This window comes from Ascaphus truei, chromosome 2 (genome assembly GCF_040206685.1).
Source record: "Ascaphus truei isolate aAscTru1 chromosome 2, aAscTru1.hap1, whole genome shotgun sequence".
NCBI lineage: Eukaryota > Metazoa > Chordata > Amphibia > Anura > Ascaphidae > Ascaphus > Ascaphus truei.
The window spans coordinates 490,651,691-490,723,779 of record NC_134484.1 but is presented as its reverse complement, the minus strand read 5'-3'; the positions used below and the strand labels follow the sequence as shown (position 1 = coordinate 490,723,779).

Below are 72,089 nucleotides of genomic sequence, written 5' to 3'. Positions count from 1 at the left end.
ATAATAACATAAATAAAGTTCTACTGACCTCATCAATAAGAAGCCCCCATCGCCAGCAAAATTCTTGTCCTCCGTTGCCAACAATCAGAATGGCTGTGCTTCAATTGCCTTTAAGATGATGTCATGAAAAGAAAGATGGCCGGCCTCACATGGCACGGTAGCCAATCAGAGCGTGGGAAATACATCCCAACTCTGATTGACTCTAGTACCATGTGACAGGCTTTCAATGATATCACATCCGTTCTTCCCCAAGCCTCTGTCACATGGTCTACTAGAGCCAATCACATCTTCTTGGCACTCTTTCTCCAACTACCATTGGGAGCATTTTGAGGATTCTACTCCGAGCACTCTACACCACTGCATCATCAGAGAGACGAGGCACCAGTTTACCAGTGCTAAAGATACCTTGTGTGGCATGGATTCACACACGCCCGTGTGAGTCTCTATTATTATTTTTATACGTTTCACTCCCCCACCACTCCTGGCTATTCCCCTCACAATAGGGTGGATAGTCTCTTGTGCTACCCAGCCTATTGGTTTGTGTACCAATCCCCTACACAGCCCCCCACTTGTCTGCACGTTGATATCAATACAAGAGTTTTGTTATCATTGATTATTTATTATTTTTTTATTTTATATTCATTTTCATTTTCTTTCCTGGTTTGCGCTCCCCTATTCTTCTTTCCATTGTCCACTGACGATCAGACATATTATATTTCTGAGTGAGCTTTTTGGAGCACTCTCTCCTGCGAATCTAGAATGGAAAAATGATGGTAATGCTCTTTTTAGCCATTAAGAAAGAAGTTTCTATGAATTCTTTAAAAGTCTATGTAAAGATGCATGCGCGAAGTTGAAGTGGATGGCAGCTTAAGCCGAGAGCTCCGTCCCCCACTGAGCAGTGTTCAATAAAATCCCCACGACTTAGCACTTATTTGCACCTGAAAATAACCCCCTCCAAGCGAGGAATACCTGGTGATGGCCCCACAAAACAATCGGAAGAAAAATACTGGTGACCTTCGGAAATATCTTAACAGGTCAAATTAGCGAGCGGCAGAGTCAGAAATAGCGGCGAATTCAAATGGCGGATCAGATTCGGAGCGGGAGGAAGATATAGCGGAGGGGCCGGAGCAGTTACCCCTCTGCCTCTGCGACTTTGATCGCATGTATCGAGACCTAAAGACTCTCCTACATTCAGAGATCCAGGAGCTCCGCAAAGAGGTTCAACATGTAGGAGAACATACCGGGGCCCTGGAGGACAACATGGCGACCGTCTCCAAATCGCTGAAGAAAACAGACAAGAAAGCCTCTCTCATGCAGGCACAAGTGGCTGAGATAGCGGACCAACAGGAGGACGCAGAGAACCGGGAGCGCCAGAATAACATCCGGATCCGCGAGGTCCCCGAATCGGTCACGGATGTGGAAGGCTTTTTCTCCAGGTGGATGGAAGCGCTGTTGCCTGACCAGCCCGCAAACACCCTAATGATGGACCAGGGCCACCGCGCTTTAAGAAGTAAACCGCTAGCCATGGAGCAGTCCAGGGATGTCATCGCTAGGCTCCATTACTATCGCACCTGTGAGGCGGTGATCCAGAGATCAAAAGCGGATGGAGCCTGTCAATTTGAAGAGTCCTCTTTACAAATTTTCCAGGATCTATCCCCAATAACCTTGGCTAGAAGGAGGAAGCTTCAGCCAGGGACAAGGGTCCTGCGTGAGAGGGCCATACGCTACAGGTGGACCTTCCCTTTTGGCCTCCTCATCATCAAAAACGGTCAAGCCATTTCCATGAAAGAACTGGAGGAGGGAGATGAATTCCTGCGCAAAATTGGGCTAATGGAGGAATCGAGAGTGAGCCCCGCCAGAGTTCAGCCTGCAAAACAGGAGTGGCAGAAAGCTGGGAAGGCTAAACCAAACCGGGGGTCCGTCGCCCCTGAAGATGAGTGAGGGCCTCAAAATCCAACAAAAACCCAAGCAAGTTCTCGGTTTCTTACGGTTGATTGATTGTTACCCAAAATACCTGCTGTTCCTGTATATTAAAGTTCTTCGCAAACCAAGTGACTTGTAGACTTTCTATTCCTTTCACTATTACCCCAAAACGCAACAAATAACATTCAAGAGGGCAGGTCCCGAGATAGCCAGTATTACAAAGCGGTGACGGGGGTAAAAAGCTAACTTCGGGAATAAAAAACCTATTTGCAGGACTTGCCTTACCTCGAGGCCCGGTGCATAATCCAGGCAGTAATGGCGGCTTCCCACGGTGACACGCATCCCTCTAAGATGGCATTGGTGAGGATCATGGATGCCATTGGGTGAGCTGCACATCTGCAGAGGTCCAGTGGCGCGATTAAGATGTGGGAATCCAACCGTCTTCTGGCGCGGGCGGGGGAGAAATGGCGCTCACCGGAACTACGTCAGAGGATATAGCCCAGCGCCCATCTTGGTTGGGGCTGGCACGCACCGCCAGCTGAGAACATCATCCTGAGGCGCCGGAACTGCTGCTATCTCGCGAGAGCGAGGGAGGCCGGCATTATGGAGAATAGGGGAAAGGGCTCAGGGGGGGAGCGGCATACCAGGGAACAATGTCAGAGGGTAGCGGTTGCCAGCAGAGTGTTCAAGGAGAGCGGCCCGTCAATTAATAGGGGAATAGAGATAGAGAGAGGCAGGAGGGGGGGCCCTATGATGCAAAATAACATTTTAGAATCCTCACGAGGGGGTCAGTGGAAAGAAAGGAGGGGAGGGAGGGTAGGGGAGGAAAATAAAAATCGCAATAACCCCTAACACCCGTAAAAGTGTTAATAATAATAATAAAAAAAAATAGGTGAATTATATAGTCCCAAGATACAAGAGGAAAGGGATAGGTGAACACTTGGCAAGAACACTCATAGGGTTACGGAAATTACAGGGTTAAAGTTGTTAGTTCTAGTTTACAGGTTTTCAGGTTGCAGATTGAATGATTCTTCCTCCGAAAAGGGAGGGGAATCGAAAAGTATTGCACCATAAGAGTGGATATTCAGTGCATGCTCATGTAAGGGGGGGAGGGGTGGGTGGCTGACTCCATTCCCACTAACGCTATGGGTCTCCATATGAGCACCAGCTGGGCTAAGCCAGGGTGGCTCATAAAAGTCCTGCCTGGACCAGCGGATGAGAGGGCCAACGCGGGACAGAAGAACTCCCGGGGAGGTGGCCATGCTGGACATCCAGGAGAGGCAGTTACTGTGGCAGCTGAGGCTCGTCCCAAAGCTGCCACAGGTTGTTGTGTATTTCGTGTGTTGAACTGTTGTCTTGTGACTTCCTCTATGTTTTCCTCGTGTCTTTCACATTGGTTTTTTTTTCTTCCCGGCAGCCTGAGTATTCGATCCGGAAAGGGTTCATCTCAAAGCAGAGTTCCTGGAACACGTACACAACACAAGAGCAGGTAGCCCTCGTCACACCACACCCTATAAACTATCCCAATGGGTAAAGACTTTGTAATTATTTCCCACAATGTTAAAGGTTTTAATAGTCCCCAGAAAAGGCGGATGGCGATGTCGGATTACAAAAGATACGACCCTGACATCATTATGTTACAAGAAACCCACATCTCCGACAAGAGCTCCCCAAAGTACATTGACGGCAGATTTAGGAATTGGTTTTCAGCCTCAGAGGCAAGTTTGCCCAAGCTCAGCAGAGAGGATAGGGAGGCGCTGCAGGGGGACTTCACATTAGAGGAGCTAATGGAGGTAAATGAAGGCACTAAAACCATCTAAGGCCCCGGGCCCAGATGGCTTCTCAAATTTATACTACAAAAATACAGAATTTTTTTAGCTCCTCATTTACTAAAACTATTCAATTATTTTCTGGTGGGTGCCCCCATTCCAGGCCCAATGCTTCAGGTGTCCATCTCAGTGATCCATAAACAGGGGAAGGACCCAGTGGATTGCAAAAGCTATAGACCGATTTCCTTAATTAATTCTGACACCAAAATTTTCTCCAAATTATTGGCCAACCGTCTTAATCAGGCAATGCCAATGCTGGTCCATCCCGATCAAGTGGGCTTTATTTGCGGAAGGCAGGCGACAGATAACACCAGACGGATCATAGATCTAATTGATTTGGCGAAGTGGAAAAATATCCCGTCGATGGCATTAAGTCTGGACGCCGAGAAAGCGTTTGACCGGATTGATTGGCCCTCCATAAGAGAGACGCTTGAGGAATTTGGCATGGGGGGAGATTGATAAACGCCATTCTAGCTCTATATCAGGGTCCGATGGCGAACGTCAGACATCAAGGTTTCCCATTGGAAGATTTCCAGATAAAAAGCGGCACCAGGCAGGGCTGTCCCCTATCCCCCCTCCTCTTTGCACTATGCATTGAGCCGCTGGCAGCACACATCCACCTTAACCCAGACATAACAGGGATACAAGTCCAGAAGCAGTCACATAAAGTGGCCCTGTATGCAGACGATGTTATCCTAACATTATCAAAACCCCTCACCTCTCTGCCGAATGTGTTTAGTTTGTTGGGGAAATTTAATAAGATCTCGGGATGTAAAATTAATCAGGCAAAGTCGAAAGCTCTAAATATAAACCTGCCAAAGATTACAGAAAAACTAATTGAGGTAAATTTCCATTTCAAATGGCAAGCCTCCTACATAAAATACTTAGGGATTAACATCACCAAAGAGTATAGCGCCTTATATAAGGCAAATTACCCCAGACTGATAAGGACTCTGAAGGAGGATCTCAGAAAATGGGCGCACTATACAGTAGTATCACGTGGATCGGCAGGATCCAATGCCTGAAAATGAACCTACTACCCAGAATTTTATACTTGTTCCAGACCCTTCCGGTACGAGTTATAAAAGAAGACATCCTCCGGCTGCAGTCCTCTATGATGAAATTTGTCTGGGGTAATAAAAAGCCTCGTATTAAATCAAGCACACTAATTCGACCAGTTATAAGAGGGGGATTAGCGGTACCTTGCTTGTTGTCATATTTCAGAGCGGCCCAACTAACTCAAATTATCCAGTGGCACTCACACCCTAACCTCAGATGCTGGGTTGAATTGGATAAAGAGTGCTGCGCCCCCCATAGAGATACAAGATCTAATTTGGCTTCCAAAAAAAGGTATCTAAATTGGTCGGTGAACCGCTCGCTGCACTGAACAGCTCCCTGGCAATTTGGGAGACTACTAAATATAGGTGTGCCCTCACAGTGAGGCACTCCTTGATGACCCCATTTGTAGGCAACCCTGATTTCGCTCCGGGCCTGCGTAGTAAATATTTCGCAATCTGGAGACAAAAGAGCCTTATGAGGCTCTTGCATCTGGAGGGGAGAACGTCCATAAAATCCTTTAAGCAATTGAAATCTGAAAAAGAGTTGCCTAACTCTGAATTCTTCAGATATCTTCAGATATCTCCAGATAAGAGCGTTCTATACTAAAATTCCAAAACGCCAAAGGCGAACAAATTTTGAGCAGCTATGTTCCAGAGGGACAGAAACAAAGGGGCTTAATTCTAGGATTTACCGGGAGGTGATCTGTCCTGCTGTGGACGAAGACAATAAACTTAGCTACAGGAGTAGATGGGAAGCTGACTTAGGGGAGACGCTAGAAGACGAAGAATGGGATACTATTTTGACAGCAACAGCAAAAAGTTCAATGTGTGTTACTTTAAAGGAGAATGGATATAAGGTCCTGATGAGGTGGTACCTCACCCCAACTAGATTGACAAAGTTTGTCAAGGGTTGCTCCCCAATATGCCCGAAACATTGTGGAGAACAGGCAGGCTTACTGCATATGCTGTGGAGTTGCACCAAAGTGGCCCCGATTTTGGAGTCCATCAGGAATTGGTTACAGAGCATTCTTGGTCTCATGGTTCCTTTGGACCCCTGGCTGTTCCTATTAGGCAGGCGCACCCGGGGGCTCAGTAGATCTGAGCACAAATTAGTTGCACATTTTGCAACAGCCCTGAGGTGCGAAATCGCAGCATTGTGGAAGCAACCTGAACTACTCATAATACCAAAAATTAGAAATAGAATTTGGCACATCTGCCGGATTGAGCAGTTGATGCGTTTGGTCAACAACACCAGTGAAAATTTCTTAAAAGTCTTGGCACCATGGGTGGCCCAGTCAGACATCCCCGGGGTGGAGGCCACCAACATTTTGCTATGATAGTTGGAAATGCGTTCTCCTTTGATGGGTCGGCACAGACTATGATTAGGGTAGGGACAGGTAGGGTTGACTGGTTCCAATAACCCCACATTTACTGTACACAGGCCTCAGAGTCTCATATGTAGGTCCCCACCTGGAGGAGAAAGACCCCGCAGAGGTTTTACAAAGCAGGATTCAGTAGGCTGCAGTTCCCCACCCCCTTTTTTTCTCTGCCCCCCTCTCCCCTCCCTTTCCCTTGTCGGCGTGTTGGTAATGTTAGTTGTCTTGTTTGTCGGTCTGTTCCCCCCTGTGAGTCACGTGAGTCTCTTTGTTTGAGAAAAATGATGTTATGTATACAGGACAGCAAGCCAGTGGGTTGTGAGATTATTTTATGCCTGTAACAAACATCTAATAAAAACTTTTGGTTGAAAAAAAAAAAAAGTCCATGTAAAATGGATTGTAAGCAAAAAGTGACACATTGTCAGGGTCGCCGCCAGGCTCCGCCCCCAGCACGTGTCACACGGCTGTACCTCTGACATTCACAGACCGCTATCGGTGCGCACGCAGCTGCGCAATGCTTCATCCGCGGAGGCGCGCTCCCGCAGTATCACCACAGCACCCACTCTGCGTCGCACTCCTCGTACGCGCGCACACCGCACGCCAACGAACACTAGTAGCATCAGCTGTGTTACACCAGTAGCCAATCCTGCACTACCCTATCGGCTCGTGGCTTATGTGTGAGGTCATCAGCTGCTAGTTCCTGATTGGTGCTTTCCCCTTTAAATACCTTCCTGTTTCACTTTCACTTTGCTGGACAAAAACACTGTTGTGCTGTGCTTGCTGCTTCTTGGATCTTGTCTGTTCCTGTGCCCTGACTCGTGTTGTGACCCCTGCTTGTACCTGGACCTGTCTCTTCTCTACCCCTGGACTTTGGCTTGTTATTGGACCCCCGCGCTCTCCTCTCCTTGATCACGGCTTCGGATAACGACCATTCTTCTCTCTCCTCTCCTCGACCACGGCTTCGGATACGACAATTCTTTCTCTCTCCAACCCCGGATCACGGCAAGTACCACAGCTTCCCCGAACTCTCCTGCCCCGACCCAGCTCCACGACTCCGGCAACGCATTGCGGACCTGACTCCGTGGTTGTAGGGCGGCGGTTATATACATCCCCACCTCAGCCCCGCGGTCTAGTCCTGTTTGAGGTGAGCGCAGCGTGACACACATGCAGTGTCACTAAGCTCATTTATATGTCAATAGCTGTTTTACCTACAGGTGCGCCGACGAGTATTCTAAAACTTGCCTTAAACTTGCACAGCTAGAGGAGATGTATATTATGGGCGTATGTAACAGTTACAGACCAGATTAAAATGTGAGACAGCCTTAGTTTTGAAAGAACTTAAACTGATGGTGAATGTGAGTGTCTCTGGTAGGTTGTTGCAGTTTTGGGGTGCACGGTAAGAGAAGGAAAAACTTGCCTTAGAAAATCTGGGCCTGTCACCAACAAGACCCAGGTACATGCTGGATACATGCTGCAAACATTTCAGTGACATTTCTGCAGAGACTAATGGCCCATCGGATTAACACAGCAGGGATAAACACAACACACCCCCTCTGTTAATCCGATGGGCCATTAGTCTGTCTACAGAAATGTCACCCAGCATGTACCCAGCATGTACCTGGATCTTGTTGGTGATTGCCCCAGATTTGTTTAAGAATACTCGTCGGCACCACAGTATAAGATAAGAGGGTTAATGACCGATTCGGGGACGTGTGGAAGTCACAGTCATGGGAGAGGGGGTTTGGCCCGGTATTAAAGGGGTTACACCCCATTTGGCCACCCCCTGCTCTCACTTGGGAGGCAAGGGGTTAACTGGACTGTGGTCCCGTAATGTGTTTTTACCCTGCTTCAGCAACCAACTGTATATTCCCTTGTAAAAATGTATTGTTCACATTCCAGTGTCTGCACCAACACATACACTGGGATTGATGCGGGAGGGAAAGGGTTAATAGTTAAGGAGTGATTATAGCCCTTTGTTCCATTTCCCGCCTTTTCAGGCTCCATTTTGCAGCTCCCCATAGGTCACCATTGCAGCTCCATTCGATCCTATGGGAAAACTGGCGATTTCGGTCCATTTTCATCAGAAGACCTGCAGGTGGCGCCCTTCATTGTAAGTCAATGAAGCCATTCATTTCAATGGGTATTCCTCGACGCCGACCTCCAGGAACGGGTTGGCAGCCATCCAAACCGCAGACCACAGAAGCGGATACATTGTCTAAAAAAGAGCTTTGATCACTCCCCGGTTAAGTTTAATCACAATTGGCGTGGGAAACTTAGGTTCTAGGGCACCCCGGAATAAAATTCTTTTTGCCCCTAGACCCTAGGAACCTCCACACTCGACCACCACCGGGTCCGGGAATTAAGGACCCCCTTAAAGGGTCGCGCTCGCCACGAGGGTCGCGCCATTGACTCTAATGGGAGCGGAGGTCCCATTGAATCCAATGGCGGCGCTGGCCCATGCATTTCCTATGGCGGCGCCGGCCATATTGATTCTAATGGAGGAAAGCCGCGTGGCTTTGAAACGGCTAAGTCCGAAAGTGTAAAAAGTATAAGCCCATATCTCCGGTTTTGTGAGGACCAGAGGGCTGGGATTTTGGTCGCATGTAGTCACTGTTCCGGCATGACTGCATGGTCATTTCCAGCCCTCTCCGATCAACCAGACGGAGTATGGGCAAATGTGAAAATTGTGGTTTTCCCATTGACTTCAATGGCGGAGTTGCTCCATTGAAAGCCTATAGCAGCGGAGCCCATTGATTTCAATAGGAGAGTGAAACGCAGTGATTTCTTTTAGCTATAGCGGAGAATCCTGTATTAAAGTTTATAGGGGATTTTAACTTGTTTTTTGTATCTCTGGTTCTGGAGGTCGTGGAAGGCTGAAACTTTGCCACTTTGGCAAAGGTCCTCCGGCATGAGGACCTGGCAAATTTCTGCCTGCTTAGACCCACAGAACGGATTATTTTAATATGTATAGATATTAAAGAAAATACTGTTTTGCAAGGCTGGTATAAAAGCCCGGGAAAATTACTGGCTTTGCTTTATGTTAATGTTCACTGGGGGAGACAAGTGGTCTACAATAAACCCTCTGATCAAAGGCTGACCACTCTTAGTGTAGACAATAGGGCGGGGAAACGCAGAGCCTGAGTGGTCTGTAAGTGTCATAATTCACACTTACAGACAGAAGGGTTGCCTGACTACAAAGAAGTCTGCTAGGCTTTCCGGCACCCAAAGGTTAAGGTATGGGGCTGAAACTCCATATAAACCAGTGTAAGCTCTATACCCATTGTCTTTGTGTCTTTTCATCATGTCTTCATCTGAACCTGTATTGCTGAATGAATTGCCAATCCTGTACCTGATGGCTTCATTGCCCAACCCTTAAGTAAGTGCTATTTCTTGTGTGTTATTTGTATTACTGTATCTTGTGTGTCCTCCTTCATTAAGGAATTAACTATATTTATTATATCTAAGTCGTATTCAATTCAACCCAGATATTTTGGTGTGTTTTATAACCTGTCACTAGCTACCGTGACAGTCACGCAGAAACATTTATGGGTTCTTCGTTATTGCTGTCCTGTCGGTATAGATTTTTGATTTTTTTTTATACACCGTAACCTAATTGTGTCTGTATAAGAAGTATGTGCATGTGTGTGTACATATTTTAAATACATGTGTAGCTAGGTTCCCCCCTGTGTCCCCTTTCCCCTTGGTCCCCTTACCTCCTCCTGTACTGAAGTGTCCGGTGGGTGCCGGGAGTGTTGCGGGCGGCGCGCAATTGTTGGAGGGGCGAGCGCATCGCTAGAGGCTCCCGGTGGTCTATGGTAAAGGGTGCCACCATCTTTAGGTGCACACGCATGAGCTGTATGGCCAAGAATGTCGGACATTAGAAAGGAGCGCACGCATGTGCAGAAGTTAGCACAAGCAGCGGCTAATGCAGGGAAGGCTCCAAAGGGGACTACAACCCCCAGCAGCCACTGGGCTGCAGGATCATGTGAGGCACAACAGCCAATAGGGCTGTGACGATTACCCTGCTGAAGAAGATAAATTTGGCATGCTAGAGGGGACACGGCAGTCAGAAGAGGGACCTCTGAGGAGTAGGTAGTGTCCAGGGAGCAGTGCTCCCCTGGACAAGGCTGGATCTTCTCCTTTAGGCTCCCGTTAGGCCCCGCCTCACTGTAGCTTGTGGCTGCTATAGGGAAAGCCCATAATCAGAGACCTTTCCCCAGTAGCTGCATATAGTCAGGTACAGCCACGCCAGTGACTGTGGCCTGTGGTCTGGGAACCGACCAGCTACGCAGTAAAAATGGTAAGGTGATATTATCCACGCCGGAATTCAATCCCATGCGGAGGCGGACGCCATCGCGGACGACAACGTTGAATCAGACGGATCCTCCTTATTCTGCAATACCCGGGTGCTGGAGCCCGGGCAGGTACCTAACCATGTGCACTAACACTCCAAAGGATAGCGCTATCTCCAACACTTTGGGTGGGCCTTGACTTTGGGAAAGGGACATCAGGGAATTGGTGCCTGGCACCCAATATACTCTTGGAACACTCACTGTTGGTATCAGGTTGGGGGCCTATATTACTGTGTGGTACAGGGTACCCATGTTATTGTGTTCAGTAAAGGTTGTTAGCATAAACTGTATTTGTGTGCATGTATTGCTATTATTGTTCCTGTAAGGGTCCATCCCTCGAAGTCGGGATCCCTTGCAGGTGGAGGCGCTGTCACCATAAGAATCAGGTACATCCGAGGCTCTCAGTGGCGGAGGTTCAGGACTTCTAGGAGCCACAGGTTACGCACCATACACCATAGTTGCCATATCTTCCATAGGGTGGGGGAAAGTGCGCTACACATGTATCTATAGGACTCTGTGCAAAACTCATGCCTGTGAAGAGGAGATTCTTGGTTGGAGGGGCAGAATACATTTCCATGTATCTTTGGGAAATGTATCTTTCTTTACCTTTGGTACAAATATTTCACTATTTAGTTAATGATTAGTCACTAGAGATGCTGGATTTTGGAGAAAATGCAACTTTTATTAAAAAATAAAAAGATCATGTACTGCAATATGCAGCAATTTTTGCTTCCTGTTTTAGTATTTGTATAATCTCCTATATATTTAGCAAAAACAATGATAATACAGATACTGGTTTTTTTTTTAGGGCCAAGATGGACAGGAAGTTTTGAGGAAGACTTTTTGATCTTGTGCATACTGTAAATACTGGTTAGTGGGGTGAGAAGGACCCACAATAACATAAGTAGAGTGTTGTATTGGCCATATAGATGAAGGCACAAACCGGAGTAGTGGATGGAGTGATTTGGACCCAGTCAGCAATGGAGTGAACAGATAACTGGCCATGTTAGCATGCCGGTAGAAAGCTTGATAGTGGCAAATTGGTATTGACACCTCTGCGCTCCGTTTCCTTTTCCTCCACTTGACGTCACTACAGCTCGCGTCACGTCACAGTCCTTCTCCGGTGGCCGACAACTATGCTGACAGAGGAAAGACCCGACTTCTTCTGATGAAGAAACCTATACGGTTTCGAAACGCGTTGGAAGTGTGCTATTTGACTCCCTGCCTCGTTATTTATACTGATCCGGCCACCGGAGAAGGACTGTGACGTGACGCGAGCTGTAGTGACGTCACTACCCGGAAGTGCTGGAGCGGTGGACAGAAGGAGAGAAACCAGCCGTCGCGGAGACCCACGGGACATGGCCGTTCCCCCGGGAGCCGCAAGTGGCTGGACACTGCTCACTTTTACCGGGGATAGTTAAAGGACTCCTTACCTACCCATTCGGAACCTGGGATTCACATACCAGCTCCAGTTCCAATAGATGACAACTGATCCGGTCCACAGTGTTGGTGCATGGCCCCTGCTGATGACATCTGATCCGGTTTACAGTGTTGGTGGATGGGTAACTTACCCCTAAAATGCCTATTTGAATTTTATTGATGTACGCACAATAATTACCTTATTGATTTACTGTCTTAATATACTTTTAATGCACTATGAGCGTTGTGCGCTGTGTTTTTTGTGTATATGCCCTAACTATCTGTGGCTGGCTGGATAAGACAGTTCCCAGTCCCAAAAACATAGATCTTCTTTCTCAGGGTGCAATGTATAAGAAAGTCTTATCTGGTTCTCCAGTTGCAGGCTTCTGCAGTCAAACTGCTCCGAGGAATAACAGTCGGGTCTTTCCTCTGTCAGCATAGTTGTATGCTCAGGAAAAAATCTGGTCTGTCCTCCTTCTCCTTATGTCAGCCCAAATGTGAGCTAAGGAAATCTCTCTTCTGTGTCTCACATGACACTCTTTCACAGAGCTCTGATTAGTCCAGGTGGAGACTTGCCAATTGAGTGGCTGCAGTTAACCAGCTCCATGCTGGATTCAGAGCTGTGAGGCAGCTTTTCTCTACCACAACCACCGGCGGACAACTCAGCCCTCCTGTTACCAGCAGGTATCATCCACTACATGATCAGTAATGGCCAAATCTCCCACCGGGTGGGGGAAACATCGTTACTCGGGGATAAGTCCCTGTTACAGTGGTGCTATTGTGGGGAAGGGGGTATAGTGTGTATGTGTGTATTGTGGGCAAAGAGGGTATTGGATGTGCGTGTGTGTATTGTGGGGCAGGAGGTTATTGTGTGTGTTTGTGTATATTGTGGGGGAGGGGGCATTGTGTATGTGTATTGTGGGGCAGGAGGAGAATTGTGTGTATTGTGGGGCAGGAGGGGCATTTTGTGTGTGTGTGTGTGTGTCTGTGATTATTGTGGAGCGGGAGGGTATTGTGTTGTAACATGGATAGGAGTCAGGAAGGAATTTATTTTTCCCCTTATGAGATATCATTGGAGGATATTTCATTGGAGTTTTGAAGTGAAACTTCTTTAGCGGTGTGACTGCAGCTGATTGAGGTGGAAGTCAGTGGTGACGGAAGTGACATCACTCCTGGCAGAAGAGGCCGTCAGTGTTGTAAGCTTCCACCAGGAGGAGTCACCGCTGGACGGCGAACGCACACACACACACACCTCTCCCCGAGATCCCGGCGCTCTAGCTCTGCCGGGGGGAGGAGAGAGGGAGGGGGGCTTCTCCAGTTCCGGTAATGGGGAAGGGAGTGGGGTTTGAGCGCACCATGTCCCCCGCAGCTCTGCATCATCCGCAGCTCCGCTTCCACCTCAGCGACGCATCCCCGCAGCCCTCCTCCACAGTGATCCACCAAGCACCCCGCCACCCCCCAGTCAGCCCCCGAACACTCCCGTGTCCCCGTACCTCCACCGAGCAGGACACAGCTCTGCTGGGGGAGAGAACAGGGGCTGCTGCGGGGCACTCAGACACCACCCTCCCTGTGTCTCAGTACCTCCGCTGCGGGGGGGGGGGGGGCAGGGGCTGCTCCAGGGCACTCAGACAGACCCCCCTCCCCATGTCTCTGTACCTCCGCTGCGGGTGGGGGGCAGGGGCTGCTCTGGGGCACTCAGACAGACCCCCCCTCCCCGTGTCTCTGTACCTCCGCTGCGGGGGGGAGGGGGCAGGGGCTGCTCCGGGGCACTCAGACATACCACCCTCCCCGTGTCTCAGTACCTCCACTGCGGGGGGGGGGGGCAGGGGCTGCTTCGGGGCACTCAGACAGACCCCCCCTCCCTGTGTCTCCGTACCTCCACTGCGGGGCGTAGGGGTCAGGGGCTGGTCCGGGGCACTCAGACAGACCCCCCTCCCCGGGTCTCTGTACCTCCGCTGTGGGGGGGGGGGGCTGGTGCTGTTCCGTGGCACTCAGACAGAACCCGTCCTCCCCGTGTCTCCGTACCTCCGCTGCGGGGGCGGGGGGGCAGGGGCTGCTCCGGGGCACTCAGACAGACCCCCCTCCCCGTGTCTCCGTACCTCCGCTGCGGGGGGGAGGGGACTGCTCCGGGGCACTCAGACAGACCCCCCTCCCCGTGTCTCCGTACCTCCGCTGCGGGGGGGAGGGGACTGCTCCGGGGCACTCAGACAGACCCCCCTCCCCGTGTCTCCATACCTCCGCTGTGGGGGGGGGGCAGGGGCTGCTCCGGGGCACTCAGACAGACACCCCCTCCCCATGTCTCTGTACCTCCGCTGTGGGGGGGGGGCAGGGGCTGCTCCGGGGCACTCAGACAGACCCCCCCTCCCCGTGTCTCCCTACATCTGCTGCAGGGGGGGCAGGGGCTGCTCCGGGGCACTCAGACAGACACCCCCTCCCCGTGTCTCTGTACCTCCGCTGCGGGGGGGGAGAGGGCAGGGGCTGCTCCGGGGCACTCAGACAGACCCCCCCCACCCCGTGTCTCTGTACCTCTGCTGTGGGGGGGGGGGGGCAGGGGCTGCTCCGGGGCACTCGGACAGACACCCCCTCCCCGTGTCTCTGTACCTCCGCTGCGGGAGGGAGGGGGCAGGGGCTGCTCCGGGGCACTCAGACAGACCCCCCCTCCCTGTGTCTCTGTACCTCCGCTGCAGGGGGGGGGGCAGGGGCTGCTCCGGGGCACTCAGACAGACCCCCCCTCCCCGTGTCTCTGTACCTCCGCTGCGGGGGGGCAGGGGCTGCTCCGGGGCACTCAGACAGACCCCCCTCCCCGTGTCTCTCACCTCTGCTGCGGGGGGGCAGGGGCTGCTCCGGGGTACTCAGACAGACCCCCCCCTCCCCGTGTCTCTGTACCTCTGCTGCGGGGGGGCAGGGGCTGCTCCGGGGCACTCAGACAGACCCCCCCTCCCCGTGTCTCTGTACCTCCGCTGCGGGGGGGCAGGGGCTGCTCTGGGGCACTCAGACAGACCCCCCTCCCCGTGTCTCCGTACCTCCGCTGCGGGTGGAGGGGCAGGGGCTGCTCCGGGGCACTAAGACAGACCCCCCTCCCCGTGTCTCCGTACCTCCACTGCGTGGGGGGTGCAGGGGCTGCTCTGGGGCACTCAGACAGACCCCCCTCCCCGTGTCTCCGTACCTCCGCTGCAGGGGGGGGGTACTCAGACAGACCCCCCTCCCCGTGTCTCTGTACCTCCGCTACGGGGGGCAGGGGCTGCTCCGGGGCACTCAGACAGACCCCCCTCCCCGTGTCTCCATACCTCCGCTGCAGGGGGGGGCAGGGGCTGCTCCGGGGCACTCAGAAAGACCCCCCCTTCCCGTGTCTCTGTACCTCCGCTGCGGGGGGGCAGGGGCAGCTCCGGGGCACTAAGACAGACCCCCCTCCACTTGTCTCTGTACCTCCGCTGTGGGGGGGGGGAAGGGGCTGCTTCGGGGCACTCAGACAGAACCCCCATCCCCATGTCTCTGTACCTCCGCTGTGGGGGGGAGAGAACAGGGGCTGCTCCGGGGCACTCAGACAGACCCCCCTCCCCGTGTCTCTGTGCCTCCGCTGTGGGGGGGGGAAGGGGCTGCTTCGGGGCACTCAGACAGAACCCCCATCCCCGTGTCTCTGTACCTCCGCTGTGGGGGGGGGCAGGGGCTGCTCCGGGGCACTCAGACAGACCCCCCCTCCCCGTGTCTCAGTACCTCTGCTGCGGGGGGGAGGGGGCAGGGGCTGCTCCGGGGCACTCAGACAGACCCCCCCTCCCCGTGTCTCTGTACCTCCGCTGCGGGGGGGGCAGGGGCTGCTCCGGGGCACTCAGACAGACCCCCCCTCCCCGTGTCTCTGTACCTCCGCTGCGGGGGGGGGGGGCAGGGGCTGCTCCGGGGCACTCAGACAGACCCCCCCTCCCCGTGTCTCTGTACCTCCGCTGCGGGGGGGGGCAGGGGCTGCTCCGTGGCACTCAGACAGAACCCCCCTCCCCATGTCTCTCTACCTCCCCTGCGGGGGGGGGGGCAGGGGCTGCTCCAGGGCACTCAGACAGACACCCTCTCCCCGTGTCTCCGTACCTCCGCTGCGGGGGGGGGGGGGGCAGGGGCTGCTCCGGGGCACTCAGACAGACCCCCCCTCCCCGTGTCTCAGTACCTCCGCTGCGGGGGGGAGGGGGCAGGGGCTGCTCCGGGCAACTCAGACAGACCCCCCTCCCCGTGTCTCTGTACCTCCGCTGTGGGGGGGGAGGGGGCAGGGGCTGCTCCGGGGCACTCAGACAGACCCCCCCTCCCCGTGTCTCTGTACCTCCGCTGCGGGGGGGGGCAGGGGCTGCTCCGGGGCACTCAGACAGACCCCCCCTCCCCGTGTCTCTGTACGTCCGCTGCAGGGGGGGCAGGGGCTGCTCCGTGGCACTCAGACAGAACCCCCCTCCCCATGTCTCTCTACCTCCCCTGCGGGGGGGGGGGCAGGGGCTGCTCCAGGGCACTCAGACAGACACCCCCTCCCCATGTCTCCGTACCTCCGCTGCAGGGCAGAGGGGGATGCTCCGGGGCACTCAGACAGACCCCCCTCCCCGTGTTTCTGTACCTCCGCTGCGGGGGGGAGGGGGCAGGGGCTTCTCCGGGGCACTCAGACAGACCCCCCCTCCCGTGTCTCTGTACCTCCACTGCAGGGGGGGGCAGGGGCTGCTCCGGGGCACTCAGACAGACCCCCCCTCCCCGTGTGTCCATACCTCCGCTGCGGGGGGGGCAGGGGCTGCTCCGTGGCACTCAGACAGAACCCCCCTCCCCATGTCTCTCTACCTCCCCTGCGGAGGGGGGGGGCAGGGGCTGCTCCAGGGCACTCAGACAGACACCCCCTCCCCATGTCTCCGTACCTCCGCTGCAGGGCAGAGGGGGATGCTCTGGGGCACTCAGACAGACCCCCCTCCCCGTGTTTCTGTACCTCCGCTGCGGGGGGGAGGGGGCAGGGGCTTCTCCGGGGCACTCAGACAGACCCCCCCTCCCGTGTCTCTGTACCTCCACTGCAGGGGGGGGCAGGGGCTGCTCCGGGGCACTCAGACAGACCCCCCCTCCCCGTGTGTCCATACCTCCGCTGCGGGGGGGGGGGCAGGGGCTGCTCCGGGGCACTCAGACAGACCACCCTCCCATGTCTCCGTACCTCCGCTGCGGGGCGGGGGGGCAGGGGCTGCTCCAGGGCACTCAGACAGACCCCCCTTCCCATGTCTCCGTACCTCCACTGCGGGGGGGGGGGGCAGGGGCTGCTCCGGGGCACTCAGACAGACCCCCCCTCCCCGTGTCTCCGTACCTCCGCTGCGGGGGGGGGCAGGGGCTGCTCCGGGGCACTCAGACAGACCCCCCCTCCCCGTGTCTCCGTACCTCCGCTGCGGGGGGGGGGGGGCAGGGGCTGCTCCTGGGCACTCAGACAGACCCCCCTCCCCGTGTCTCCGTACCTCTGCTGCGGGGGGGGGCAGGGGCTGCTCCGGGGCACTCAGACAGACCCCCCCCTCCCCGTTTCTCCGTACCTCTGCTGCGGGGGGGGCAGGGGCTGCTCCGGGGCACTCAGACAGACCCCCCTCCCCGTGTCTCTGTACCTCCGCTGCGGGGGGGGGGGCAGGGGCTGCTCTGGGGCACTCAGACAGACCCCCCCCTCCCCGTGTCTCCGTACCTCTGCTGCGGGGGGGGGCAGGGGCTGCTCCGGGGCACTCAGACAGACCCCCCTCCCCGTGTCTCTGTACCTCCGCTGCGGGGGGGCAGGGGCTGCTCCAGGGCTGCTCCGGGGCACTCAGACAGACCCCCCCACACCGTGTCTCCGTACCTCCGCTGCGGGGGGGGGCAGGGGCTGCTCCGGGGCACTCAGACAGACCCCCCTCCCCGTGTCTCCGTACCTCCGCTGCGGGGGGGAGAGAACAGGGGCTGCTCCGGGGCACTCAGACAGACCCCCCTCCCCGTGTCTCCATACCTCCGCTGCGGGGGGGGGGCAGGGGCTGCTCCAGGGCACTCAGACAGACCCCCCCTCCCCGTGTCTCTGTACCTCCGCTGCGGGGGGTGGCAGGGGCTGCTCTGGAGCACTCAGACAGACCCCCCCTCCCCGTGTCTCCGTACCTCCGCTGCGGGAGGGCAGGGGCTGCTCCGGCAGAAGGCACATGGCCATGTCTGCAGCTCCATGGTGGGGGGGGGGGGAGATGAGTGAAGAGAGTCAGGGGAGAGGCTCACACACAGATAGAGAGACACACACACTGATACACAAACACACACACACACTGACTCACACACTGACTGACACACACACACACACTAACACACATTGACTGACACACACACGTCACACACACACACACACACGCACACTGACTAACACACATTGACTGACAAACAAACATACACATACACACACTGACACACAAACACACTGACTAACACACACACTGAAACACACTGACACACACTGACTGACTGGCACACACATACACAAACACTCACACAGGCACATTGACTGACACACACAATTAGCAATTCCTGTGGACAGGATTCTCATATTAAGGGGATCATCAATCAAAATTGGGGTTTACTCTAGATGGATACGGTACTTTGGGGGAACCTGCTGGATTAACCGCAAGTGATCTTTAGGAAAACCCGAACCCTTAAGAATATGTTTTCCCCTAGTTCCCGTAAAATGTCTAGAACCCAAAATCAGCTGATTGGATTTCTTTCAAGACCAGTGGGTAATTGTATATGTGGGATTGCGCCATGTGTAAATATATGGCGCATGATAAGGTAGTGACAGCACCCACCACGGGTAAAGATTACAACATTTCTAGTGTCATTAATTGCCGATCTAGCTTTGTCGTTTATGTTATTAACTGCCCATGAGGGTTACAATATATTGGGAAAACTATAAGAGCCCTAAAGTCCCGTATGGGCGAACAAGTAAATGCCACCCGTCATATTAGTGAGGGTAGAAAACGTCACGGGCTAGTACAACACGTTGTTATAAACATGATGGGATTCCTGATCGTTTATGCTTTAAGGGTCTGGAATTGGTGTCTGAAGACCCTAGAGGTGGTAATCGTGACCTTAAGTTATAACAAAGGGAACAATTTGGGATTTGTACTTGTCAGAGTAAAGTGCTTTTGGGTTTAAGTGAAATGGTTGAGCTAGGTCCCTTTCTTAAATGATATGTGCTCTATTTTTATACAGAATTTTTGTTTTTTACTTGTCATGCTGTTGTATGTATAGCGGGGTACCCCCTGGCTACTAAATCTACCCTATGGGCTGGCAGTAAACCCTGGTGTTCACAGGTTTGCCAGTAGTAATCATGGTGTTTTCCCCTTCATCCTTTAGTACTGCACTTGAGTGATGGCAGGGGGTGGCACATCCGTTGTGGCTGGGCCAATGGGACGCTGCCCTCTGGCTGTACTTAAGGGCAGGACCACCCTAAAGTTAGGGTGGTTGATCCTTCCCCATGAGGAAGGCAGGTCACGTCTGGGAGCCTGAGATTGGGGCCTTCTCATGTGCTCTTCCCTCCGGGGAGGAGTAGTGTGACCATACCTCTGCCTCCACTAGGGAGATGGGGAAGAGCTAGGACGGCTGCGGGTGCCCTTGGCCCGTAGTGACTGTCCAGGGACTATCTCCGGTGATACTAGAGAGAAGAGACTGTGATCCGACAGGTGACTGCTGAGTATCTGTATTGTTGCTACTACGCTTGTAGTAATAAACCCGTTCCTGTTTTGCAATATACCTCTGGCTTGGTGTGTGATCTTATCAGGGGGAGAGTTATAGTTCTACCGTGGGAGATCACCTCCATATCCCTAGAGCCTACGGCAGAAGGAGGCGCTGCACTGCAAAGAATTACGTGGAGTATGAACCACAGAAGCCAGTTCCTGAGTCCCAAAGTTACCGCGGATGGCTTGGCCCTCCTGTTGCAAGCAGGTATGTTTAGGATTAAGTGGGAACAGGAGGCAGGTGAGAACCAAAAGTTAAAGGAGATACAGTAGAAGAAAATTAGACTTCTCTACAGGGTGGTGCAATAGCTCTAATCTCCCTAGCAGACCAATTTATTAGCTTTAAACTCTAGTATTCCTGCTGTACTTCCTCTGCCTGCTGTACTTCCTCTGCCTGCTGTACTTCCTCTGGCTGCTGTACTTCCTCTGCCTGCTGTACTTCCTCTGCCTGCTGTACTTCCTCTGGCTGCTGTACTTCCTCTGCCTGCTGAACTTTCTCTGGCTGCTGTACTTCCTCTGCCTGCTGTACTTCCTCATGCGGCTGTTCTTCCTCTGGCTGCTGTACTTCCTCTGGCTGCTGTACTTCCTCTGGCTGCTGTACTTCCTCTGCCTGCTGTACTTCCTCTGCCTGCTGTACTTCCTCTGCCTGCTGTACTTCCTCTGCCTGCTGTACTTCCTCTGCCTGCTGTACTTCCTCTGCCTGCTGTACTTCCTCTGGCTGCTGTACTTCCTCTGGCTGCTGTACTTCCTCTGGCTGCTGTACTTGTCGCTCTTTTAACTTCCCTGATATGTTGAATATTTGTATCCAAAATCTGTTGACTTCCGGAGGAGATCTTTGTTCCTATAACATGGGAAGTACGGGGTGCAGCACTCTTTGGGGCCTTGTCCTGGCTGATCATTATTAGGATATGAAGTAGGATTTCCATTATATTTGGTTATCCATAACTCAAAAATCCTGTAACAGAAAAGCAAAGATAACAGATCTGTCCTGTTATATGTGCCAAATAAATACAATATTCTCTACTAATCAACTCTCCACCAACCCTCTCTCCACCAGCCTGTTCTCCACAAACCTATCCACCATTATCCCACGTTCCATCTCCCTGCTCTCCACCAACCCACCCTCCAATAACCCGCTCTCTACCTGCCTGTTTTCTACCAACTCATTCTCCACTTACCGTCTTGACAATGACTTATATACTTACCCGTCCCTTCGTTGCGCTACTTCTTGTTTTCATTTTCCAAGTATTGCCCCGTTGATTGCGGGAGGAGTTGGAGCAGCAGGAGGGACCCTCACTAAAGTTACCTATCGTATGCCTGGACTCAGCGCGTGTGATTCTATGTGCGCTTGTAAATAAGTCCCAGAACGTTTTACTGAAAACACATTGTGCATCTCATGTCCTTGTATGTGCACCATTAAACATTCAGGAGATATATTTAGTCACAAATGCAGACATAGTATAAGGCAGAGTGAAATATTTTATTTTTCTGAGCGTTCAGAAAGACAATTCTATAGAAAAACGATAGGAAAAGGTATATTAGCAGCTTTATTAAATGCAGAGCGGGATCAAAGCTTTTTGTAGGGTAAATGTCATGCTAACGCCTCCCCTCTTTAGGACAATGCATGTTTAGCAGGACTATCAGTCACCGCTGAGAAGAACAAAGTCACACCCAGAATGCATAGCCTGCCGAGACCGGAGACTGCGTGTCGCTGCTATCTTCCCAGCACAGGATTAAGTGGGAACAGGAGGCAGGTGAGCACCAAAAGTTAAAGGAGATAGAAGAAAAGGAGACGTCGCTACAGGTTGGTGCAATGGCAGACCAGTTTATTAGCTTTAAACTCTAGTATCCCTGCTGTACTTCCTCTGGCTGCTGTACTTCCTCTGGCTGCTGTACTCCCTCTTGCTGCTGTACTTCTCTGGCTGCTGTACTTTCTCTGGCTGCTGTACTTCCTCTGGCTGCTGTACTTTCTCTGGCTGCTGTACTTTCTCTGGCTGCTGTACTTTCTCTGGCTGCTGTACTTCCTCTGGCTGCTGTACTTTCTCTGGCTGCTGTACTTTCTCTGGCTGCTGTACTTCCTCTGGCTGCTGTACTTCCTCTGGCTGCTGTACTTTCTCTGGCTGCTGTACTTCCTCTGGCTGCTGTACTTTCTCTGGCTGCTGTACTTCCTCTGGCTGCTGTACTTTCTCTGGCTGCTGTACGTCCTCTGGCTGCTGTACTTGTAGCTCTTTTAAAGATTCCTGATATGTTGAATATTTGTATCCAAAAACTGTTGACTTCTGGAGGAGATCTTTGTTCCTATAACATGGGAAGTAAGGAGTGGAGCACTCTTTGGGGCCTTGTCCTGGCTGATCGTTTTCAGGATATGTACTAGGAGTTCCATTATATTTGGTTATCCATAATTCAAAGATCCTGCAACAGAAAGGGAAAGATAACAGATATGTCTTGCTATATGTGCCAAATAAATACAATATTCTTTACTAACCAACTCTTCACCAACCCTCTCTCCACCAGCCTATTCTCACTAACCTATCAACCACTATCACACTCTCCATCTCCCTGCTCTCCACCAACTCACCCTCCAATAACCCGCTCTCTACATGTCTGTTTTCTACCAACTCGCTTTCCACTTACCGTCTCTACCAACCTGCTCTCCAACCAACACTCTATACTTTAACCAGACACATGTCCTCTCTTACTCTACTCTTTAACCTAATGTAAACTCTTTAAACTTCAAATAACCGGCTGTTCACTCGAACTGTCTCTACTCTCATCTAAACCTCTGTTTGCAATCTACTTTCTTCCTGCCTTTCATCCTCACTTGCTCCTAATCCTGACGTTCACTCATACAGCTACACAAACATAGAATTCGACAGCAGAATAGAACCACGTGACCCGCCTAATTTGCCCATTTTCCTGCCTGGTATAAAACCTCAGATCTCCGTCCCTTGTCTTCCTTTCATACTTAGAATAACCTTATGTCTATCCCAATACGTTTATCAGTCCCTGACTGAATTTGCCTCAACCTCCTCTGTTAGAAAGTTATTCCACATATCCACCACACTTTCTGTACCTCCTCACATTTCCCCTAACTCTGTCACCCTCCCGCTTCAGCGCAGTGACCTCTTGTTCTGGCACTTCTCTTTATGAAACATGGTTTCCCCTCTAATATTTACCCTCTTCCTGTCCTCATGGCAGCAATTGTACCTCACTCCGGCAAATCTGGCTGAGGAACATTTCTACACGTCCAGCTACAGCCGGGGAAAGTATCTACAAAGGGTTTAAACAGCAGAGTTGATTTGTGCAGAAACTTACTTGTCAATGTAGCAATGGTGCAGGACAAACATTGGGTCATTGCTGGATATTGGGACTTGGCTCATTGTCCCTCCCAGGTATATGTGGACTAGATTATGCATGCTTAGGGCTGATGTCGTCCCATTTGATGGCCTAATGAAACCTGAGCAAAGAGAGAACACAGAAACATCAAGAGCCAGTTTGTATCATGTCCCTCTTACTGATCCCATCCCCGTCACTGGATCCCAGCTCTCCCTATTTCTGTCAGTAGGTTTATTAAGGAAGGTAATATAGGGACAGGAATACAACAGATAAACTGATTGATCAATGTACTGTACAGTACGAGCTGAAACATTAGAAGGAAGTAAAAAAATCCATGACACACTCAGACATTTATACTATTGATTGAAATTGTTGAGTTTCCACAAATTCCAAAATATTCAATGGAAAATATCTGCATAATTTACATAAACATTGTTTAAGTAATAATCCCAGAAGAACAGGGCATTATTGGCCAGTAATGCCCTGTTCTGAGCAGATTATTACTATTATAGGCTAAATGTAGGCTTTTTTCATAAATAATAGACACTTTTGTATAGTTATATAGCTTTTTTATTAAAATAAAATGGTAAATACATTAAAGCACCTCTATATATACCTACACTGCAGCTATCTATATCCACACACTGCCGCCCCCTCTGTGTACACACACACACACACACACACAGACAGCACCTCTATATACACTTACACTGCAGCTATCTATATCCACACACTGCCGCCCCCTCTGTGTACACACACAGCACAGCACCTCTACACACACAGCAGCTCTACACACACACAAACTGCTGCTACACACAAACTCTGTTGCTGCTGCTGCTACTACATGCACACACACACGCACACCACACACCGCAGCTCTACACACACACAACACAGCACCTCTACACACACACCAGCTCAACACACACACACACCAGCTCAACACACAAACAAACTGCTTCTACACACACATGCTACACCCATAAAGACTGCTGCTGACACGGACACACACACACACTGGAGCTCTATACACACACACACACACACACACACACACACACACACACACACACACACACACACACACACACACACAGCAGCTCAACACAGCAGCTCTACACACACAAACTGCTGCTACACCTACAAACTTTGTTGCAGCTGCTACACACATGCTACACCCATAAACACTGCTGCTGACACTGACACACACACACACACACTGGAGCTCTATATATATATATACACACACACACACTGGAGCTGTATATGCACGCAAACAGCAGCTCAACACACAACATAGCAGCTCTACATACACAAACTGCTGCTACACACACAAACTCTGCTGCAGCTGCTAAAAACACATGCTACACCCATAAACACTGCTGCTGACACTGACACACACACTGGGGCTCTATACACACACACACACTGGAGCTCAATACACACACACACCACCTCTACACACAACACAGCAGCTCTACACACAAACTCTACTGCTACACACATATACAGTGCAACACAACAGCACACAAACACACACACTGCTGCTTCTGCTACACCCATAAACACTGCTTCTGACACACACACACACACACACACACACACACACACACATCACACACACACACACACACACTGCAGACAGCCACTTGTTAAGTTTTGCAGACTCTCTATCTCCCCCCCCAATTCAACTGAATCTGCTCAGTCAATATCAGTCAGCTCGGGAGGGGGAGGAGTCAACCCGTGACTGATACGTCCTGACCAATCACCTGCCCTTTCTCAGAGCTGTTCTGAAAGGGCTGATTTGCTGGAAATAAAAACATTGAAGATGGCGTATATGAGGTAGGGTCACAGATGCCCGGCCTCCCGGTCTATCGCATCAAAGACACAGACGGCCGGGTAAAGGTTTGGCATCGTAATCACCTTCTCCCCATTCCCCAAGTGGGGGATGAAGAAGAAGAAATACAGGCCACGCCGCTCAACGGTGAGTCCGATCTATCAGAGGTGAGTCAAGAGACTGTAAATAACGAGACCCACTCTGAAACTCCTGAAGACCCTATGGAGGGACACTCTCAAAGGGACTATTCCACAGAAGGGGCATCTCCCGGAGGAGCTACGGGTAAGGGGCCCCGTAGGCCAATGCCTACTAAGGTGGCACCAACAGGCCAGCCTTTGGATCCACAGAGCCCGTGCTTTGTGCCTAAAAGAGACTGTTCAGAGACATTTCTCCCCTCAACGGAAGAAGCTGAGCATCAGGACTGTACTTATTACTCCCCAGAGGGAGTTTCTGAAGAACAGCTCCGTAGGAGCCAAAAAGTTAGGTACCCTCCAAATCGGGTAACCTATGATCAAATTGGGGCACCCCGTTATGAGGCTCAGCAGTGGTCTCGCAGCAGAATGCAGTCCGTCATTGTGATGTTCACTGAAATGTGCAATCTGATCTAGAAATGATAAGTTAAGATCGCATTGATTGTTGCCTTTTTATTATATAATGATGTTGTGCCTTTTCATTATATAACTTTTGTATATAGTTTGAAAGTTATGTGTTCCAAGCGAGGACGTTGGATTTTTCACCAGGGGGAGGATGTAGCCAGGTCCCCCCTTGTCATAGCTGACCCCCCTCTCCTTCCTTAGCGCACAGCCGCCGCGCGCGAGGGAGTGAGGGGGCAGGTGCGCGAGCAGCGCGTTACCTGGGAGTTGCGGCCGGTTGCCTGGGACGCGAGCGGGCCGGTTGCTAGGGACGCGAGCGGGCCGGTTGCCGGGGACATGATCGGGCCATTGCTAAGGCCGCGGTCGCGTTGCGAGGGTCCCGGCGGCTCGGGAAGCAGGGCGCTGCCATGTGTAGTGCTGTTGCGCATGCGCAGGATGCCAGCTAGCGCGAGAGGCCCCAAACAGCTCGCGCGTGCGCAAGGCAGGACTGCCAGCCCCCAGGGTGCATAGGGGCAGAGCCACATGACTCCAGGGAGCCAATAGGGCTGAAGTATTGCCCTGCAGGCAAGAAAAGATACATATTCGCGGGTTTGGAACTACGCAGTCAGTGAGGACCAGGACAAGCTAGGGGAAGGAGGTGAGTGCAGGGGTGAGTGACCCACTGCATTAGGCCAGCAGCCCCCTAGGTCCCAGTTAGGTCCTGAGACACTGTTTAGCTTGTGGTGCTATAGGGACAGGCACTAGATAGGGACACTGCCCCATTAGCTGTTTAGATAGTCAGGGACACATCGCTGAAGCCGTGCAGCCCTGCGAGGTGGGTTCTGGGCGCGGAATGCCACCAAAGACCCTGAGACTAAGGTGATATTATCCACGCTTGAATTCACCCAACGCGGTGTGGAGGACGACGTCAGATCGGGCGGAATCCCTGACGTAGTCTGCGGAACCCGGGGTGGGAGCCCCGGGCAGGTATCAATCTTCAAGTGCACCAACAATCATACATTATAATCACATGGTACCGGTGGCTGTGCAGTCACACATATCATCTCCCCTAAAGAGTGCGGGACATATTGTGTGGGGTCATTGGACACGGGGTGGGATCACCCGGTGTAGGGGGAAGCGTCCTGCGAGACGCAAGAGTCTGTGTCCCCTCTAGAGAGGGACACCCGTTATTAAGTTGATGTTATATGGTTCATGTGAGCACCAGTAAAAAGGTATTGGTTATCATACATATGGTGTACTGATTATTTGCATGTGGTTCCTATGTTAGGGTTATTCTACATACCCATAGAATCCTACATAGGTGGAGGCGCTGAAATAAAGAAACGTTCCAGAGGATTCACCCCAGGCTCTCACTAGCGGAGGCTCAGCCTCCTGTGAGCCTGACAGGTATACGCACCACACCTGTTAACATTATATGTTCTACGCACCCACAATATATATGCGATTGGGTGGGGTGGAATATGCGTTACAATTGGAGGCGCTGCTGAGATAAGTCCTGGGGTGCCCTACGCAGAAGTTAACGTAGTATCCTATCAGTCAGCATGTCTGCGCTCACGCCCAAACAAGTGGCCGACTGGGCCGAAAAACTGGGAGAGCTCCTGCGACACGTAGTCGCCGTAGACGGGGTACCTGCCGATGTATCCATGTTTACTGTCTGCAGCGCAGTAAGGACATTACCTGGTCTGGCGGGCGCCCGCCTCATCAGTAAGCACTACAACATTGACCGGCAAGAGAACACCCTATTGCTGGCCACTGAACAAGCTATACCCCCTGATAGAGGCCCACGAGTAGTGTATCTACCAGAGACTTTACCGCAAGGGTGCCCTCTAATTTACCCTGGAACCATTTCCAGTCACGTAACTTCCCTTACCAGACATGAGGGTTGGGACGACAGAGATATGGCCGCCAGTACACCCATCAGATCAGACATATCCCTACCCCGAGTGACCTTCTCTGCTGATGCTAGGCAAGGAGCCACCAGCTGGGCCGGTAGTCCGCCAACATCACCGGTCCCTAACCGGTTAGTGAGCAGCTTCACCCCAACCCCTAACAGTCAGGGAGCGGGGATCGCAAGTTCCTCAGACAGTGGCGGCTCCCTGCAAGGAGTGATATTCCCGCAGCTTGTGGAAGCGATAACTACGTCCGCCCAAGCCCAAAATTACAGGAAGTTGAAGGTGTTTTCAGGAATGGTTCCTGTCCCCGCAGGCGAAGAAAGCATCGATTCTTGGAAGGAACACACCTCAAGGTGATCGATGAATGGCCCTGCTCTGAAACGGTCAGACGTCAGAGAATCCTGGAAAGCCTCCGACCCCCAGCAGCCACCATGGTCAGTGCACAGCGCGACCAAGACCCTGATCTCTCTGCTCATCAGATGGTAGACTTGTTGGTCCAGATCTATGGCAAAGATGAAGAGGAGAGTGAGCTGTGGTTTAAATATTACGGTCTCCGACAGAAGGAGAAGGAAGACCTGTCAGACTTCCTTCAACGAATCCAGCTGGTCCTGTGGAAATTGCGAACTTGCGGCCTCATCATAGCCTCAGAGATGGACGAATACCGGCGCAAGCAGTTCCTCCGAGGGGCCATTCCCACGCATCACATCGTGATCATGATCAGGTGCTCACTAATGGAGGGGCCTCCCCCTACCTTCATGGACATTTTGGGGATCGTCAAAGGGCATGAAGCCTATACCAAGCTGCATACAGGCACCAAGGTCAGAGTTCCCCCGGCGAGTGACATCCCGGGAGCCTCCGCTCGCCGGATCAAGAAACCTGTCAAGGAGGAAGAGAAGTCACCCAAGTCGCCCTCAGCGAAAGGCCGGACTTCGGGGAGATCCTCTCCCACTTACACAAGACGACGGGATCCTACAGATATCGTCTGCTATGGCTGTGGACAGAAAGGCCATTTCTCCAGAGATTGCCCTGATGGAGTTACCCCAGAAAAGAAACCGCCCAGTAAAGGAAGCCCGGCTAGGTCCATGATCTGTCGGATGCAGACCACAGAAGCCAAGACATCCGAGGCCACCCCTGCGCCTCCCGAAGCTCATACTGACCTAAGCCCAGACGATGGAACTCCGGCCGGAGATGGTTACTGTCAGGTAGGCCCCTCTGCCATCGTGCTTGTGGTAGTAGAAGGAGTCTATGCCTCTGCTTTACTGGACACCGGGTCCCAAGTGACCATAATATACCGACAATTCTACGACCAACACCTTAAGCACTGTCCCCTGCGGTCGGCGGAACATATGAAGGTGAGGGGGTTGAGCAATGAAGATTACCCCATCGATGGGGTTGTGAGAATTCAACTGGAGATAATTCAATTGAATACCGGCAAGAAACATCCCATGCATGTGGAGGCAATGGTATGCCCGAAGCCTCAAGGACAGTGTCAGTACCCGGTCATCTTAGGAACGAATATGGATATAGTGCGAGCCGTAATCAGAGCCTACTTGAAAGAGACCAATGAATTGCCAATGGCCAATCCACTCCTGGACCCTGTACTGAGAGAGGAGTGCAACAGCGTATATGTCTTAGAGCGTCACGGGGACCTCTACAATCGTCAACGCGGACTGACGACCATTTCCCCAGGGGGAGTGCAACGCCTGGCCGTCTGGTGCTGTTATCCGGATTGAGATGAGACCGATCATCTGTTCTCTCTGGAGAGTGACCCTGAGGAAGAGATCAAGAGAGGGTATAGGGTAATACCTGAAGTGAGAAAGTGGACGACCCGAATTCCTCTACGAACCTACGTGTATGTTCAAAATATCTCTCCATTTCCAATGGACATTGATGTAGGACAAAGTCTGGGCAGCATATATCCTGTCAGCCCGGTAGAAACAGTGCCCCAGGTGAACGCCGCTGCAGTGGGTGAGCAGTTAGTCGATCTGGACTTCAACTTCGGAGACTCAACGCTGCCAACTGAGTGGAAGGATCGACTGACGGTCAAGCTGAATAAAAGGAGGACGGTATTCTCCACCAGCGAGATGGATGTGGGCCGCAGTCGCAGCGCCCAACACACCAATAGGCTGAGTGACGCCACTCCGTTCCGTGAACGCTCTCATCGCATCGCCCCCAGGGATGTGGACGATGTGAGGAACGTCCTGAAGGAAATGGAGACCGCTGGGATACTGACAGAATCGCGGAGTCCTTATGCATCACCCATAGTGGTGGTAAGGAAGAAGAATGGATCTGTAAGATTGTGCGTCGATTATCGAACTCTGAATAATCGTACGGTACCCGATCAATACAACCTCCCTCGCATTGAAGAAATCCTGAATGCTCTAAACGGGAGCCAATGGTTTAGTGTGCTCGACTTGCGATCTGGGTACTACCAGGAACCTATGAGTGAAGAGGATCAGGAAAAGACGGCCTTCGTCTGCCCTCTGGGCTTCTACCAATTTACGCGTATGCCCCAAGGTATATGTGGAGCTCCTGCTACAGTACCTTCCAGCGACTGATGGAGAAAACAATAGGGGACATGAACCCTCGGGAGTGTCTTGTCTACCTGGACGACATCATTGTCTTCGGGAAGACCCTGGAAGAGCACGAAGAGAGGCTGCTGAAGGTGATAGACCGTCTTGGAAAAGAAGGATTGAAGTTATCCCTCGACAAGTGTCGGTTTTGTCACACCTCGGTGACCTACGTGGGACACATCGTGTCTGCTCAAGGGATTGCTACCGATCCCGCCAAAGTAGAGGCGGTAGTGAACTGGCCGCGTCCCGAGAATGTCACAGAACTGCGATATTTCCTCGGTTTCTGTGGGTATTACCGTCGCTTCGTGGAAGAGTACTCTAGTCGAGCTAAACCCCTGAACAATCTGCTGAAGATATACCCTGAAGATGCTGGAAGGAAGGCCACGTCGGCCCGTCAACCTTTTGGCGATAAGTGGATGCCCGAATGTGAACGGGCCTTCCTGAACTTGAAGAAAAGCCTGACTGAAGCACCAGTGCTTGCGTATGCTGACCCAGAACAACCATATGTCCTGCATGTGGATGCCAGTCTCAATGGACTGGGCGCTGTCCTGCATCAGAAGCACCCCGAGGGCCTTCGGCCTGTAGCCTACATCAGCCGCAGTCTGACACCCAGTGAACAGAAATACCCGGTACACAAGCTAGAGTTCCTGGCGCTCAAATGGGCGATCACAGAGAAACTTCATGGCTACCTCTATGGTGTTACGTTTGAGGTAAGGACAGATAACAATCCCCTCACATACATCAATACTTCCGCCAAGTTGGATGCAGCAGGGCACCGATGGTTGGCAACCCTATGTAACTACAGATTCTCTCTGAAGTACAAGCCGGGGCCTTTGAACATTGGAGCTGATGCTCTATCACGACGACCAGGATTAAGTGCTACTCCCGATGATGATGAATGGGAAGAGATTCCTGGACCTGGGATGCGAGCAATGTGTAGCATAGCGGCCGGCATCAATGGTCGGGTGGCCTTCTCCGAACTACAAGTTACAGATTCGTTAGGGTGCCAGTCGCAGGCGATCCCCGCCGCCTACAGCGATCCCGAGGGAATGAACATAACCCATGACAAAGTCATAAGATGGAAAGACTTAGTGGACTATCAAATAAGAGATCCAGTAATCAGCATCATTCGGCAAGCTGTTCAAAGAAAGAATCCCGCTCTATTGAAGAGTGCTCCCCGAGACCTGGTCGCGTTACTAATGCGTGAGGTGGACAAATTCAAGATAGACAATTGTTTGCTCTATAGGGTAGTCCAATATCATAACCACCCTGATAGGCGACAACTGGTTCTACCCCAAAACTTGAGACATATTGTGTTGAAGTCTCTACATGATGAACACGGGCACCTCGGTGTAGAAAAGACTTTTGGGCTAGTCCGAGACCGGTTGTTCTGGCCCAAGATGCGGGAAGCGGTGGAACAACACTGCCGCCGTTGTTCCCGGTGCATTCAACGCAAGACTTTGCCTACCAGAGCAGCTCCCATGGCCCATCTCAAGAGTTCTGGTCCAATGGACCTGGTGTGTATGGACTTTCTGTGTATTGAACCTGATAGTCGAGGAATCTGGAACGTGCTGGTCATCACGGACCATTACACCCGATATGCGCAGGCCTTCCCCACAAGAGACCAGAAGGCCATCACAGTCGCAAAAGTTCTGTGGGAGAAGTTCTTCGTTCATTACGGTCTCCCAAACTGACTTCACTCCGACCAAGGGCGGGATTTTGAGAGTACTCTGATCCGAGAATTACTTAAAATGCTGAACATCGCCAAATCCCGGACGACTCCATACCACCCCGAAGGAGATGTTTTGCCTGAACGATTCAACAGGACCCTGTTGGACATGCTTGGAACCCTGAAGGGTGCGCAGAAAACAGAATGGAGTCGACACGTAGAAGCTTTGGTACACGCGTACAACTGTACTCGCCATGAGTCCACTGGATTCTCCCCATACTTCCTCATGTTTGGGCGGGAGGCAAGACTCCCAGTAGATGTGCGTCTTCGAGTATCAACGGATGGGATACCCAATGGTACCCATTTCAAGTATGTGCAAAGGCTAAAGGACAGTTTGCAGCAAGCTTACCAACAGGCTGAGAAGTCTACAGCTAAACTGAATGCTGGCAATAAGAGACGATATGACAATAAAGTCAAGTATCGAGAGTTACGTCCTGGGGACGCTGTGTTGCTTCGTAATCTGGGAGTCCCCGGAAAACATAAACTGGCGGACCGGTGGAGAGATGGCGTATATGAGGTAGGGTCACAGATGCCCGGCCTCCCGGTCTATCGCATCAAAGACACAGACGGCCGGGTAAAGGTTTGGCATCGTAATCACCTTCTCCCCATTCCCCAAGTGGGGGACGAAGAAGAAGAAATACAGGCCACGCCGCTCAACGGTGAGTCCGATCTATCAGAGGTGAGTCAAGAGTCTGTAAATAACGAGACCCACTCTGAAACTCCTGAAGACCTTATGGAGGGACCCTCTCAAAGGGACTATTCCACAGAAGGGGCATCTCCCGGAGGAGCTACGGGTAAGGGGCCCCGTAGGCCAATGCCTACTAAGGTGGCACCAACAGGCCAGCCTTTGGATCCACAGAGCCCGTGCTTTGTGCCTAACAGAGACTGTTCAGAGACATTTCTCCCCTCAACGGAAGAAGCTGAGCATCAGGACTGTACTTATTACTCCCCAGAGGGAGTTTCTGAAGAACAGCTCCGTAGGAGCCAAAGAGTTAGGTACCCTCCAAATCGGGTAACCTATGATCAAATTGGGGCACCCCGTTATGAGGCTCAGCAGTGGTCTCGCAGCAGAATGCAGTCCGTCATTGTGATGTTCACTGAAATGTGCAATCTGATCTAGAAATGATAAGTTAAGATCGCATTGATTGTTGCCTTTTTATTATATAATGATGTTGTGCCTTTTCATTATATAACTTTTGTATATAGTTTGAAAGTTATGTGTTCCAAGCGAGGACGTTGGATTTTTCACCAGGGGGAGGATGTAGCCAGGTCCCCCTTGTCATAGCTGACCCCCCTCTCCTTCCTTAGCGCACAGCCGCCGCGCGCGAGGGAGTGAGGGGGCAGGTGCGCGAGCAGCGCGTTACCTGGGAGTTGCGGCCGGTTGCCTGGGATGCGAGCGGGCCGGTTGCTAGGGACGCGAGCGGGCCGGTTGCCGGGGACATGATCGGGCCATTGCTAAGGCCACGGTCGCGTTGCGAGGGTCCCGGCGGCTCGGGAAGCAGGGCGCTGCCATGTGTAGTGCTGTTGCGCATGCGCAGGATGCCAGCTAGCGCGAGAGGCCCCAAACAGCTCGCGCGTGCGCAAGGCAGGACTGCCAGCCCCCAGGGTGCATAGGGGCAGAGCCACATGACTCCAGGGAGCCAATAGGGCTGAAGTATTGCCCTGCAGGCAAGAAAAGATACATATTCGCGGGTTTGGAACTACGCAGTCAGTGAGGACCAGGACAAGCTAGGGGAAGGAGGTGAGTGCAGGGGTGAGTGACCCACTGCATTAGGCCAGCAGCCCCCTAGGTCCCAGTTAGGTCCTGAGACACTGTTTAGCTTGTGGTGCTATAGGGACAGGCCCTAGATAGGGACACTGCCCCATTAGCTATTTGGATAGTCAGGGACACAGCGCTGAAGCCGTGCAGCCCTGCGAGGTGGGTTCTGGGCGCGGAATGCCACCAAAGACCCTGAGACTAAGGTGATATTATCCACGCTGGAATTCACCCAACGCGGTGTGGAGGCCGACGTCGGATCGGGCGGAATCCCTGACGTAGTCTGCGGAACTCGGGGTGGGAGCCCCGGGCAGGTATCAATCTTCAAGTGCACCAACAATCATACATTATAATCACATGGTACCGGTGGCTGTGCAGTCACACATATCATCTCCCCTAAAGAGTGCGGGACATATTGTGTGGGGTCATTGGACACGGGGTGGGATCACCCGGTGTAGGGGGAAGCGTCCTGCGAGACGCAAGAGTCTGTGTCCCCTCTAGAGAGGGACACCCGTTATTAAGTTGATGTTATATGGTTCATGTGAGCACCAGTAAAAAGGTATTGGTTATCATACATATGGTGTACTGATTATTTGCATGTGGTTCCTATGTTAGGGTTATTCTACATACCCATAGAATCCTACATAGGTGGAGGCGCTGAAATAAAGAAACGTTCCAGAGGATTCACCCCAGGCTCTCACTAGCGGAGGCTCAGCCTTCTGTGAGCCTGACAGGTATACGCACCACACCTGGTAACATTATATGTTCTACGCACCCACAATATATATGCGATTGGGTGGGGTGGAATATGCGTTACATATATATATATATATATATATATATATACACACACACACTGGAGCTCTATACGCATGCAAACAGCAGCTCACCACACACAACATAGCAGCTCTACATACACAAACTGCTGCAACACACACAAACTCTGCTGCAGCTGCTAAAAACACATGCTACACCCATAAACACTGCTGCTGACACTGACACACACACTGGGGCTCTATACACACACACCACCTCTACACACAACACAGCAGCTCTACACACAAACTCTACTGCTACACACATATACAACACAACAGCACAGCACACAAACACACACACTGCTGCTTCTGCTACACCCATAAACACTGCTTCTGACGCACACACACACACACACACACACACACCACACACACACACACACTGCAGACAGCCACTTTTTAAGTTTTGCAGACTCTCTATCTCCCCCCCAATTCAACTGAATCTGCTCAGTCAATATCAGTCAGCTCGGGAGGGGGAGGAGTCAACCCGTGACTGATACGTCCTGACCAATCACCTGCCCTTTCTCAGAGCTGTTCTGAAAGGGCTGATTTGCTGGAAATAAAAACATTGAAAATTACACATTTCACAGCTGCAAAAATTCCTAGCATTACTGGTTGGATAATGCCCGGAATTTTAACCAATCAGAGAGCAGGGATTTCAATAATGCCCGGAATTTTACTGCTTTAGCCTATAATTAATCGTAACACATAAATATCAATAGATTTAAAATAAGTATTTCACCTTCCAGGGCATTACGGAAGCTTCGTCTTGCTCTGGTGTTATATGGGGGGCTGTCGAAGTCTCTCCACTTGAGTGTGTCCTCCACATCTTGGAATGAGGGCAGTCTGTTAACTGTAGGGTCGGTACCAGGTTTCCTGCGCAGCCTTTCCATCTGATATTCATTCTCAACCACCGGACAGTAAGCATCCACGTAGTTATACCCGCTGCAGATGGACTGAGGAACAGGAGAAGACACAGAGATGGTTATTCTCTTGTTACCTTGTTGCTATTTGCTATAATCCTGAATACTGCAGACCTTGGCCCTTCCGTGTAAATGCCCTCACAGGGCCAGCATAGGAAGAAGTCACAGGGCCAGCATAGGAAGAAGTCACAGGGCCAGCATAGGAAGAAGTCACAGGGCCAGCATAGGAAGAAGTCACAGGGCCAGCATAGGAAGAAGTCACAGGGCCAGCATAGGAAGAAGTCACAGGGCCAGCATAGGAAGAAGTCACAGGGCCAGCATAGGAAGAAGTCACAGGGCCAGCATAGGAAGAAGTCACAGGGCCAGCATAGGAAGAAGTCACAGGGCCAGCATAGGAAGAAGTCACAGGGTCAGCATAGGAAGATGTTACAGGGCCAGCATAGGAAGAAGTCACAGGGCCAGCATAGGAAGAAGTCACAGGGCCAGCATAGGAAGAAGTCACAGGGCCAGCATAGGAAGAAGTCACAGGGCCAGCATAGGAAGAAGTCACAGGGCCAGCATAGGAAGAAGTCACAGGGCCAGCATAGGAAGAAGTCACAGGGCCAGCATAGGAAGAAGTCACAGGGCCAGCATAGGAAGAAGTCACAGGGCCAGCATAGGAAGAAGTCACAGGGTCAGCATAGTAAGAAGTCACAGGGCCTGCATAGGAAGAAGTCACAGGGTCAGCATAGGAAGAAGTCACATGGCCAGCATAGGAAGAAGTTACAGGGCCAGCATAGGAAGAAGTCACAGGGTCAGCATAGGAAGAAGTCACAGGGCCAGCATAGGAAGAAGTCACAGGGCCAGCATAGGAAGAAGTCACAGGGCCAGCATAGGAAGAAGTCACAGGGCCATCATAGGGAGAAGTCACAGGGCCAGCATAGGAAGAACTCACAGGGTCAGCATAGGAAGAAGTGACAGGGCCAGCACAGGAAGAAGTCACAGTGCCAGCATAGGAAGAAGTCACAAGGCCAGCATAGGAAGTAGTCACAGGGCCAGCATAGGAAGAAGGCACAGGGCCAGCATAGGAAGAAGTCACAGAGCCAGCACAGGAAGAAGTCACCGTGCCAGCATAGGAAGAAGTCACAAGGCCTGCATAGGAAGAAGTCACAGGGCCAACATAGGAAGAAGTCACAGGGCCAGCATAGGAAGAAGTCACAGGGCCAGCATAGGAAGAAGTCACAGAGCCAGCATAGGAGGAAGTCACAGGGCCAGCATAGGAAGAAGTCACAGAGCCAGCATAGGAAGAAGTCACAGAGCCAGCATAGGAAGAAGTCACAGGGCCAGCAGAGGAAGAAGTCACATGAACATGCCAGGCATTGATTGGCAGTAAATATAATTACATATTTATAGAGAGAGAACAAACCCTTCCTCAGGATTTGGGAGATAGAGACACTGTCAGACTGAAACCTCAGTATTCTTACAGTGAAGATATAATGTTGCTGCTAATCTGCCTGCCTGGTACAGTAAGTCCCTGACATTGAACCCTTAAGGAGACAGCGAGCCCCTCTTTGTTCAACTCCCAACATTTATTAATGTAAAACAGAGATAAGGGTACAGGATCATCTGGTACGTGACCTTTGAGGTTGAAGGTGATGTAACTGGCTGAGTGCACCTCAGCGGCAGGGTACAAATTAGGTAGTGTGTCAACATGAGACAAACTAAGATGTTCCCGGACTCTCCATCCATACCGTATAACTATAGAATTACATAGGTGCATGACTCATGTTTGGTGTTCATGGACACATAGGTAAAACGTTGGTTTAATATCTCTGCTTTCACCTTATCACTAATAATATTCTGTCCGATTGAACCCTGAAAGGGGCCTCTGTTCTAATCCTTTCAGTATTCATGTACTTGGGATTAATTTCACTTTAAATTGCAATCTCTTTATTTCTAATGTTTGCCGTTCTGATGGCCCTTTTGCCATTTATGTTTGAAGTTGGGAATTAGAAATAAAACATCACTCACCCTCCAGGAAGCAAAGTAGGAATATGGGTCAAGGATCCCCTGCACATCGTTATCTCCCATGAAGTCGTTAGTACAGATTGAGCAGTTCTTCTCTCCGCGCCAATCATAATATGGAAGAGCAAAGTCTTCATCACTGGTCAAAAGCTGGATTTGTCTCTCTAAAAACATGAAACCAAGACGGTGCCAGCCAGGAAAAGCAGGACCTCGATGGGCATAGCTACGTGAGCCATCAAAGGAGCTGTTCATCATGATTGCCTTTGTAGAGTAGTAATGAATCCAGGAGAAGACATTATAGATTGTAGCATCCACAAAGCGATACGTGTCTCGGTGATGTCTGTCTCCAGTGGTCATGACAACAAAGTCTTTGCTCTTTGTGGTCTTCGCTAGTGCCAAATAACTAAAGAATCTTTTCCTCTCCAGTAACGACAGCTCCCGGATCTCTCTCCGAACCACAGTCTTTTTCCGATCACATTCCTCTCCATGGAAGCCGTATCTGCAGTCACCGCAGTTGAAACCGCTGTAGTTTCCGAAGCATTCACATGTTTTGTTAAAATAGTGTCGGGGCCAGTCCAGGCGGTCATCATCATACTGGGGGACTTTACCAGCTGCAAATGGGACAAATACCACCCAGTTCCGACATTTACCCCTCCCTGAGCGGGAACCACAGGGGCTTCCATCCTCCCAGGCCGGACAGCATCTCTTGTCCCTTATAGCTTCATCTGTGGTGCAGGCTCTGGGGAACTGGCTGTGCACTGTGCTGAGGCAGAGGGTGAGGAAGGTACAGAGGAGAAGCATGGCTTCCTACAGCTACCAGCGATCCTATGTGTGGAGAGAGAGAGAGAGTAGGTTCATGGCCAATGCAACCACTCGCAGACCTAGGTGGTTGCCTAGGACGTCCCATTTTGGGGGGTGTGTGGGAGGCCAGGAGCAGAGCAGGCTGCTTTCCCAAGCTGCTGTCACACTTCACTGTGGAGTACCTATAACCTGCTCACTCTGCTGCACATCACTATTCAGGATAAGGGGGGGGTGTAAAAATGTGGGGTGTGGGGGATGAAAAAATGGGGATTGGGGAGGGAAAGAGAGGCAGGTAAGTGAGAGGGGAGGGAGTGAGAGAGAGGGGGAGGGGTGATAGAGAGAGGGGAGGGGGGAATGAGAGTGATGGAAGGGAGTGAGAGAAATGAGAAAGGTGTGAAATAAAGGGATGGGTGAGAGCGCGGGGAGTGAGAAAGGGCTCGGGTGAGAGAGAAGGTTTGGGGGTGATAGAGAGGGTGTGGGGGGGAGAGGGGAGGGGCTTTGAGAGAGGAGGGGGAGACGGGGGAGATAGATAAGGAGAGGGGGAGAGAGGGGTGGGGGTGAGAGAGGGGAGGGGGAGTGAGAGAGAGGGAATGGAGTGAGAGAGGTGATAAGGGTGTGAATTAAATGTGAGGGGGTGAGAGTGCGGGGTTTGAGTGGGCTCAGGTGAAAGAGAATGTTTCGAGGTTTGGGGTGAGAGAGAGGGTGTGGGGGGGAGAGGGGAGGGGCTTTGATAGTGGAGGAGGAGAGGGGGGAGAGAGATAGGGAAATGGGGAGAGAGGGGTGGGGGTGAGAGAGAGGGTTGAGGGGTGAGAGGCAGGGATGGGGTTGAGAGAGAGGGGGAGTGAGAGAGGGGTGAGTGGGAGGTGTGTCGGGGGGAGAAAAAGGGGCTGGTGAAAGAGAGGGAAGCGGAGAGAGAGGGGTGTGGGAGAAAGAGAGGGTTGGGAGGCAAAATAAAGAGGAGTGGTAAGGAGTGAGAGAGGGGTGAAGAGGGGAGCATGTGGGGAGAGGTTGGTGAGGAGGCAGGGCTGGTGCAACCATTAGGCAGCCTAAGGTGGCACATTTTGTGGGGAGGGGGGGCAGAGGATGAGGTGAGTAATGGTGGCGGTGTGACTCGCGGGGGCAGAACAGTCGCAGAGGAGCGATTGCGAGAGTATGGTGCTCACATATAAGTGTATGCTCTGAACATCATGTGTTTATTTTTATACAAATTTATTGATGCTTTAAACTCTCATTTTAGTTACCCTACTTTATGGTGAAAGTTATAATCATTATATCACAAACATTAGGGGAATATATGTTTATTTTCTTTGGAATCTATATGTACTTATAATTGCTTGTCAAACTTTGTTATTCATATTTTTTTTTTATATTTAATCATTTTTTTTAGGGATCAAGTTATAGTTTTTTTTATTATTTGTTGTTTGCATTATGTCAACATGTTATCTTTATATCTCTTAGTATTTTTTCATTTTTTTCGTCATTTTTTTCATAGTTTTCTTGTCTAATTATATATTTTAAACGAGTTTGTTTATTGTAATAATAAAGTTTGTTTTGTTTAAACAGTCAGGTCACATGACTCCCACAGCCTATCAGGTGTGGCGCTTGCTTGCATTTCAGCCTGGGGCAGTGTCGCGGGACTGTGACGTCACTCCGCCGCCGGATTAGTCTGGCTTACTGGGGGAGGTGTCACATCGGCGCGACGGGCCTCAGACGCGCAGGCATGACGCCACACTGGTATGTTTTGGCGCGAACAAAAGACGCTATATATTTTAGAGTACTTGTTGTTTAAATTACACCTTGACAAAGTCCCACGGATGAAACGCGTTGGTGCGTTTGTTTCTAACACTCATATTGTGAGCTGATGAACTAAAACCTTTTTATTTTTACTTGGAGTTGCCCTCAAGTTATTATTTCTTGGAAAACTTTTTGCTGTGCTCCCACTTTCTACACCCTCTGTAACAGAGCGGAGGAGGAAATGTGCACTGCAGAGAAAAGAAGAAAGTGAGAACTTGCAGAGGAGGAGAGCGGTGGCATCTGTGCAGAGGATGCCCCATCACCTGGAAGAAAGTGAGAACTTCCAGTGTCAGGGAGGACCTCTTCAGCCAGGTAAGGGGGGCGGGGTTAAAGAGGATTAAGGGGGTGAGAGAGGATGAAGTGGGTGAGAGAGGATGATGGTGGTGAGAGAGGATGAAGAGGGGATTAACAGGCATGAGAGCATGAAAAGGGCTGAGGGAATAAGATTGATGGGGTGATTGAGAGAGGATTGTATCAGGCCGGAGCAAGTCTAGCCCACATAGACATTTTGGGGGAGAAAAAGGGGGGGGGGAGGGAGGGCGGGTGCCCAGCTGAAGGTTAGCCTAGGGTGACAAATACTATTGCATCGGCCTTGAGTAGGTTATATAGATGAATCTGTGAAACCTCTCCTGCCCCAGGAGACAGAGGACATGTCTGATGCCAGTGCCATAATGTCCTTTGGTAGGAGCACGCATGGTACCATGGTATATGTGCCCATGGGAGCATGACCAATGAAATCCAGGAGGATCAGTATCTAGCATAAAACACAAAAGTGTAGGCACTCACACGGTCTTGTAATTTATAAAAATAATAATGTTTAAAACAAAAGAATGCCTTTTTGGTAATTGATTGAGATTTTTATACGTTATGAGACACTCTGAGTGGTTACACTTTTGTGAAGCCAGCGTCAGAGAATAGGGCAATCATGGGAGGAAGGAAGGGCCGGCAGTGTGGAGTTTACCTTACCTTAACTGTCCTGGAACCTCTTTGCATGGTTAGCCCTCTGACACTACACATATATACCCCCTGCACTAAAACATACCCCTACAAATCATCCTCACACATTTTCTTTCTTTCCATGCTTCTCCTCCTTGCTTCTGGGGACATCGATCCCAATCCTGGTCCCTGCTTTATTTCTACATGATCTCGACCTCGCCTCCCACATGCAACTTCTACTCCTTCTGGTGTCAACCCCTCCAACCTCATACCCATCCCCTGCCACCCTCCCTCCTCTCTCCCTTTCTCCTGTGCCCTTTGGAATGCTCGCTCCCTCTCTAACAAGTTCCTCTCTGTGCATGACTTCTTTCTGTTTCACTCTCTGCTCCTATTTGCTATAACTGAGACCTGGCTCACTCAGTCTGACTCTGCTCTGGAAGCTGCCCTCTCTTATGGTGGCCTCTCTCCCACACTCCACGCCCTGATGGCAGGGGTAGAGGGTGGGGCTCCTCCGCTCTCTACCGTTACTGAATCCTTCCTATTCCTCCATCGCTTTCTTTTCCCTCCTTTGAGGCTCACACTGTCCAGCCATGTTCTGCTCTCCCTGCCGACGTGGCGGTCATCTATCGCCCACCTACCTCTACTCTTCCCCCTTCTGTCTTTCTCTCTCACGTTGAATCCTGGCTCTCCTTCTCTCTCTCCTCCGACTCCCCTGTACTTTTCCTTGGGGACTTCAACTGCCACATTGATGACCCCTCTCTCCCTTGGACCTCCCGCTTTCTCTCTCTAACTTCTTCTTTTGGCCTCCGACAGTGGGCTGTGGCCAACACCAACAAGGATGGCCACTACCTACACTGGCGACACACTTTATTCGAGCTGGGCTAGTCCCACGAATTCGGGTATACCCGGGTGTATTGAGGTTTGTGACTGTTTTCTGCCCGAGTGCATTGAGGTATTTTCCAAGCAGGGATTGAAGCATTTTATTCCCGCTGGCTGCAATACTGCACAGTATATATATATATACTGCATTACAATTCATGAATTTATGCCATCTGGTAGACACGCGAAGCATTGCAGCCTATTAAATCATAATCATTATCATTTAACAGATCAGCCGCCCGTCAGCCAGGCATGAACCCAGGCTGGGAAGGCAAACACAACGGGGCTTGTCAGAGGTGAGGAGCGGCGCATTCCAGGTATCTGCCAGGTACATACTGGGTATTTGCTCGAATAAAGTGTGTCGGTGCAGTAGATCTGGTTTTCACTAAAAACTTTTCTCTCTCTGATTTCTCCATTTTCCCTTTTCCTCTCTCTGACCATTATCTCATCTAATTTTCTCTCTCTCTTCCCCACTTCTCCAACTCCATCTACCCCTCATTTCTGCAGAGACCTGCGTTCTATTAAACTACTAGTTTTTGATTCCACTTTACGCTCCTCCCCCTCCTGTCTCAGTTCTGCTCCTGACCCTGACAACCTGGTCAGGAACTTCAACTTTTCCCTATCCTCCTCTCTTGATCTACATGCCCTGTTTTCTCTCTGTCGCACCCGTCTTTCTAACCCCAGACTTTGGCTAAATTTACACACGTGTATGCTGCGTTCCTCCACTCGTTCGTCTGAATGACTCTGGCAGACTTCCTTCACTACAAATTTATGCTATCCAGTTTCAACTCTGAACTCTCTCACGCTAAACAAACCTATTTTTCTTCACTAATCAATATGCAAAAGTCTAACCCACACAGACTCTTCTCTGTCTTTGAATCCCTACTCAGACCACCCTCTTCTGCCTTTATTTCTTCCTGCAACTCACCTCCGGACTTTGTGACTATTTGAAGGAAAAGGTGGAATCTATACATCGGGACATCCCCTTTGTATCCTCTTATCATCCTACACCTCTTCCTAACTCTCCTCCTGCCTTCCTCAACTCTTTTTCATTTGTCACAGAGGTGAAAGTATCATTGCTGATCTCCTCTTCTCCCTCTACCACTTCCCTCCCTAAAACCTCTTGCTCCTACTATAATCCCTACACTCAAACAAATGTTTAATTCCTCCCTCTACTCTAGGATTTTTCCCTCCTCCTTCAAACATGCAACAATTACAGTTATACCATTACTCAAAAGCAGCAAGCTTGACCCTACCTGTCTTTCAAAATATTGTCCTTTCTCCCTCCTGCCTTTTGCCTCTAAGCTCCTTGAACGTCTTGTATTTTCTTGCATGCTCCATTTTCTCACCACCAATTCTTTCCCAGACCCTCTACAATCTGGCTTCTGCACTGCTCACTCCACTAAAATAGCCCTCACTAAAATAACTAATGACCTCTATGCTGCCAAAGACAGAGGTCATTACACTCTGCTCATATTACTCGACCTCTCTGCAGTATTTGATACCGTGGACCACCCTCTCCTCCTTCACATTCTCCATGCTCTTTGTATTCATAACAAAGCTTTATCCTGGATCTCCTCTTACCTCTCCCATCGTACTAGCAATGTCTCTTTTGCAAACACCTCCTCCTCTATCGATCTCTCTGTGGGGGTACCTAAGGGCTCTGTCCTGGGACCTCTTCCCTTTTCTCTTTATACACTCTCTCTAGGTGACCTAATCACATCTCTTGGGTTCAAATATTATCTCTATGCTGACGACAAACAAATTTACTTTTCAACCCCTGACTTTACACCTGCTGTACAGATCAAAGTTTCTGAATGTCTCTCTGGGATATCATCCTGGATGGCCCTCCGTTGTCTTAAAATGTCCAAAACAGAGCTCCTCATACTTCCTCCCAAACCTGGCCCTACTACCTCCTTCCACATTACTGTTGGAAGTACTATTATTAACCCAGTAGCACAAGCACGCTGCCTAGAGGTCACACTCGACTCCTCTCCTTCATTCTCCTCTCACATTCAAAAGGTAGCTAAATCCTGTCATTTTTTCATCCGCAATATTACAAAGATACTGTATGCCCTTTCTGAACTAAACATAATGGTGTTCATGGCGCAATATTGATAAATAGTGCAATATACTGTGCAGACATCCCAGTGATAAAAATATAAACACTAATTACACATGTACTGCTGCTCCATGGTACCGAATCCTTTATTTATTTATTCTTCATATGAGGTTTACCAGGAGCTTACAGCCCAGAGGATTCGGTCCCATAGGGCAGCAGTACATGTGTAATTAGTGTTTATATATTTTTAGCACTGGGATGTCTGCACATTATATTGCACTATTTATCAATAATGCGCCATGAACACCATTATGTTTAGTTCAGTAGTTAATGTGGTTTAGGGAAACCACAGGTGTTTAGGACGCATTTGATTTACATATATAGATGTTTTATCAATTTATCTGTTGCGCTTTTTGTTTGTTTCTCTTGTTTCTCACTGTATGCCCTTTCCTCTGTGTGAGTATGTAGAGGTGCTGTGTATGTAGAGGTGCTGTGTATGTACAGGTGCTGTGTATGTACAGGTGCTGTGTATGTACAGGTGCTGTGTATGTAGAGGTGCTATGTATGTATAGGTGCTGTGTGTGTGTATAGGTGCTGTGTGTATGTACAGGTGCTGTGTATGTAGAGGTGCTGTGTATGTACAGGTGCTGTGTATGTAGAGGTGCTATGTATGTATAGGTGCTGTGTGTGTGTATAGGTGCTGTGTGTGTGTGTATACTGTATGTGCTGTGTGTGTGTAAGTGCTATGTATATGAACAGGTGCTATGTTACCTGTAAGTTTCAGGTGCCTGTCTCCTCTCTGCCGCTGTCTCGGGACTGTCTGCTCTTTACACTCAGCACCTCACTTTATAACCTCTCCGGGGAGTGGTGACAGGCGTGTTTCGCCCTCAGGAGGAACAGATAGGTCTGGGCACTTTTAGATAAATACTGATTCCTTTCAAATAGCCCGCACGTTGCTGGAATGATTGATGGCTCTGTATTAAAGGTGTTGCAATTAGCGACAGGAATGTAACTACTTACTGTAGTAGAAGATGAAGCAATTAAGCTCCCACAGAATTCATAAATATGCAAGACATGAATGTCAATAAAATGCAAATACATCTTCCCTGTGTTACCACACACTGGCCCAGAGGCACAGAAGGTGCTAAGTAAGCATTAGTCAGCATTAGTCCTATCCACAGTGAACGGGAGGAAAGGCGTTCTAAAGCTTAGCACCCTATTGTGGATTTAGGCCTGTAGGGGATGTGTACAGAGGGTAAAACACCGGAGACATTTGGTGGATCGGTCACTCTCAGCAGGGGCGGCACGCAAGGCTGTCAGTATAGCGGTCCTTGTGGGAATCCCTGCGCCTGCGGTTAGGATTTAGATGCTCCCTCCTTCTCTTGGGATAAGTCTTGTCTCCCTTGGTCTGAGCATGTCTGATTACAGCAGCAGAGGCTTCTGGGAGTTGCAGGATATATGCTGCTGCTTTGTTATTGCTTTATTCCCAGCAACACACACACAGTCCCTTTCTGTATCTCTCCCTGCGGCTGCTGTTGTCCTATCAATGTGCTGAGGGCTGTTCACACAGATACACTCAGGGATGCTACATACAGTAGGGGACTGACTAACATTCAGCAGTCCCTATCTGAGGCTGGAAGGCTAGGCTTCTTATTAACCTTTGACACAAGTCCAAAGAGAGGTACCTGTAGGCAGGGTGCTCTCCACGTCAGTCTAGGATCTGTTATGGTGTCTGTGGGGGGGATCCCTGTGGTGGGTTCCAGGGACTAGTGATGCCTGGAACAGAGAGTCTCTCTTCCCCTGGGATCTCTCTAGCAGCACAGACTCTCTCTGTGCTAGAGCTCCCCTGCTTTTTTTGCAGCAGGCTTTTAAGCATGCCTGATGAGCATGGTCAATTAACCAGCTCCCTGCAAGACTCAGACTTTAATAAAGGGTAAATGTCACGGGAGACCAAGTCTTATCTACACAATATATACCGGGATCTGCAATTGAGCTCGACAGGGAGGTGAAATAAATTGTAATTTATTTTGTTTCTGAAAAACACACAATCTTACACAATTACACGGGATAAAACACTTACTGGGAAGAGCAAACGAAATATAAAGTCCACTGAACTAAACAAAGTCTCTGAGGCACCCCAGCACTTGTGCAAGTGGGTGCGCGGATTTATCTGTGTCCATTCATGGCTAGGGGCGCAACTTGCCAACCCTATATCTTTGCTGCAAGGAAAATATTCTCGTTCTGTCCCATTGGGCTCCGTTTAGGAATCGCCAGTTCTAACGAAATCCAGAAAAGGGAGACGATCCGTTGTCACTTCGAAATTAAACCCTTACACTCTGCAAGTCTTGGGAACAGCAGCACAGGCAGCAATTCCAGCAAGAGGTGCACAAAGGACCCTGCACAGCCAGGCAGCAGACATGGCATCCAAGTGCCCCAAATGTGAGAAGACTGTGTATTTTGGTTAACAAGAAAGCTCCGTTTCCATATGCGTCGTTTATATGTTCATACACTGTTTACATGTCCCAGCTGCTTCCTGTGTATGGTTAGAGGGACCCACCACTTTCTACTGATCACGCCACTGTACTTATCCTACCTACATCCTGTGAGTAGGCAGCACATAGAGGCCAAGCATCATTATTACCTCACACCTGAACCATATAGTCTGCACTGAGTGTGTTTTGTCTGTTGTGTTTTCTCCTACATGCTCCCCCTGGGTTGAGAAAATATCGTTAGGAGGGTTTAGGAATTACATCTCTTTAATATGTAGCCCCCTCTTTTTCAAGGGACCAAAAGTAATTGGACAATTGACTCAAAAGCTGTTTCATGGACAAGTGTGGGCTATTCCTTTGTTATTTCTTCATCAATTAAGCAGGTAAAAGGTCTGGAGTTGAATCCAAGTGTAGCATTTGCATTTGGAAGCTGTTGCTGTGAATCCACAACATGCGGTCAAATGAGCTCTCAATGCAAGTGAAACAGGGCATCCTTAGGCTGCAGAAAAAAGGAAAATCCATCAGAGAGATAGCAGGAACGTTAGGAGTGGCCAAATCAACAGTTTGGAACATTCTGAGAAAAAAAAGAACGCACTGGTGAGCTCTGCAACACAAAAAGGCCTGGACGTCCACGGAAGACAACAGTGGTGAATGATCGTAGGATCCTTTCCATGGTAAAGAAAAACCCCTTCACAACATCCAGCCAAGTGAAGAACACTCTTCAGGAGGTAGGCATACCATTATCCAAGTCTACCATAAAGCGAAGACTTCACGAGAGTTAATACAGAGGGTTCACCACAAGGTGCAAACAATTCATAAGCCTCAAGAATAGAAAGGCCAGATTAGACTTTGCCAAACAATATCTAAAAAAGCCAGCCCAGTTCTGGAACAGCATTCTTTGGACAGAGGAAACTAAGATTAACCTGTTCCAGAATGATGGGAAGAAAAAAGTATGGAGAAGGCTTGGAACGGCTCATGATCCGAAGCATACCACATCATCTGTAAAACACGGTGGAGGCAGTGTGATGGCATGGGCATGCATGGCTTACAATGTCACTGGGTCACTGGTGTTTACTGATGATGTGACAGAAGACAGAAGCAGCCGGATGAATTCTGAAGTGAATATGGATATATTGTCTGCTCAGATTCAGCCAAATTCAGCGAAGTTGATTGGATGGCGCATCACTATACAGATGGACAATGATCCAAAACATACTGCGAAAGCAACCCAGGAGTTTTTTAAGGCAAAGAAGTGGAATATTCTGCAATGGCCGAGTCAATCACCTGATCTCAACCCGATCGAGCATGCATTTCACGTGCTGAAGACAAAACTTACGGCAGAAAGACCCACAAACAAACAACAACTGAAGACAGCTGCAGTAAAGGCCTGGCAAAGCATCACAAAGAAGGAAATCCAGAGTTTGGTGATGTCCATGCGTTCCAGTTTTCAAGCAGTCATTGCATGTATTGTATATCTTTATTTATATAGCGCCAAAAAAGTACATAGCGCTTCACAGTAGTAATATGTGTTGTAATCATATAAATAACAAATAATATATAAATAACAGGTCATGGGAATAAGTGCTTCAGAATAAAACAATAAAAACAATACACACTACAGCCCCACAATATATATATATATATATATATATATATATATATATATATATATATATATATATATATATATATATATATATATTATATTAAAACACACAACCCCAGTAAGCTCTTAATGGGAACCCCTGAGCAGGTCCTTTCATTTTGCTGGATACATTGTTGGTCTTTCTCCCTCCTAATAGAGGTAAATGATAATTGTAATCCTAATAGAGATATATATTAGTATTGTTTCTGGTAGTGTTAGGACTTGCGAACGGGGTCTGCCTTGTCGCGGCTCGCAAGCTTACAATGCTTCGGCCAAAGGGTTAAACTAAATGACCCTACTTCAAGAGAGTATATAGGTATTTTATTCTGTGTTGTTTATTTATATATATATTTATTGTGGGGCTGTAGTGTGTATTGTTTTTATTGTGGGTAGCGGGGGTGGGTGAAGTGGGTATTAGCCCCAACGGTGGGTGCTTAGGCCTTGCGATTGGGTAGCGGGAGGGCTTAACCCCTTCATGACCGTAGCGGTATTAACCGCTATGGTAATGAAGCAGCATTAATGTATTTTAATAATATTGTGCGGGAGCAGGGGATCCCCTGAGCTGAATCGCATTGATTTCTGGCTCACGGACCCCCTGCTTCCCGAGTTACAGGCCCCAGTTTGCGGCATCGGGTGGCAGTGTCGCCGCCATCTTTATAGCGTCCAAGACGCGACGTGCCCGCTACATAGCCGCTATGGAAATGAATTACTGTTTATTGATATGGATGTTTTACTCATAGTGTAGATGTGCAGGGGCTCTCCGCAGCTGAACCGCATTGGTTTCAGGTCCAGGGACCCCCTGCTTTCCGAGATACAGGCCCCTTTATGGGGTGCCGGTATCCCTCTGCTTTGTTTACGTTCCTCGGTCTCGTGATCGGGACATTTAAATGCAGAGGGATACCGGCACCCCATAAAGGGGCCTGTATCTCGGGAAGCAGGGGGTCCCTGGACCTGAAACCAATGCGGTTCAGCTGCGGAGAGCCCCTGCACATCTACACTATGAATAAAATGTTATTCCAAATATTTTTATTTGGGCCGAGGTTTGCGCCGAGAGTGTGGCGTATCTTTCTCTGCTGCAGCCTGATCTCGGCAGGGGACGGCTTATCGGCAGCTTATCGGCAGGCAGACTGTCTCGCCACCGGCTAATCGCCATATTTTGAAATGTTGCTCTCGCAGTGATTCGCCAGGGATTCGGCCCTTCCTTAATACTGTGAGGGCAACACGCACAAAATATGGCGTGTTCAAACCCCTGGTGAATGCAATTTTTCGCTGCTTAGTGTATGACCCACATAGTCTCAAAGTCTGATAAAAATCCGTCAATTTTTTCTGTGCCACAGACAAACTTGTTGAAGCGGTGGTGATTGACTTGGGGATCAGCCTGCATTGACCAAGTGAGAGTGAGTGGACACTTGTCCGTGTATAGCTGACAGCATGCGAATTTGCTCATCAGCTGTAGAGTTTTCCCCCCATGAGGCAAGAAGTGCTGTGAGTCCAGAGTTAGCGAGCCCTGTAGCCACGGGGACTACTGGAATTATAGGGAACATTCCCCCCGCATACCCCAGATCCAGTCCTTCACCAATATTCTGGTGAGAACCCTCTTCCTCCCCTTGTCCATCTTCCCCCAAGGCTGGAATAATCTCCTGCACCCTGGGCTGAAGTGTAACCACTGCAGATGCAGCAACAGGCTCCATGCCCTCAGGATATGCAATGCCTGCTTCATGCCTTTCCAAATCTTCCTCCAGTTGCACCTTTGACTGACCAGACATCGGTAAGCCATAACCCTCACACCAGACAACTATCTGGGCACGATCCCAAGTCTGCATCACCCTGTGCGCTTGTCCATGTTTCACCCGCACGCAAAAACGTTTGGGGACAAAAGGGTGTGGCGAGAGGGGGTTAATCAGGCCAATAATAAAGATATTATACCTGGTTGGTTAACCGCCACATCGCGTTGGGACTGAGAGGTTAATTATATGTGAACTGCAATACCATGTTTCCCCAGTATCACCTTTATTGTCCCCAGTTTGCAGCCCAGATCCTAGCTGCTGTATTAGAAATGTGTGTGTATTGTGCCAATTTCTTTTCCGGCACAAGGGGGAGCTTCCAGCGTTCAGCCAAGCGCTGATTGAAGAAGTGCGCCTGTGGTCGGACAGATACTTTGAAGCTAAGTATCACTTCCTAAGCCGCAGACGGCTGAACCACAAACTCAATTGGATAAGTGGTCTGCGATCTCAGTTGGAGTGCTTACTTGCTACATTGTATTCACCTGTCTTGTTAGCCGCTTGACTTGAATGGGGGCCGTGGGTGTGACGATATTCAGGATTAACCAGCGCATTAATAAAGGCAGTGTGACCGGCTGATTAGTCCTTAATCGTATTGGGGATGAAGGTGTTAAATTTGTATGCACAATGAAAGGAACAAAGGGCACAACGGATTTAGCATATCCAAACTCATTTATTGAGCCAACACAACGTTTCGACCGTAATGGTCTTTATCAAGTGACATGGCATAAACACAATCCCTTCAAACAACATATAAATAGTGCCCCAAACCCCCATAATGCAACCTGTTCAATTAGTGGTGATGGTATCCATGTGCTGAATTTGTCCCTTTAGCCAATGTCCAGTACATATTCTTAAGTAGGTAATCTCCAACAGAGGTTAGTATTCCTCTGTGCATCGTGTTATCTGTATCCTCCCCACTTCCGTGTTGTTCGGCATCCATCTTGCTGACGTCATCATTCCGGGTCCTTAGCTGCTGGAACGCATCTGTGTCCAGTATTCTACCAGCACGTTGTCTCATATCCTGTGCTTCATGTTCGCGCATGCGCAGTTAAGAGTCCTTCCGATCTCCTTCATTCTTCCTCCCTTTGGAACGCATAAAGCGCAGACTGTGTGTCAGTCACTGCGCATGCGTTTGTCATTCCGCTGGCGGTCAGCCAGCTTAAAGGGGATGAGTTGATCTTCAGTCTTCCTCTGTAGTGGTCCCTCGGTGCGTCCTTTATGTCAATCAATGGGGAGAATATCTTCATCATCAGGAGTCCACGATGTGTGCAAAAAAAGGGAAAAAGGGGATAAATCAGTACACCACTATATGAACTGACTGCTAATATATAATCCTACTGTGCAAAGTGAGTGATAATAAAAATGATTAAAAAAAAGGTTTGTCTTTGTCAGTTTTAGAATACACAGCCCTAGAGGTACACTGACCTGACAGTTTATATCCTTATATCCAATACAGCAAGCAGTGGCAGCAACCTATGGCTAATAGGAAAGAGATAATTTCATCGTTCCTCAATGAAGCACCATAATAACAAATAGTCATTCAATCCATTAGGATATACAGTATCTAAGGTGTGAATCCAAAATGATTCACGTTGTAATAGTAAAACATCCTTATACAGACCTGCCCTAGCTTTTTTAATGTGTTCAATACCCATTAGTTTTAATGAGGATATTGGATGACTGAATTCAGAGCAATGTCTAATAAGAGCAGTATCCTCTGCACGGTTACTGATTTTACTCTTGTGTTCAATAAATCTAGTTTTGAGCATACGATTGCTCTTACCGATATAACACAGTCCACATGGACATTTAATCATGTAGACTATGTTCACAGTTGTGCAGGTGATACGCTCTTTGATATTGAACAATTTGCCACTTCTGGGATGGTAAAACTTGTCCCCAGTGTTAAGACTGTTGCAAATGCTACATCCATATCATTTATAGCAACCTACCTTTGGTGAACTCAAGAAATGTGGAGTGATATAATGTTTCTCATTATCAGCCTTAATCAGGATGTCCTTTAGATTCTCTCCACGTTTATAAGCAAAACGTGGGAAATTTTTGCGGACATCCTTAAGTGTATCGTCAGTCTGTAATACTTTCCAGTGTTTTTTAAGTGTTTTTTTAATAAAACCACTGGCAGTTGTAAATTTACTTACAAATGTAAGACGATCACTGTACAAGTTGGTTGTGGAGATTTATTAAATGCTGTAATAATTTCAGACCTGGTATGTCCCCTTTCAACAAATCTCTCCTCAATCTCTTTTAGAGTCTCATCCAATTTTGTAGGCCTGTCTATTATGCGTGTAGCTCTAATTTTTTGAGAAAATGGTAGCATTTGTTTCAGACGCTCTGGGTGAAAAGTAGAAGAATGTAAAGTACTGTTTCTATCTGTGGGCTTCTGTAACAGGGAAGTAATCCCTGTTCAAGTAATGTGCCTTTAATCTAGCAGTGTGGTGGTTAACTGCTGGTAGTCAATTAATAAACCCCTCCTGTCTGATTTAGATTGCTTACAAAAGCCTGTCTGTTGAGACAGGAAGGGTGTCTCCTTAGTTCATACCTGAGCTGAACTTGGGAGAGAGAGCAGAGATTGTCTTTGGCTCTCACAACAGTCTTGAGCCCTGCCAGAAGAAACAGCAGAGCTGCTTACAAGACACAGGGAAAACTTCTAAACCTGAATGCTGACACACCCTGAGGGAAGGGAGCTGAACCAGAGAAGATTTTCCTTCCAAGGAACAGATAAGACTTTCATTCTTAAGAGACTTCTTATATCTTCTTATTTCATGCTATATGTTTTGGGGCTGGGAGACATGCTTAACTAAGGGAGTTGTGGATTGCATGGTATTTCACTAGAACCACTCCCAAGTGAATAGAAGCTGTGTTTCCCCCCTTGTTTGGATGGTTTCCTAATGTTAAGGAAAAGGCACAATAAAGCCTCTTTATAATTTCACCTTAGAAAGTCTCCAATTGTGTACCTTGGAAAATGAAAATGTAATGTAAATTTTAAGTTACAAATATTGTCATTAAGATAAGATACAAAAGCGTGAAGTGTAGTGACATCCCCTTTCCAAATAATAATTAAGTCGTCCACAAACCTTTTATAAAAAACAATATTGTGACGGAAAGAATTAGTGCTTGAATAAATAAAGAGTGCTCCCCACCACCCCATGAATAAGTTAGCAAAAGAAGGAGCAAAACTTGTGCCCATAGCAGTGCCAATTAGTTGCAAATAAAACTTATTATTAAATGTGAAGGAATTGTGCGTGAGTAAAAAGTGAATAGCGTCCAAAATAAAAGCCGACTGAAAAATTGAAATTTCTGGTATCTCAATAAATTGGCGGACATCAGCCATCCCATGATCATGTTGTATAACTGAATACAGAGAGGTAACATCAAGTGTTACCCACAAGTAATGATTGCCCCATTTGACATTTTTGATCTGATCAAGAAGATCACCAGAGTCCCGTATAAATGAAGGCAACTTCCTAACAAATGGCTGAAGAAAACCATTTACATATCTTGACAGACCATCTCCCAAAGATCCAATGCTAGAGACAATTGGACGACCTGGAGGGTCGACCAATGTCTTATGGATCTTTAGGAGATGGTGGAAGATAGGAATAATGGGATGCGATGGTATAATGTATTTAACCTCTTCCTTGGATAAAACTTCCATAATAACACGTGAGTCAACCAGTTCTGCAAGGACCTCCAAGAAGTGAGGAGTGGGATCGGCGGGTAGTACACGATAGGACCGGCCATCATCCAGTTGGCGTAAAGCCTCCCTGATGTAACCGTCTCTACCCTGCACCACCACGCACCCCCCTTGTCCGCACTCTTAATGACCAAAGCATGGTTATTTTTCAAAGGTTTTAAAGCTAAACGTTCACTTTGATTCAAATTGTCATGATCTATATGTGATAGGGAAAATCCCTGAGCTAGAAGACGAAGGTCCCTAATGACCAAATTTTCAAACATAGTTAGAAATTGACCCTTAACATGAGTGGGGTAGAAGATAGAGCCCTTTTTTAGGCCAGAATTCCATTCCGAAAAGGTAGGAATACTAATATCATCAGAAGTCTGTTCAGACAAAAGATCATTCATATCTTGCAGGGTACAAAAATCATTAAATGTATGTAAAGCAATAGATACCGGAGGAACAGAGTCAGATGAGGGGACATCACTCTCGACTGCGAGTGGTGGCCCCCCATCCAAGTCCCCATCTCCGGTCGACCTAGAAACATTTGGAATAAAATTGTCAAAAAACTTTTCAAGGATAATTTCCGAACAAACTTATACACATCAATTGTGGTTTCAAACAAATTAAAGTTCATTGAAGGTGAAAATGTTAGGCCTTTATCCAGTAGTGACAACTCTATAGGGGAGAGAGCAGTTCCTGATATATTTATAACATTTGATACATCATTCAAAACTTCTTCCTTTTGGAGGCGGACCTGTAGCCCCCTCCTCCTCCCCCCCCCCCTCTTCCCTCTTCTGATTCTCTTGTGTCCTTTTGAAATAAATGGAAAGATTTTTGTTGTTGTTGCTGTCTCTGTTGATTAACATTTTGATAAGAAAAAGTATCATGGGACTGGTCCTGACCAGAATCAGACCTAGGTGGCTGACCCCAAAAGGTACGACCTCCCCTCCCCCGCCCTCTAGAGGGAGCTCCACGACCACAATGATCATCATTCTCAAATGTATTGACAAAAGATACAGAATGAGAGGTAGAGGCAGTCTCTGCATCTGAAACATCAGATTCGCCACTCTGATAATCCACATTCTTAGACTTTAAAATAGACTTATTGGGAGTAGACTTGAATTGAATAAGTGATGTATCTTTCTTGTTTGATCTATCTTGAATTGAATTTATCCTCTGCCAATGGTAAACTTGGTTCTTTTCATAGTCATATCTGTCCCGATCATATTTACTTTGTTTCTTAGACATGATACCACATTCCACATCTTTTACCGTTTTGGAGAGAATAAGATCAAATTCCTTAAAGCCCTTTAAACCTTTGAAACTGTATAGATTTTTCTGCAGTTCTGTGATTTGAATATCAAGCTGATCTATCTCCTTCATTTTCTGTGTCACTGTTAACTCCATTAGGATAAGGAGCAGCCATTTAGGGCTGCCACCCATCTATTTTCAAAATCCACATCTGGAAAACCAAAAGAGGGGGCCTTCTTCACCCTTAATCCTCTTGGGATCCTTTTACATTTAGCATAGTTCTCCAAGCTTATAATGTCCCACCATAAGCGGTTTTTATGAATCAATAACCTTTCCAATTTTTGAAAATGGATTTTGAGATCAGAGATGTCAGTAGTAGCCAAATCCACAATGTTGTCAAACACACGTAAAGCTTGTTTTTTTCTTTGCGTATCATCACAATTATTGAAGAAGTAAGTATTTGAAATATCTTCTAATTTATCCATATTATCCCCTGGTTCCTCCATTGCGATATAATGGAAAACAAAGGGGGTACTAAGGCCACAAAAAAGTAACTATAAAAATAAGCATAAATAGCAAAAATATAAAAATAGGGACCTTCCTTATAAAGTCAAAAATGAAGCTCCAAAAAACCTATGCATGTGCAGCTCCAACCAGTATATATTGCAATGTAGAAAATAGCTGAAGCGCTCAAATGCAGGTGTATTGAACAAAAATAAGCCAAACCACTAAACCAGGGTACTAATAAATGACATAGTACTTAATGCGTAATAGTATGGGTACTATCCTCCTGAAGACAGGTGGAAGATGGTACAAGCCCACTCACCCTCAGTCTCATCGGCAGGTTCCCCTGGAAATATGCAATACTCACATCCTAGGAGTGGTAGGCAGGCTGTGCAGCTACAATATGCAATACAGGAAAAAAGGAGACCAAAAGTGCACCAGCACAAACGGAGCATGAAGGACCCAAAACGAAAAATGATTAAAAGGGCACTTTAATGTGACAAAAGACCCATCCAAAGCGTTTCGAACGTCACAGCGTTCTTTTTCAAGGATAAAACACAATGTAATAACATCCATTATATACCCTCTTACCTGTGGGCCTTTTCGCGCCAAAAATCGGAACCTGATAACGTCATGACGCTGCGCGCGTCATCGCGCATGCGCAGAGCGACTCAGTGCCGATCTAAGGGCAAAAGGAAGTCCCACAGACAGTGTGGCCATTTTGGATAAGGGCAACTATAGGAAAACATTGGAACGAAATCAGGGGAGCGTCAGTACCTGGAAAAAATATATACAAACTACCATAGTGTATACTGCTAATAAACAAAACATATAATACGGTAGGGCTCCAAGGAGCAACAGAATGCTAGATTTAAGGATTATAGTCCATAACCAGCATATGAATAGGGAGAACGATATCCCAGAAGAGAGACAACAGAGTCAAGGATAAAAAGCCAAATAAAATTTATCCGGAAATGGTAAAAGTCAAGGCTTACAAGATACCGGAGTATAACAGGCGTGGGTAACAGGTTAGAGATGGAACGCCGAGTCGCGACCTCGTGGACCTCCTGCACGTCTGTCTTCTCCGCCGGTATCTGTCCTGTGCTGCAGGCTTGATGCCGATACGTCACTTCCGGGTTTCACGGAACAGTTGGCGCCACCGGAGCATCAGCTGGAGACTGTCTCCCTCAGGATGTCACGTTGAGGGTTACGCTCTACGCGTTTCGCCGTATAGGGTGGACGGCTTCGTCAGGAGTGACGTAGACCCTTAGGAGGATACTATTTATACCCTTCCCAATTGAAATGACCTTTCTCCCTATAGGTCACAATGTATGATGGTCTAATTAGTTGGGTAATTTGTTTACACTCACCGCTATAACAGATCTCATCACAAGTTTATACAAATATATTAAAATACAATTTAAACTTTAATACAATATATAATAATAAAAAATAATATTTTTACTCATAACTAAAAATATATAATAAACAACAGAACACATCTAACTCAATAAAATTCATAAAATAATCCCCACATATTTCTCTTATTAGAAAAACGCCGATTGATGTGTCTCCAAAGGAAAAGAGAAAGAGAAACATTATGAGTATTGATTGAAACAGTATACATAATCTAACAAATTCTTTACTCTTTAGTGTACATTTCATAAACAAGTTCTTATATATACAAACTTATACTCATATGATTAATGTACATCATTCATAGAAAAGCATTTAGTTCGAAATCCACATTAAGTCCCAGTGGAACAAGTGTTTTGAGGGTGAAAATCCAGAAACTCTCTCTCTTTTTCAGAGAGATGATTCTGTTCCCACCTCTCCAGTGTGGTAACACCTGTTCTAACACGGTAAACTTAAGACCTGATGTGTCTCCGTTATGCTTTTGAATAAAATGATTGGACAGAAAATGTGTTGTAATACCTCTTCTTACATTCCCAATATGCTCAAGTATACGTGTTTGTACTTTTCTTGAAGTTTGACCCACATATTGTAGCCCACATGGGCAAGAAACAAGGTATACTACTAGTCTGGGAAAAGGGATGGTATTTAGTGACGTGCGATGTCACGTCACTATATACCTGTATAAACCACAGAGACGGACACGAAGCAGTTGACAGAGCATTGGCCAAAGATTCTAAGATGCCAAATGAACAGGCTAATTTTATTCTCGATGGTATCAAATTCATCTTAGAGCACAACTACTTCTTGTTCGAGGGTACATATTATCTACAAAAGTGTGGTACTGCCATGGGCACAGGATTTGCACCCAGCTACGCAAATCTCCTGATGGGAGCATGGGAGGAAGCCTATATATGGTCTGTTGCAGAGCTGGGTGAAAATTTGTGCCTATGGCGTAGATACATAGACGATATCATCTTCGTGTGGAAGGGTGACGAAAAGGGACTTATTCAGTTCACCCATTATCTGAATGACAATTTGTTGAATTTACACTTTACATGTGAATATAGTCAGGAAAAAGTGAACTTCCTAGACTTAGAAATTTTCATTGAAGATGGTCTTATCAAAACCAAGACTTTTTTTAAGGGTGTTGATATTAATAATTATATATCTATGGATAGTTGTCATCACCCTAAATGGCTGCAAAATGTCCCATATGGGCAAATACGACGCATTAGGAGAAACTGCTCTGATGATAACAGTTTCCACAGCCAATCAGCTTTTCTACAGAATAGGTTTAAAGAAAAAAACTATAAAGATAAGGATATAAAAAATGCATTAATAAAAGCGGAAAATTTAGACAGAAATATGTGGGTCAAACTTCAAGAAAAGTACAAACACGTATACTTGAGCATATTGGGAATGTAAGAAGAGGTATTACAACACATTTTCTGTCCAATCATTTTATTCAAAAGCATAACGGAGACACATCAGGTCTTAAGTTTACCGTGTTAGAACAGGTGTTACCACACTGGAGAGGTGGGAACAGAATCATCTCTCTGAAAAAGAGAGAGAGTTTCTGGATTTTCACCCTCAAAACACTTGTTCCACTGGGACTTAATGTGGATTTCGAACTAAATGCTTTTCTATGAATGATGTACATTAATCATATGAGTATAAGTTTGTATATATAAGAACTTGTTTATGAAATGTACACTAAAGAGTAAAGAATTTGTTAGATTATGTATACTGTTTCAATCAATACTCATAATGTTTCTCTTTCTCTTTTCCTTTGGAGACACATCAATCGGCGTTTTTCTAATAAGAGAAATATGTGGGGATTATTTTATGAATTTTATTGAGTTAGATGTGTTCTGTTGTTTATTATATATTTTTAGTTATGAGTAAAAATATTATTTTTTATTATTATATATTGTATTAAAGTTTAAATTGTATTTTAATATATTTGTATAAACTTGTGATGAGATCTGTTATAGCGGTGAGTGTAAACAAATTACCCAACTAATTAGACCATCATACATTGTGACCTATAGGGAGAAAGGTCATTTCAATTGGGAAGGGTATAAATAGTATCCTCCTAAGGGTCTACGTCACTCCTGACGAAGCCGTCCACCCTATACGGCGAAACGCGTAGAGCGTAACCCTCAACGTGACATCCTGAGGGAGACAGTCTCCAGCTGATGCTCCGGTGGCGCCAACTGTTCCGTGAAACCCGGAAGTGACGTATCGGCATCAAGCCTGCAGCACAGGACAGATACCGGCGGAGAAGACAGACGTGCAGGAGGTCCACGAGGTCGCGACTCGGCGTTCCATCTCTAACCTGTTACCCACGCCTGTTATACTCCGGTATCTTGTAAGCCTTGACTTTTACCATTTCCGGATAAATTTTATTTGGCTTTTTATCCTTGACTCTGTTGTCTCTCTTCTGGGATATCGTTCTCCCTATTCATATGCTGGTTATGGACTATAATCCTTAAATCTAGCATTCTGTTGCTCCTTGGAGCCCTACCGTATTATATGTTTTGTTTATTAGCAGTATACACTATGGTAGTTTGTATATATTTTTTCCAGGTACTGACGCTCCCCTGATTTCGTTCCATTGTACTTTGAGTGTGGACCCTGAAACAGTCCTATAAGGGTTTGAGTGTTTTTACTTTTATTTATTGCACGGTGAAGTTTATATATTTTTAATATATTTTATTTTTATTGTATTCACTGTTATTTGCACATAGATATAGTGTTAGAGCGCCATCTACTGTCCTTTATATATAGGAAAACATTGCCTAGACAATATTAAACATCCCTACAAGACATAAGTATATTACTACTCAATGGGCATACGCATTACGACGGAATGAAGCTATACAAAGCTAAGATAAAAATAACTAAGGAATACAAATAATAACAAAAGGGAAAGCATAAGAAAAATGAATTAAAGAACCTATTGAATTACAACTTAAGCTACACATAAAGGAAGTAAGAATATAGAGAACATATGAAAATAATTTGAAGAATAAATATGTACAAAAAAATAACTTAAAAACATGTTAAAACATGCCCTTCATTTTTTTCTACAGGACTCTTCCTGCAGATTACATACAGATTTCTACACTGGCTGTGCTCCTTGCTTCTCTATACTCTGGTTACGTCTAAGAAAACCCTTAACATTTGGGGTCAGCAGAAGGTTTTATTTACTGGCCTTAGCCTGTCGCTTTGCCCTTGGCGTGGAAACGGCAACCGCCTTTCGCTTTTTCAGCATGACAGGCACGGCAGAGGTGAGAGGGTTCTTGCGTCCATAGAACCGGGGATGCTCCATGGAAGCAGGTGGCACAATGCAGTGCAGTATCTGGACACGGGCAAGTTCAGATAAAGATCCTGGAGTGGTGGCCTATGCAAAGTGTGTGACCTTTTATGCATGGCGGCCAGGTACAGGTGTTGAAAGTGGGCGTGTGAGTCATTACCGTATAAATACACCATCCATTTTGTGGATTGACTGCACATAGAATACACATCGACTAAACATCGAATATACATTCTTGTGTTTGTATTTCTTTCTACTCACAGCAATGCCTGTTAAAAAGATTTCAAAAGATCTCAGCATGCGAATTAAGGAGATGTACAGGAGCGGACACCGAATTGCTGCTATCCAACGCTGGTTAGCTACTTCTGACCTCGTTGTGCCATTAACCACCGTGAGCTATCATGCACAAGGAAAAATAGAGACCGGAAAAAGGCACCAAGGGTAACAAACGCGTAAGTATATTTATAAAACTTAACAAAAAAAATATATAGAAAACTGTACTGTACATCTACAGTACAGTACAGTTCTGTATCTACTGTAATACTGTTGTTATTTCTGTTGATTTATATTACAACATACTGTACAGTAGTTTGTCTATTTATATATATAGTACAGCAGTATACATTTTTTGTATATTTCAATTAATCTTACAACGGTATATACTGAATAGGATGTACTGTATATTTATATTTATATTACAACAGTATATTTATTTGGTATATTTATATTTATAGTACAACAGTATATATATTTTGTCTATTTATATTTATAGTACAGCAGTATACATTTTTTGTATATTTCAATTACAGTAATCTTACAACGGTATATACTGAATAGGATGTACTGTATATTTATATTTATATTACAACAGTATATTTATTTTGTATATTTATAGTACAACAGTATATATATTTTGTCTATTTATTTTTAATGTACTGTATATTACAACATTACATTTATATACATTTTATATTGCTGCATATTAATAAAACAATATAATTTCTTTACATTGTAGGGAGACAACTGTTCTGGTGGACAAAATAAGAGAGGAGAATGATGAGAGGAGTGCATTAAGGGTCAAATACACTCTGCAGGAAAAGCACAATCTGACTGTATCCCGGAGAGGGACGAAACGCGTCAGAGTGCCCCCTTCTGAGATGTACAGCATGTACTAATAAAGCTGCTTTTAACCTCAACTGTTCCTGAACCTGACTTTTTGCTGTGACCGCCTCTTCACCACCTTCACCCTGTATCCGAGACCAGCATAAAGAAGATGAGACGCAGCATTGGATGGAAATATGGACGTGTGAGGTTAGTACTGGACAATACAGGAGGTAAAAGTGTTGTTTAGCAAACTGTACTGCACTGTGCCGCAAAAAAAAAAATTCCTTGTCATTACAGAGCGTACCCCATGATACGGGACGCAAACAAAATGAAAAGAGTGGTCCAGGCCCAGGCATGGATCGACAGTGGGGAGACTTTCCAGGATTGCATCTTCACTGATGAGTCTACTGTGTCGCTGGAGAGATTTGCAAGATTTGCGTTCCACAAAAAAGGCCGCTTATCTTTGAAGCCGCGGCCAAAACACCCTGTGAAGCTGCATGTGTGGGGTGCCATTTCTAGGCGTGGACCGGGATGCATTGTCATCTTTGAAGGTAAAATTTATCAAATAATAATGTCGCCTAATGCACTGTACTTGACTAGTGTTGCCTTACCGTATGCACTGTACTGTACTATTGTGCAGTTTTTTGAGCACTTTTCTTTTCTTGCTATTGGAATCATGAATAAAGCTTTCTTCCAAGACAACATTGTGCAATACATCACACGCGACTTCCCCAATGGTCACCGCTTCTACCAGGACAACGATCCCAAGCACACTGCGTCAACGGCGCATATCCTTGAGCGCGGCATCAACTGGGTGAAGACGCTAGCGGAGTAAGTGCAGTAGACCGTGTCCCATTTTTGTTCCCCACTGATTTTAGCTCTTATACCAATTGTCCTTTCTTTCCAATGACAGGTCGCCAGACTTCAATCCGATCGAAATGGTCTGGCATCAGCTGAAGGACCACATCCGGAAAGTGGTGAAACCCTCCAAAAAGGACGAGTTGTTGAAAGGCATACTGAGTTTTTGGAACGATGTACTCACCGTGGAACGCTGCAATAAATATATAGACCATATTGCCACTGTGTTGCCCATTGTCATCGCGCGTAATGGGCAAGCATCAGGAAAGTAGTACTGTGCTGTAGTATTGTAAGTACAGTATATTACAGGTAAGTATGGCAAAGATTTTTTCTTTCCAGATAGTAAGAGTACTAGTACTGTATACAGTAGTTAGTTTTTTCTTTACACAGAGAGCAGCACCAGCCATCAGGTTACAGTACATAGAATTTAACAGTAGTCAGAGTATACAGTAGTTCCAGTACAGTATACAGTACACTAGTTTGACAGTACTACAGTAACTGCCTACTACAGTACCTGCCCCATTTTTTTTCTTTCCAGACAAAGCTGCACCAGCCACCTACAGTAGTTATGCCATAATACAGAACAGTAACTGCACTAATTTTTTATTTTCTTGTCGTTCCAGGAAAAACGGTGGCCTATGGGGATGGGGGCGTTGTGTCCAGTCAAATCTGCTTGTACAGTCAAATTTACAGTATATAAACAGCAGCAATGATGTACACAAAACCTCTCCTCTCTCAATGAACTACTGTACTGCAGACAGAATGAGGAAAAGATAAAGACTAAAGAAAAATTAATTTTACTATACAGTATAGTATATTATACAGTATATTACAGTACTGTACTGTATATACTGTAGTATTAAATAATATTCTTATAAATGTGCATTACTCATGTTTCCCCATGTTTTACAAAGGTTTTCCAAATGGTTATCCAATTTCAAGCTGCCAAAATAACTTAATAAAGACTGCATTACTGTATGAATTATTCCTGATTATTTTTATATTTGTATTTTTTGGTTCCTGATAAAATAAAATAAATATGTATTCACTTTCCTGCGAATCATAATCATTGACAGCCACCCCTACAGTGCACCAATGAATTATTTTATTTATTTATTTATAAAATATTTTACCAGGATTTATATCTTTTTATTTTAAAGATATTAAAGAATGTACTGTATTGTATTAAAAACATGTGACTGTAAATCATAGTGACTGACAAATATTTTCACACTAAAGAAATAGTAGAAATAGTAGAAATACTGTATCAGTGTACTCTCAATTCTCACAGTGCTGTGCACATCAGATTTACATTTCAAATTCGAGAGGGGATTTTTCAAAGCATTACCGTTCAAACAGGCCTCTAAGGGTTGGGGGAGGAGGATGGTGTGATTAGACGAAGGCGTGCTGAGTGTTTGTAGCTCGGCTATGGGCGGATTAAGAACACAATGGCAATATGCAGAAGATCAACGACCCAGTGGAGAGAGGGGGATGGTACTGTAGGCTAGGGTGACTCAGCCAATTGACGCTTGGCTAGGGAGGGATTAAAAACTCTGGAGGTGTGTGGCTGAAATAGTTAACAGCAGTGTCATTTCAAAAGGCAGTTCATCATAATAATTTGATGAATAAACCACCAAAGACAACCCCCAAATACAGTACATAAAAAGCAAGTCACTTTAACTCCCTGTGCCCCATGCACCAAAAATGTTTTGTGGCAGAAGAATTTAATAAAGGCTGCAGAATGTATTATTGTGTGTTGATGGTTTGAATTGCTGTGCACTTTAAATGTTTCAATATTGTAAATAAATGTTTTTGTACTGACTCCACCAATAAAAGACCATGTTGAATTGCCTCACATTGTTTCCATTTGCTCCTTTGCCAGTGTAACAAATGTACTGTAGAGGCTTGCTGCACTGTTTTTTAACTGGCTGGTCGCGCAATTGGTGTGGGAACTAGGTCAATTGGCGTGGGAACTACTTTTCTAGGGCACCTAGAAATAAAATTCATTTTGCCCCTAGATGTTAGGAACCTCCTCACTTGACCCCAACAGGGTCCCAGCAGTAATCTCCGGTTCTGTTCAACCTAGAGGGCTCATATTCGGTGACCATGTAGTCCTAGTTGCGGCAGGATTGCATGGCAAATCTCGTGGCAACAGAACGGAGTCAGGGTGATGTTAAAATTCAGGTTTCTGCCATTGACTTGCATGGCAGAAAAAAAGCCACTTTGGTAATGTGCTTTTAAACTGTCTTTTTGTATCTCCGGTTTCGGGGGTCTTGGAAGGCTGATATTTTGCCACTATGGCAAGGGTCCTCCCGCATGAGGACCAGGTAAATTTCAACCCGCTCAGACCCACAGAACGGGTTATTTTACATTATATTCGCGTAATTGGCGTGGGAACTACTTAGGGCCGCGGTCAAGTTCACGGGCAATTGGCGTGGGAACTTCTGTTCTAGGGCACCTAGGAATAAAATTATTTTTGCCCATAGATGTTAGGCACTGTACAGTATACCACTGTACAGTATACTGTGGAAGACACATAATGAAACGATACTGAATATGTAGAATAAATGCATAGTTTTATTTATTCAGGGTTTATTACACAGTATACTGTACGGCCGGAAAACATCAGCATACAGTACAATATTATCCATCGAAATCCCCCCATTAGCCGTTTTCTTTTCTGAGGAAAAAAAAAGAAAAATTTTAATGTACAGTAATGGTCAGCCCCCTAAAGAAGTACCCAGCCAGCCCACCAAAATAATACAGCAACAAGACAGTACTCACCATAGAATTAAAATTCATTTTCCCCCAGATGTTAGGAACCCCCTCACTTCACCCCAACAGGGTCCGAGCATGTACAGTACTGTACTTTAAAATAAATTAAATATGCAATTTTACTATTACTGCGCACGCACAGACTGTGTACTGTAGGTTGAACCATGAAGGTATTAGACTTCAGAGACAACAGCTCGCAAACGCCCCCATGCGTTTTTACACGGCATTGCAGTATTGCAGACAGCGGGAATAAAATGCTTAAATCACAGCCGCGAAAATAACGCTATACACCCCGGGAGAAAACGACACAAAACCGCACATACCGGGATCTTCTTAAATTCGCGGAGCTAGTCAAGTAAGAATAAAGTTGGTCGCCAGTGTAAAATAGTTGCTAAAGACTCAAGGTCTCTTTTGATAACAGACAATGAATAAGCTATGTAGTCAGACATAGCTTGTATTGGGAAAAGACACGTCCCAAAAGTCACGCCACTAATATGTCCTGCCCCTAGATCACGCCTCTAATCAAAGATACGCCTATGTTACGCCTATGTTACGCCTCTAACCAATATCTTTTTTTTTTCTGTATAAAAGTCATTACCCTTTGAGTAATAAATTGAGACAAAGGATTTGAAACCTGGCTTGCGTTACGTTTCATTTTGTTCGTCTACCAGGCCTGATAGTTCATCAAAGCTCAAAGATAACAGTTGCAGGGCGTGAAAGCTTCCTGGGAAGTCTGCTGCAAACGGTGCAGATGGTGTATCCAGTCACAAGGCTTCAGTGTACTTGGCAGAGGAAAGGTTCCTATCGGTTCTGAAGCGTAGGTGAAGGAATACGGTTTTCCTTCAGTTTTGGTGTCAGAAGTGGGATATTCACAAAGGTGGTGAGTATATATGTAAATTTTTATATATGATGCTTCACCCCCTCTGGGAATTTAATAAACCTAAATTGTGACTGAAGAATTGGGATAGGCCCTTTTAAACAAAGTTTTTTGGTTAAGTCCAGTAAATTTTGTGCACGACTGGACTGTTATCTCTGATCTAGCTGAACGACCATTGTATATTGTGTAAGTATAAATATTGCAATTATTTGTCATAATTATTTGTCTGTTTTTCTATAAGCTACTAATGGTTTATGCTGGTCTCAGAAATCAATCAGAAATAATAGCTCAGAATAATGGTGTCTGTTTTAATTGTGGTGGTTTTGGTCATTGGCAGAGAGTGTGCCACTATCAGTCAGAAGCAGGGAAGTGCTGTTTTGCCCGTGGGGGCTCAGAGTGAAAGTCTCTGTAAAAAAAATACACAGCTACCTTATGTAAAAGAATTTGTTTGTAACCCTGATGAATTTTTTCCTGAATGATTTCTTGTGTGAAAGTCATGCTGATTATTATCTGTACAAAAAATATGAATATTAGTTGCTCATGATGAAATCTAAATTTTAAAAGGTTTTAAAAAGGTGTACACCGAATATAGAGAGAAATACCTCACAACAAAAGGGGAGTATATTCAGCTCGGTCCCTGGTTATAGTTTGAAAGGTTTATTCGTCCTGGCCAGGCGGATACTTTTTAAACCGGACACATTTCTTTTCGTTTGTGGTATTTCTATCTTAACAAAAGGAGGGGCACAGCCTCTCCCTTACAGTTTAAAGAATGCGAAGCATTCACATTAAAATTAACTAGCTCTGTGCTTAAGCAGTTTATTCATGAGAACAAGGTAATGTAGAACTGTCTTTTTTTCAGTAAAGCAGTAAGATAACACATTTCAATTTTATTTCTACAGGATTAAGATGTTTTTGTTTAAAATGCTGGTAAGAGCTCACAAGCACTGTTTGAATTAATATATTGTATTATATATGTATATAACGCCATTAATGTACATAGCGCTTCAAAAGGAGGGTGTCCGTGGTGTGAGCGGAGTGTAGTGATATCTGCCTTTAGCAGCACGGAGGTCAGTTATTTTAGCGAAAATTGTCTCCATTAAATAAGCAGTGTAGAAGCCATACAAGACAGGTAGGGTCAAGCTTGCTGTTTTTTTAGTCATGGTATAACTGTTGCATGTTTGAAGATATTTTGTTTAGTTTAAGAGAGGGCATAGTTAAAACGGGATAGCAATTGCATTGATGGAAGTTTACAGGAATATGAGATTTCTTTCAGAAGGCATTCAGGGGAATGAGTGGAAGAATATTGCATGCTCTTGTTGGCACAGATTTGGTATTTATAAGTAATTTGAAATATTCCCGTTATTTAATTTTTAAAAGACCATACAAGATGCAGTTTTAGGACAGCGTGGAAAGCTTCATATTTAACATTAAACTAATGTTACAATCCCCTGCGTGAGGATTAATCCAGCAGTTAATATGAATTAGACAGTGAAACCCATTGTCTGCTATCTGTACTTTGAGGTTTCTGGCTGTTTTACCAGAAAGAAAAAAAAAAAGCCCTTTGAAAATTATTATTTTTTCTTTTTAAAGTCAGAGTGTCTTTTAAAGTTAATGCTGGCCGTGTGCTCAGCACTTTGCAAAGAGTTCAAAATTATTTGTCTATTTTAAAAGGAAATCTTTTGTTCAGGATTTCAGGATTTTTTCTTATACTGTAAATGCCACAAATGTGAAAATTAGGTGCGCAACCACAAACAATATATACGTGAAATAGTGATAGGTGATATAAAGGGGTAAAAAATGTGACCTGGTAAACTCGGAAGGAGCGTCTGCAGCTGTGGCACAGGGGATAGCTCAAATAAACCCTAATAGGAACAGGATACAGAAAAAACACAGCGCACAACGCTCATAGTGTATTAAAAATTATAATGTAAATCAATAAAGAAGGTGAGTATTATGCGTACATTAAAACAAAATAAACAGGCAATTGGAGGGTTATTGTTACCCATACACCACTCGGGATGACAGTGAAGAGGTCTTCAGTGTAGAAACACACCGCTCCTGCCGTCACGGTCACTTTCACTCAGGCTGTGTCTTGGATGGTAATCAGCTCAGTCGTAGACAGTTCAGCAGGGCTCACGGTGCATGCAGTGTCCTCAGGTCAGGGGATCTTTACAGCAACACGAGTCACGCTGTTCCACACTCCGATCCGGTACTTCCGTATCAGTGACGTCACTCGGGAGTGTCAGCGCGTCGTAGCCCTCCCAGACACCGTGAAGGCCCGCAATGAGATAGTGCAAAGTCCAAAGTTCATAGAGCAGCTAGGATCTTAATTCCAATGCGTTTCGAGACTAGAAAGTCTCTTCATCAGGGAATAATAAATATAAAATTGACAAAACATTTAAATACCCCACGCCTCCATCCGATAGGCCCTCCAATCAAGGACATTGGCCAATCCAGAGGAAGCGGGGAGGAGTCAAATGACTACACAGGTCATGGCCCTAATACATGTTGCTAGGAGCAACTAATCAAAACAAAATAGGATAAACTTTATTGAACAAACAAAAAGTAGGTAAATAAACACCCTTCGAACGGTGACTCTAAAATAAAAGAAAAAAAAATTAAAAACAGTACCAATAACCAACTTGAAGTGCACCTAAGAATATAATAGTGCAATTTACATAAGAGATCGTTAAAAAAGAAGCATGAATCATAAAACACAAAACTATATAAAAAGGCAATAAGACATCTAATTAATTAAAAATATATAAATAGAATAATTAAAACTTAGGGGGAGGGGTACATCAGGGAGCCCCCTGTTTCCCCCTTATCCATGAGTATATAGAAGTGGTTAATACAGGGACCAGATATCGATATCCTCATTAAGACCTCCCGGATGCAGAGATCTCAGTTTGTGTATCCAGAAGGTCTCTTGGACTGATAGTTCTTTAACCCTATCTCCACCCCTTCTATTCCTAGGGATATGTTTAATGCCCTTAAAGAGCAGGGAAGAGGGGTCTTTATTATGGTGTAGAGCATAGTGTTTGGAAAGACTGTGATTAAAAAGACCATTTCGAATATTTCTTACATGCTCTTGGATGCGTACCTTCAGTGGGCGTTTAGTTCGCCCCACATAGTGTAAGCCACAGGGGCATTCAATTAGATAGACTATATGGTCAGAGTTACAAAATATAAAATCTGAAATCTCAAAAAACTCTCCAGTGCTTTTACATGTGAAAGTTTTGTTGTCAACATGCAAATACTTGCACACTGAGCATTTTCCACATTTATAATTCCCAGTGGGTTTACTACTTAGCCACATTTTTTCACCAACCGTGGTGACCTTAGCGTTAATGTCACTAGGGGACAGTGTATTTTTCAAATTTTTTGCTTTTCGGTATATGAATTTAGGAAACTTTGAAATGTGGTCCCCCAAAATTGGGTCCCCTGATAAAATAGCCCAGTGTTGTTTGATAATTTTTCTATTTGCATGGTCATAGAGTTAAAGTTCGTAATAAAAGCAACATTACATTTGCCCTCATTCGTCTCCTGAGTATTTCTTTTCTTAATCTTTGGAATCAACATTTGACTCCTATCCAGTTTTCTTACCCTGTCCAAATCATCATTGAGTTTTTTCAGTGGATAACCCCTTTCCAAAAATCTAGAGGTTAAATCACTAGCCTGTGTCTCAAAATCAATGTCCAAGCTACAGTTCTTCCTCAGTCTAAGAACTAGCCACTCGGAATATTCTGGATCCATGACTTTTTGTGGTTGCTTGAGGCTAGCAATAAATTATTTGAATCCACCTCCTTGAAGTAGGTTTTACTGATGATATTACCCTCTTCTGATATTATTAGGCTCAAGTCCAAAAAGTTGATGATGCGTTCATTGTCCAAATAGGTAAAAGACAAATTTCTATCATTGGTGTTAATGTAATTTACAAACTGATTGACTAAGCATTGGTCCCCGTCCCATACACAAATGATATCGTCTATATAGCGACGCCAGGTAATGATGTTATTTTTAAAAGGCTTATTATTAAAAATAAAATTGGATTCCCATTCTCCCATGTACAGGTTTGCGAAAGTGGGGGCAAATCTAGTCCCCATAGCAGTTCCACAAACCTGCAGGAAGAATTCGTCCAGAAACATAAAATAATTATGTTTCAAAATGAAATGGATTGAATCCAAAATAAAACCTCTATTGAGAGGGTGAAGTTCCTGGTCACCTGATAGAAAGGAGTCTACAGCTGCTAGACCCTTAATGTGTGGTATATTCGTATAGAGGGCCTGCACATCACAAGTGAGCCATCTATACGAATCCTTGCACTCCAGATCCTGAATCAGGTTAAGTACTGAGGTGGAATCCCTTAGATGGGAAGGGAGTTTGTTAACATAGGGCTGGAGAAAATGGTCAACATACTGTGACAGATTAGCTGTTAAACTTTGTATTCCCGATATTATCGGTCTACCAGGTGGATTTTTTATTGACTTATGGGTTTTGGGGAGGTGATAAAATATTGGGATTTTTGGAAAACTGGTAAATAAAAAATCAAATTCATTTTTAGTTATAACACTGGAGATAAGGGCCTGGTCGAGAAGGCCTTTCAGTTTACTAAGAAACTCCCTAGTTGGGTCTCTTTTTAGCCTGGTATAGGAGGTGGTGTCGTTCAGGAACCTAAGGGCTTCCCCTTCATAGTCCTTTCTATATTATAGAACGACACCCCCTCCCTTATCGGCCTGTCTTATAATGAGATTATTATTCTCTTTTAAAAACTTCAAGGCCAATGTCTCGTTTTTAGTAAGATTATGTTTCACATCACTGGATTTTATATTGCTAGTCAGAGAATTAAAATCGCTATTAACCATATTAAAGAAGGTTTCAATATGATGACCTTTTGAGTGGGAGGGATAAAATTTAGACTTCCCCCTAAAATGAGTGTGCCTACAGCTTACGTCAATAGATACACTCTCACTTTGAATAGACACAGGTGGATCAATTGGTGTTATTATTTCTCTCTCCCCTTTTGTACCTTCTAGGTCTGATAAAATGCCTCTTAAGAGTAAGGTTATGCATACATTTTTGAAGATCTGTATATAGTTGAAACGAATTGGGTCCACAGGAGCGAGAAAAAGTTAAGCCCCTGTCCAGAACCCTTTTTTGATCTGTAGTTAAAATAACTGACGATAAATTAAAACTCCCTCGTGAGGGTGAGGTCATCAGTCTTTCTCGTAACCTCTTTTCTTTTGCTCTGGCCCCCCCTCTAATTCCTCTTCTGGTAGGGTTCTTTACTTTTTTTCTACCAATGGGGGTTTTTGGGAGGACCCCAGAATCTCCTCCCTTCTCTGCGATTCTGTGTGTCTTTGCTTGACTAAATCTAAAAAAGAAGATGGGGAGTGTTGTGCTGGTGATGGATATCTAGGGCTAGGTTTGTTTGGTCTATAATTCCTATTCGGGTCATATCTCTCATATTCCCTTTGTCCATATCTGAAGTTGGGAATATAGTTTCTCCCTTTATAATTGGGATTTCTAGACTGCCCTTCATATCTCGGGGGAGGGTGATGCCCTTCATATGCTGAAGGCCCCCTTCTATCCCCATATCTCTGGTTTTCCCATCCCCCATCATTAGGGTGTATATAGGGTCTAGGATGTTTATGTGGTTCTGTGGATCTATTTATGGAGTGAGAGTTGTCCCTGCCACCCCTTCCCTGGGATTGAGCTTTTTGGGGCCTACCTCTATCCACATCCTTCGCCCAATTTCTCTGTCTGTTATTGTCATAATCTGACTTATCCCTATAGAATTTTTCATGCTTCTTTTTCAAGATCTCCTCCTCCGCATGCTCAAGCTTCATGCGGAGGTTGTGCTCAATTTCTGAGCAATCATGCTCAATTACAAGTGGCTCAAGTAATTTAATTACACCTGAAACCTCTTTATCAATAATCTTCAAAGACTTAGTTCTCTCATATATGATTAATTTCATGAGGGCCATGGAGCAATCATCAAGGATTCTGTTCCATTCCCCCATGAAATGTTGGTCATCTTTACCAAAAGTGGGTAATTTTCGAATGCGTAGGCCTCTTGGGGCTCTCTCGCAATCTACATATTTTTGTATTGTTCTTTTCTCAATCAAGTATTTTATTGTTCTACTCGGTCAAGAGTAATTGCTCTAAGATTTTAAAGTGCTCCTCAGCTGAACCCTTAAAATCCCCTTTACCGGGAACTACTACATTTTCTTCAGAAAACAATAAATCAAAATTCTCATCACGTTTCTGTCTACAATTGACCAAACTCCACACCATGGTGAAAGTATGAGTGACAGATTAATTGGAAGTGTGCCACACCAAGAGCAAAGAATATGTGAACAAATGTGAAAATTAGGTGCGCAACCACAAACAATATATACGTGAAATAGTGATAGGTGATATAAAGGGGTAAAAAATGTGACCTGGTAAACTCGGAGGAGCGTCTGCAGCTGTGGCACAGGGGATAGCTCAAATAACCCCTAATAGGAACAGGATACAGAAAAAACACAGCTCACAACGCTCATAGTGTATTAAAAATTATAATGTAAATCAATAAAGAAGGTGAGTATTATGCGTACATTAAAACAAAATAAACAGGCAATTGGAGGGTTATTGTTACCCATACACCACTCGGGACGACAGTGAAGAGGTCTTCAGTGTAGAAACACACCGCTCCTGCCGTCACGGTCACTTTCACTTAGGCTATGTCTTGGATGGTAATCAGCTCAGTCGTAG

General features: G+C 46.9%; 1 protein-coding gene across 1 annotated transcript; it reads right to left on the bottom strand.

Annotated features, from left to right (window-relative positions):
• Nucleotides 1–21,139: 21,139 nt before the first annotated feature.
• On the bottom strand, nt 21,140–44,509 carry LOC142488067 (tyrosinase-like). The gene is made up of 5 exons (XM_075588438.1): nt 44,383–44,509; nt 37,146–37,964; nt 34,955–35,168; nt 22,994–23,135; nt 21,140–22,090 (listed from the first exon to the last, which is right to left on the bottom strand). The coding sequence occupies exons 2-5, from the start codon at nt 37,938–37,940 to the stop codon at nt 21,514–21,516; spliced, it is 1,728 nt and encodes a 575-aa protein (XP_075444553.1). The 5' UTR covers nt 37,941–37,964; nt 44,383–44,509; the 3' UTR covers nt 21,140–21,513.
• Nucleotides 44,510–72,089: the final 27,580 nt, after the last annotated feature.

Bases quoted from the DNA above. Each gene is read 5' to 3' on its own strand.
- LOC142488067 (XM_075588438.1), bottom strand. From the start codon at position 37,940: ATGCTTCTCCTCTGTACCTTCCTCACCCTCTGCCTCAGCACAGTGCAC. The intron at 35,169-37,145 runs GTGAGTGATGTT...CCTGTTCCTCAG, and splicing joins CCTACTTTGCTTCCTGGAGG to TCCATCTGCAGCGGGTATAA. The intron at 23,136-34,954 runs GTGAAATACTTA...CTCTTTGCTCAG, and splicing joins CTTCCGTAATGCCCTGGAAG to GTTTCATTAGGCCATCAAAT.